The sequence below is a fragment of the Tachysurus fulvidraco genome, chromosome 21, assembly GCF_022655615.1.
Source record: "Tachysurus fulvidraco isolate hzauxx_2018 chromosome 21, HZAU_PFXX_2.0, whole genome shotgun sequence".
Lineage (NCBI taxonomy): Eukaryota > Metazoa > Chordata > Actinopteri > Siluriformes > Bagridae > Tachysurus > Tachysurus fulvidraco.
Genome location: NC_062538.1, coordinates 16159616 through 16231704, shown reverse-complemented (window position 1 = coordinate 16231704; position 72089 = coordinate 16159616). Strand labels below are relative to the sequence as shown.

Genomic DNA, 72089 nt, shown 5'->3' with positions numbered 1-72089 from the left:
CTTAGCTGTACATTCCTCTTAGAAAAAGTTTAGAGCAAAATCCTGACAGGATCTCAGTTTGTCTGTCTGGGCAAACCATTAAAAGGTTCTACATAAACACAGAGAAGATTCCATGGAGAACTGCCATAGAAAACAAACCCTCCATCAATCACTTTTTTTTATGTTCTCCTTCTTCTTATTATTAATCCCCATTTATTTTTTTCTCTGTTTGATCATTTGCATATTCCCACCCCACAGCTAGCAACTCTCCTAAAGCCCTATTCAAACGGGATTAGTTTTACGTGGGGACGTGGAGTAATGCAATTTTACCTCAGGATGTCTGTAATAATTGGCCAATTCGAATAGGACAAGACATCTCAGTAAAACTAGCAGAAGTGGGAGGGGTAACTCGCTTTACGCATCACAGTAACCTCCTTGTCGTCATGTGTGTATGATGTTGCTTCCAGTTTGAAGCGCCTCCATGCTTGCAAAACACGGCAAACGCTACTTTTAAACAGGAAATGACTGAATTTTACCGTACATATTTACAGCGGGTCTATTCGGACGGGATTAGTATTACCTGAGGTAATTTTTCCGGACCTTCTTACAGAAGGTAAAAGTCGCCGTAATCTTTACTAACATTGTCCGTAATGATTACCGAGATGGTACATTCAGACGTGACTAAAATCACAGAGAAGCTCTGGTAACAATTACTTTATCCCCACGTCCCCACGTAAAACTAATCCCGTCCGAATAGGGCTTATGACAAGACAGCTAGCTTAGAAAATGTGAAGCCAGTAGCCATCAGAAGCTCACGCTGATGCTTGGACACAGAACGGCTGAACACACTTCGCCCTCTTTCTCATGCTTGAGCTATGAGTTGTTAGTGTTGTTCTTATTGACAGGAGAACGAGTACCACCATCTTTCCCATTGAAAAAGCACTGGATATTATGTAGTTTATGAGAAAATAGACAATTGTAATGAATAATGTATGACCACATTACTGTTTACTGTTAGGTACAGTTAAATGTCAGATACAATTACACGCATACACACTACAAACTGTAACACTGTAGTGGAAACACTGTAACTTCGTGACGCAAGCAGGTTTTGTTAAGCACCATGTCTATAAAATCTCTTCACCCAATTCCAGGTTGCTTTTTGTGTGGGAAGATGGATGTGCATGTGTGTGCGTATGTGTGTCTTGTATGTGTGCGTATGTGTGTGTGGTGTCATGTGACCCACACACACACCCACCCACATATCTTTGTGTTTGTTAGCGAGACTGCTGGGATCATGTTGTGAACTCCCTTAAACAAACAACTGGTGTCACACAAAATTACTCACACACACACACACACACACACACACACACACACACACACACACACACACACACACACACACACACACACACCTATTTAACATTTTACTGCAGTTTCCTGCTCTCCACTCGATCCCTTGTTATTATCTCCTGCTGTCCTTTCTTTTGCCCACACAAGCATGTCAGCTTCTTATGTAGCTAATCTTTCAGTACTGTGTGTGTGTGTGTGTGTGTGTGTGTGTGTGTGTGTGTGTGTGTGTGTGTGTGTGTGTGTGTGTGTGTGTGTATTTGAGTAACTTGAGGCACACTGGGCACAGTGACCCATGTTTAGCAGTCTTCAATGAAGACCTGGCCTCTGAAGGATGGAAACACACACACACACACACACACACACACACACACACACACACACACACACACACACACACACACACACACACAGACCGAATAGGGGTCAAAGTGAGTGGGAGGGATACTGTAATGCTCCCTACTGATAGGAACTAATGCATGGGACACACACACAAACACACATAGGACATTCAAGCAACTATGTAAGTCACTACGTGTAACTATGTGTAAGTCATAACTCATTTCTTTTTTTGCCAGTTTCACGTCTAATTAATTAAGACACAACATCCAGAAATATTCCAGCAACAGATACACAAACACAAACACACACACACAAACACACACACACAAACACACACACACACACACACACACACACACACACACACACACACACACACACACACACACACAGTCACAGAGAAAAGCATGGAAAAAATGCAGATGGTAATGTTTTATCTTAAAGCCAGTTTTACAATCAACTGCAAACTATATAAGACCATAAAGGGAAAAGTGCTTTTACTGCTTCATAGACCACTTTGCTATCACTTTATATGAAATGTGCAGGGTTGTTTTTTTAACACCACTTATCTGTAATTCCGATTAATCCTGCCTACATGTTTTTGTCCTAAATCTTTAATTCGATTGAAGATATTTTACATTTTATTTGTATAGCATTTACATTGTCACAAAGCAGCTTTAAAGAAATATATACATTTAGGATATACAGATTTACAGATATACAGACAGAATAGATGGTGGCAAGGAAAAAGTCTCTGAGATGATATGAGGAAGAACCCTTGAGAGGAAGCAAAAACAAAAGGGAACTTATCCTCATCTGGGTGACACATGAGAGTGTGATTATAAATCATTTCTCTTCTATAACTGTGTGCTATATGGTCAAGACATTAGGGTTAGTGTTTGTGTACCCAGTGTCTTCCAAGTTTAAAATAGAAATTCTTATACTGTGGTGACATAGTGAAGAAGAAGAAGAAGAAGAAGAAGAAGAAGAAGAAGAAGAAGAAGAAGAAGAAGAAGAAGAAGAAGAAGAAGAAGAAGAAGAAGAAGAAGGCATCTATTCATTACAGCACAAATTCTTGCTTTGTCTAGCCCAGCTTTGAAAGTCTGGGTCACAGCACAAGATCAGCCATGATACGGTGCCTCTGGAGCAGAGAAAGCTAAGGGCCTTGCTCAAGGGCCCAAAAGTGTGGCAACCTGAGCCTTCCAATCAACAACCCAGAGCCTTAACCACTTTAGCTACCACTGCAGCACAGTGAATTCTGTAGACCAGAGCTGAATTAAAAGCATGCATTTAAAATCCAATCCCAATAAGCTAGTTTAGAGTCAGACAGAGTCAGACACTCACTCTATATTTTTTTGGATGCCACTGACAAGTTGGAAGTTCAGCTCCCAGGTCATGATCCTGGAAAACTGTATCCTCCATCCAAGGATTCTGACTGAGTTACATAGAGGAATCTAATAAAGAGAGAGCAAAGGTCATGATTAAATGTTGCCTGTATGATATGTATTAAGGCTCTGTGTGGGCTTCATGTCAGATTTTCCTGCTTTGATGATGAGATGAACATCTAGCAGTACTGAGAACAGGTCACAGAATAACACACTGATCCTTTTAAAATCGAGGAAAGTCCTAAAACTGTGTTCAAGGCCTTTACATCTGTAACGTCATTGGAACAGTCGATGTAAATAATATGCAAATAGGAAACACTTCCCTGTCATCTGGTTATCTTAACTCCTCTCTTATTACCACCACCTTGTTTACATGTTGGTTGTAGCTGCAGCATACGTCATTTACTGTAAAAAAAAAAAAAAAAAAGCAAAAAGCCAAATTGGAGAAAGGACGGAACGAGACGAGACTAGACAAGATGAGACGAGAGGAGTCCCACCAACACTGAATAAGTGTTCACGTGTCTGAATCTGAATGATGTCATGTTTACTTATCGACTTGCATTTCCTGATTATTGCTCACTGCTTACCACAGAGCTAGCTTAGATTTGCTGAGGGGGACATGACAGGTTGATTTGGCCGTCTCAATCTCGATTTGTCAAATTACTAACAATTTACAGTAAACTTGACAGTAAGAGTACAAAACTAACACTCTCTCAGTTTAAATGTAGATTAAATACATACAGTATCTCTATAGTCAGGCATACACATAATACATCCCATAACCATGTGCTCCAATACATCTGATCAAATGCACATTATCATCTAGAGCTGGTTAATATTATGAACGGCAGATATGCTAATTCCTTTCCACTTGCTTATCTTTATCTATCCATTCCTAGGCTTTCAGAGATTGTACCAGCTCCAGTTGTGTTCTGCTTCATGGGTATTCGAGCGTTCATATAGAAGATGCCAACTCCATGTGGTCTTTGAGGACAACAACCTCCTAATCAGTACTCAATTGCCGTAGTGTATATGACTGTAGAATAGCCATTATTCTTTATAACACTCTCCGGTGTTTATAGCAGTTTATAATGATAGTCTGGTTCCTCTCAAGATTTCTTCCTCTTCCATCTAAGGGAGTTTTTCCTTGCTAAAGTCACTTCAGTCACCTCAGGCTTCTTCAATCAACATAAATACAAACACATTTAAATAATAATATAATAATAATTTTGAACATACGTATAATATTAATCTTAATATGTCATAAAATGTCCATTAGTAAAAGCACTATATGAATAAAACTGACATTTTACACACTAATGTATATATTTGGTAAAGATTAAAGTAACAATCCACAGGTAATAAAATAAAAAAGCACCAATTCTGTTTCCTAATGAATGTCTGAGACAGTGACATCACATGAGCATCGCCCCAATCCAGTTTATCAGTTACATTCAGCTTTCAAATGCTACAAAGGAAACTTGGAAACCAAAAACTGCTCAACGTCCAACCGGAGGAAACATGTACAGGTTTGCCATTAGTTGGTTAGCTAACGAGATCTTTTACTGTTTTAAACCTCTAAATTTAACATAATGTCACTTCAGTGAACAATCTACAGCCTTTATGTAAAGATTTTGCTAGATTTGGCTAGCCAGCTAGATTCATTTGTACTGTTAATTTTGTGGCTACAGAACATTTTTGGATTTGGAGTTGTGTTAACTCCTGAAAAGTAAAATAATTAAATTGTGCACAGCTCTGAGGGTTGGGAGTTTGGGTCCCACCTTTGCCCTGTGTACATGGAGTTTGCATGTTAACCCCATGCTTCAGGAATTTCCTCTGGGTTCTCTGTTTCCTTTCCAGTCCAAAAGCATTGTAGGCTGATCTCTAAATAATCTATAGTATGAATGTGTGTATTATTGTGCCCTCTATATGGGTTGGGACCCTGACCAGGGTGTCCCCCACCTTATCCTCAAATCCACTGTGATAGACAGACCCTGCGTAGGAGAAGCAGTATAGAAAATGGTAGTACTGAAGTATCAGTGGTTTGTCACAAGACGATCTTATTTTCTTTATTACTTTTAATTTCATCTAATTAATAATTACGTCAAGTGATTATGATCAAGTCAGGGTGCCTAACATGTCTGTGAAGTATTTATGGAGATTTTTTCTTTGACCCCGAGGTATTCTTCCAGCTAAATTTTACTGGTGTGTATTTTTGTGTTTGTCTATCCACCTTTAGATATTTTTATGACAACGGCAGAAAAAGAATACTTGTTGTCATATGGACAAAGTGAAAATGGAATAAAGTATGATGGAAAGAACTGAAGTGTGTATTCCTGTCTCTTTGTGACTTTGTGTTCCCGGCTGCCGCTCATCTTATGATGTCATCTTTTGTTCGTCTGTAGAAGACTGTACAAAACGTAGCTGATGAAAACGCATGACCTTTCACATTTCTTTTGCACACTGTTTTGGAAGATCGTCTTAGAAGTAAATATGCGCCCGGTGAAAGAATAACGACGTTTAGGGACGGTTATGAAATCAAATGTTGATGTTGACTTGCTCCGTTTAAAAATAACAGCTGAACAAACGACGTGACACAGGAAAAAACATGCTTGAATCACCGGCAGCAGCTCAGGAATAACAATCCACTCGCTCTCGGAAAATGGCTTCCTCTTTTGGCCATGACTTCTTCACTTTTCTGGATTGCCACCTGCTTTCACTAATAACAAACACACTTTTTTCTTAGAAGGAAAAGTAAATGGAAAGCTGAGTCCCAGAAAGAAGGGTCAATAGGGTGGTATTTTTGTTTGACTAAAGTAAATATTTTTTGATGGGTGGCTTAGCTTCATTTTATGAAAGAATGAGTCACTAATCCCATTACAGTAGTTTGGGAAAGCAATTAACAAAAAGGTGTAGTTCCGTTTAATATTGAGTTTAAACATAGAAATGGCTGAGAATTTATCTCCTGATTATGGTCACGAGCTTAAAAATAATGCAATTAAAGGTGAAGTCACGTAACTAGGTTTCTGAAGGATCGCCTCCTTTTTTGACTCCAATAAAATGATATAAATATAAATAATGCATTATGAAAATTGCATCATAGCATAATAACGATAAATAAAAGCTATCTAGTTCTAGCTAGCTATCTATGGTAAGGTAAAGGTATGTTGTTTAAGCTTACTGACACTGAACAGAACAAACAATTATATTTCTGAGAAGCTTTATAAAGGCACTAAAAGTAGAAATGCATTACAATGTGAAGAGCTGTATCTATATTTGCACTTGGATTTGTAGCAGATTGTTTACAATGTGAAGAGCTGTATCTATATTTGCACTTGGATTTGAGCGTGGCCTGAACCTATAGGTTTGTTTTTTTTCGGTTGTGTTATGGAATTAAATTCAAACCCTACAACTATGTCCCTAAATGCATTGGCCAAAAAAACAGGGTAGATATTATTTTATTTGCGAAATTTGCGATTTCCAGAATTTTGTACAGTTCCTCAGCTATATCGCTCAAGTTATGTCTTATATATTATGTCTTTATATCATATGAAACTAAGTAAGCATGCTAGCTGTCTTTTAAAACAAAAAAATATATAAGAATATATATATATGAATCGAAAAACATGTGGTTTACCTTTTTTTGTTGCATTTCATTCAAATTCACACAATACATGAAAAATGAAGATACTATATTTTTAAATTATTCATATTTATCCCTGTAGGTTATATAGACTATCAGATGTATACATTAAAGTATTTATTTTGTGAAGTTTGGGCTATTTTATTTGGGGGAAAATAGAAGATGGTTTTAGTTTATATTTTGAAGCTGTTTGTTTGTTTAAGCGAGAGGTCGAGAGCAAATCACTGACTAAAAGTAAAACAAGTTGTCTGTTTGTGATGAACATTTTTTACCTTTGTTAAAATGCACTTTTTACATCAATATAAGGATGAAATACATTTATTTTCATGCTTAGCTGTAAAGTAGCTTCTGCTGTGAATTTATCACTGACTGGAAATGAAAAGTTTTCGTCTAATTTTCTTTTTTTTTGTTGGCTGTGTTTAGTAAAGGTGACATCAGTTCAACAAAACTAAATGAGTTCTTTATTTAATCCTTCCCTCAACCACTGAAAAAAAAGGGACCCTTTTTGAGTGAGTAAAAAGTTGTCACGGTTAGACAAAGGCGAGTGAGGATCCAGATGCAGTTTGAACTTTTAATAAACCAAAACAAGAAACAAGCAACAGATAAGCAGGCAAAAACAGGGCAGAACACTGAGCGGAACAGAGACAGAGACAGAGACAGAGACAGAGACAGAGACAGACAACATACTACACCAACAACGACTAACACCAAGGCAGTGAACAGAGTAGATATAGTGAACAAGAACCAATCACAAGGCGGAGACAATCAAAGACTAAGACAAAACACCTAGGGAAGAGATTGAGTGCAATTAATGTCCATGGTAACAAATGAGTGGGCGGGGCTAACAATTAACAGCAGGGAATGACAGCAGACAGAAACAAAGCAAAACACAGACAGACTCATTCCAAAAGTACAGTATAGTGGTGCACTGGGATCGAGATCACCATGATTTACAAAACTAAATATATTACATGAACTAAAAACAGTTTGGAAAACTGTATATTTTATCTCACGTGATGTTTTACTACACAAATGTCAAAGTAAACTTGTAGGAGTATATTTATACTGATATATAGATATGTATCCATGTCCTCTGGATCAGCTCACAGACTCATAAGAACTTTCTATTTTAATTTATTGTCTGTTCTTTTTACCCTTAAACTGCATTATACCTTGATTTGTAAATGAATGCATCTATCATTAATAGGATTATTTGTCTTTTCTTTACAATGATTCTTTGGCTAATAATGTTTGCCTCAAAAGATCTAAATAGGTCACATTATGAAACCCAGGAAAATTCACAAAAGCAATGTCTAGGCTCAAAGAGTCATTCAAAGAGTCATTCAAAGAGTCGATTTGTTTGCAAATGTCAAATCATTAATGGGAATGTGGTAGGTTGTTGCTTCATAGGCCACACACATTCACACAAAATCACACATTCTCTCTCTTCTTCTCTCTCCCTCTCTGAAACATACACACACAGGTTGGGTTTACTAACTTTATGAGGTCCTTCCTTTCACATAATTATTAACCTTTTGTCAATGCATAAGGGCAGTCATTTCCACCAAATGTAACCACATGCCCCCAAATTACCCCCCCCCCCCACACACACACACACACACATACATACACACTGGTCTTTTTTATCTTTATGAGGTCCTTCCATTCATATAATTATTAACCTTTTGTCAATACATGGAGCATTTGGTCCACACTCACTAAACACAAGTGCCTCTATAGGAAAACTCAACCTCAGACTCCACTTCTTTTGTGTTTCTTTCAAACACTTGAGGAACAATGAAGTGCAGGCGTCACTAGATAAATCACTGACGCTCAGGAAGTCCTAGCTTCCGTTTATTTCCACTCCTTCTTCCTTAAACCCACTCCTCTCTCCAAGTTTAGTCCTTCACCCCTCCACCCCTCCCGCACTCCCCTGCTCTGTCACCGCTATCTGTTTTCCCATCTGTTCTCAGAGGAAATGCGAATTGATGGGTTTTGTGTGACGATTTTGCTCCAGTCCAAAATTAGCAGCTTAATCTGCAGCCAGAAAAGGAGTCACTTCAGTGATCATGTGTGTCTTATGTAATATGTGGTACTCGTACTTTTAATAATAATAATAATAATAATAATAATAATAATAATAATAATAATAATAATAATAATAATAATAATAATAATAATGGCATTTAATTTAATTTCTATAGCTTTAATTGCAGCTTTGAACCTTCAAAATATAGTGAAAACACTTGTTAGAACTCCTAAGAATGTATTTTTGATGATGATAATAATAATAATAATAATAATAATAATAATAATAATAATAATAATAATTTTAAGTCTCAATATTGCCATAAATTCTATTCCTTCAGAACAGCAAAAGACCAGGCGATGGTTTGCTTCAATGAAATTTCCTTCATGTTGTGCATCCTGAGATGCTTTTCTTCTCACTCTGGATGTAAGGAGTGATTCCATGAGTTTCTATAGTCTTTCTATTGGTTCAGTCCAGTCTGAACATCTCCTCTAACCTCTCACTTATAATATATTTAGTGGTAGATCAAGATGTTAAGTTTCTGGGTTGTTGATCAGAGGTTTGGGATTCAAGTCCCAGCACCACCAAGCTGCCTCTGCTGGGCTCTTGAGCAAGGCTCTTAGCCCTCTCTGCTTCAGGGGTGCTGTATCATGGTTGACCCTGCACTCTGAACCCAACCTCCAAAGCTGGGATATGTGATGAAATAATTTCACTGTGCTGTAATGTATAAGTGACAAAATAAAGGCTTCTATTCAAGGTCAAGGCATTAACGCACAAAGAACAGCACTAGATTTCTTTGTTAGTGTATTTGTTTTTTATGCCATTCTTTTTAAACTCTATAGATTGTATGGCATAAAAATTCCAGAAAATCAACAGTTTCTGAAATAATCAAACTAGTCCATCTGGGATAATCAATAACTGTCAAAGTCTTCATTCTGATATTTGATGTTACCAGTAACAGTTTTTGTCCTCTATCTGCATGTTTTCATGCATTCCAATCACATGGCTGCAAAATGATGTTCAAGTGATAATAAGAAGAATGACTTTAAGATCATATCATACACTCGAATTGCTTGCTGTAAATTAATTTAGTTGTCCTCAGGAATTATGTTTTCCTGGTCAAAATTATGGTGGATCTAAGGAACGCCAGGCAAACACCTTTTATGAGATGCCAGTCTTTCACAAAGCTGCGAAAGGCAATGACGAGGCAAAACAGTGTGTGTGTGTGTGTGTGTGTGTGTGTGTGTGTGTGTGTGTGTGTGTGTGTGTGTGGGTGGGTGGGTGGTTGGGTGTGAGTTTGTGTGTGATTATGCAATCACAAAAGAAAGTAAACTTGTAGAAGTGTAGGTGTGTGAGTGACTCATTCCTTGACATGTTACAAAACAGGAAAAGACCAATCTTGTGCTTGTCAAAGCATGAATAAACCACACACACACACACACACACATACACACACACACACACACACACACACACACACACACACACACACACACACACACCCCGCAAACACCTTCACTACTCAATGTTTCCGACCGCATGCTCACACAAGAATGTGCGTCTATAGAGATGTGAGATTAGATTCAGAATGAAATTTGAGGATAATTGGTCAGCGATTCATCACGAAAAAATCTGAATCGCACTGTTAATATCTTCAGGAAGTCATATCATGAGATAAACCTCATAAGACTTGAGATGTCTTTCTGGGTTTCTGGGTTCTATGACATGGTATCTGGGCTGCTGTGATGTCATGGTGTCTGTTTCTAGAATTCAGAGAGTTTGCCAGCCTGTAATCAGAAATTAAATTAAACTGTCTGTCTGTCTGTCTGTCTGTCTGTCTGTCTGTCTGTCTGTCTGGATTTTTTTCCACCAACATTCAACCATCACGTCTCAGTAAAAATGTTCCTCTGTGCATTATATCTTCATTAACCTCAGGAACGAGTTGATAACGTTAGCACAAAACAAAAGAGCTGTAAAGAAACATTTAAACATTAACCGTTGCATATTTTATACTGTAGTTAAATGTCAACATGTGGGCTTTTCATGCTCACCATTACCTGGAGTTTAAGAAAAGAATTTACACTGTTTGTGGTCTAAACACTGCTTCCAGTTCAAAGCTTTATTGTTATACATTTTTTTCCGGATAAACCTTCAAAGCTTATATTTAGAGCTGTGCATTTCCTTATATACATAAAAAAAAAAACTATTAACGATCTCCTAAAGATCCCTTGTTGAACCCTTCATATGTTCCTGTTTTTGTTTTGTTTTTTCTATGCTTGCACTGATATTTGATTAACTTTACCACAAACAGGGAGAAATCGGATTGCGGATGAGTTTACATTATTTTAAAAGTGTTCCTCTGAGGTTGTTAAAATGGGTGAAACGTTATCTGAAAAGGAAATCCTTTCTTCTAGGGTGTCCTTCAAGTGTCCTTCAAGTTTGTTTATACAGTCTTCAGGATGCGTGATACACATCCAAGCAAACGGTTGTGTTAAAACGTAAATAAATGGGAAAGTATACGCCTGGAATCTATTATCTAGATTTAAAAGGTTACTCCATAAATAGGAAGTCGAATTGGTTTGACATGATCGGAATGGTACATGCTACAAAGCTAAAACAGCAGGAGAGGAAATCTAAGAGAATGTGATTGTAAGGATTTGTTTGTTGTTGGGTTTTTTTAGTCCCAGATGAGGAACTTGTTAGAAAAGATCACAGATAATTGATTCAGGATTAAATTTTGACCATAAACAAGACATACACATCTTATGATGCCCAGACACATGGCTTAATCAAATTTTAACTGCAAATACAAAGGGATCATGGTTCACAGGCTCTTAAACGGAGGATATTTTTAGATCCGGCTTGCTCTAACATGCCAGTGTGTCCGATGATTATCAATCCCAGCAGTCAGGTGTAGGCTTAGTCAGGAGGGAAAACCCAAAAGTGACAGAGACATGACGCACAAAAATTAGGCGATCATAAACACTTATTAAGGATATCATTGAAAAGCTTTCTGAAATAGCTGTAACGTTAAAGATAAAAGGAATGTGCTCAATGAAGGTCTTTCTAGTATTGTCTAGGATTGTCTAATAGTTCATTCTGTTTTGTGTTAGGTGTTAAGTGTAAGGATCTGAGCTTATTTGTGGACCTTATAGTAAAAGTGCCCTGATTTTAAGCACTGTTCAAAAAAGTCTTACCAGATCATCTGTTTTTTATCTCTCCCTTGACCACATACAGTACTATCGGCAGGCGAAATACAGACCTCAGAATATAGAGACTTTTAAGGAATAGATCTTGTTACATGATTGGAATTTTCATCCAGCAGATGTTAATAAATATTAAATAGTGTTCTCATGGTGTGGAACATGGAATACTGTGTTGTTATTTGGGTATAGAAGGAGCCACATATTGTTTGGTGGATCAGAGTGAAAGAATAAAGAGTAAACAATAAAGCTATACAGTATGTTTCTCTGTGTTTCAGGGAAGTAAGGAGAAAAAATCAAGGCTGGTGTAAAGCAGGATTATTTTCTTATAACAGCACATTCCATTCTTCTAATACTACAGCAATTTGTCAACTATTACAATCTATCATTTAGAAAAGTATGAGAAATATTTATTTATTTTTATATTTAGAACAGCCTCTATTTAAAAAAAATGCAGCCTGTCATGTTATTGAGAAACCTGAAGACTTTTCTTCATCAATAAAGTTCACATCTGTCTTACAAAGTTCTGTGACTGAAGACTCACCAAAATACCAACATTTACAGTATATAATTAGGCTTTTACATTTTTTTACGGAGTGTCTGATATAGGAGCCCCTGTGTAATGTAAGTTGTTACCATAGAAATGACAGAGTTGATGAGATTTCAGTTTAGGTAGAAGCATTATGTCAGAATTCCGACATATTATCTCACATTTCTGACTTTTGAGACAATGAGACAATGATTTTGAGAAAATGTGTCAAACTTTTGACATACTGCTGCTGCCAAAAATTAAGAAAATATAATTTAAGTGAAATTTTTAGTGATCTGACACCATTCTAAGCCCTCGACGGTCTTCATGATTACAATTAAACTGATTGTGGATCATCTCCTCTCCTCCCCAAAAGCTGGGCATGAACCATTTTTATTAAGATAAATGTAGTAATGTAATAATGGAGATTCAGACTTTGACTCAGCCTTGATTGCTATTACTAACTGTTCATTAACATAGAAATGACTAAACCAGTTTGATTTATACGAGCTATCTTGACTGTCTTGGCCCAGAGAAAAACAATGGATCTCCCTTCCAGAGAAAAAAAATTGAAGACAGGGAAAGAATGAAGAAAATATGGAAGGAATCTTATCCCGGGTCAAACCACAATGGTGGGAAAAGTTTGACTTACTCCAAAAGAGAGAGATTTGTCTAAAAATTTAGCATTCTTCCTTTTCGTCTTTATCCGAATCTAATTGCTTTTCTCTGTTGGAAACAAACAAAGCTGCTTTTGTGTAACTCGAACACTTCAAAATAACCTTAGGGATGTGTGCATGTGAGTGTGTGTGCGTGTGTGAGTGTCTGTGTGTGTGTGTGTGTGTGTGTGTGTGTGTGTGTGTGTGTGTGTGTGTGTGTGTGAGTGTCTGTGTGTGTGTGTGTGTGTGTGTGTGTGTGTGTGTGTGTGTGTGTGTGTGTGTGTGTGTGTGTGTGTGTGTGTGTGTGTGTGTGTGTGTGTAAAATGGCTAATAAGAAGCAGCTAAGTGTGAAATGTAACAGCTGGATACACATAAAACTTCAAAGCCAAGCTAAATAAGAGATTTCTGGAGGGAAACATCAAAATGTGATCTACTAGATGAAACCCAGCTACAGTATGTGCGGAGGTGGAGAGTAATTTAGTGACACTACTTTGTTACTTGGCATGGCTATCATTTTAGGCAATTTTCACAAATATGCTCTATTTGAGTTATATCTTTGGTTATGCTACTTGAGTAAATGTAGATTTACTTTTAAATTTGAGATAAATACAATAGAATTGACTTTTTTTAACTGCACTTAAGTGTCACAATTAAACATATTGACAAATTTTATTTAGATACTCAACTTCTGCAGACTTTTCTGACTAAAACTAAAACTAGCGCTTCGCCTTTACAAGGGGCATGTGACGGCTACATCGTCAAAATAGTGCTGTGCTCTAGTTAATTTTCCTGATAAAGCATTGTTTGATGAGGTAGATTACAGTAAATACATCAGAAAATAGGCTTTTCTATTCCTTTAGATCATTTAAAAATTTGAAAACATAAAGATGACATCAAATGAAGTGAAAATATCCTGTGCACGAATAAGCACATATGTGATTGATACCGTTGGCTTGGTAACTGCTAAACTCATACGCCCCGCCCCCTCGCTGTGCTCCTCCTCCCTTCGCTTTTCCCATACTAGTCAAGATGCTAATACATAATACGTCACTGTAGCTGAGGAATGAGGAAAGGGACCAAGAGGGTTACAAGCGGTGTTGTGCTAGTTACTAAGAAATAGTAACTAGTTACAGTTACCAGTTACTTTATTCAAAAAGTAACTCAATTACTTTGTTGATTACTTACACCAAAAAGGCATTACTGTAAAAAGTAACTTTTTAGTTACTTTTTAAATAACGTTCTTTAATGTTCCCATTAATGCCCTTTTATGTGTTATGGTCTAAACAAGCACAAAACTGACTTGAACACAAAGTAATTTTTAAACACTATTTTATTTAAGTCAGACCAGCACAAACTGAGTACTGTATATCTTCTAAAGAGCTAACGAGCTGCCTGAAAGCAGAAACTACATGTAGAAACTAACCCAGTGTCGGTGGACACACTCGAAGTTTTTGAGATTAAAACTCGTCTTGCTCTCGCCTTGACTCGCCATTACAGCCGCACATACTTGAATAAACAGAAACCCGCCAGTTTACAGGTTGGCATACACCAATCCTACAATGCTGTAAACAGGTTAGGCTGTAGGCTACACTTCAGCCAAAATGAATTAACCCAAAAAGTAACGGACAAACGCACCATATGGTAACGGACTTTATTTAAAATTTAGATTATCAGTTACTGTCAAAAGTGGCACAGATTTGCTCAATACCTTTAGCATGTTAACTGCTAATAGGACGCTTGCTTATCTCTCCTAATTTGGCATTCTGCCACAAACGATGTGATTTAAACGTAATTAGTGAAATATTTTCATTAATTACGTTTTCACTTAGTGTTAGTTTAGAGGTTAGTTTGTTTTAATGTTGTTAGTAATTAAAAATTACGGGGTTCAAATGTAAAATATACAAATAAACGTCTTTTACTGTATTTATAAAAAATATAAATATTGTCATCAACCAAACAGTAACAAGTTTTTAATCCCTAAAAAAAAGTTCATAGTTTCACAATTATCTTTGTTATGTCATATGATTGAAACAAATGCAGAATTGCCTCTGGATGTGTCTGTCTCTAGTTTATATCACTGCTGGGCCCCTGAGCAAGGCCCTTAACCCTCAGTTGCTCAGTTGTAAGTCACTCTGGATAAGGGTGTCTGCTAAATGCCGTAAATGTAAATGTAAATGTAAATGTAAATATCATGAACCTGTCAAATTCTGTATTTCAAATAAATGTACATGTCATTAAAAGAATATGGGAACAAATACTGATATATTTGCTAAGTTGAATGCCTCTTTCTCTTTTTCTTCTGATGCACACGCTCTGCTCTCCATCCTTGGAATTAATGCCGTTTGATAATTTACTTTTGAATTTTTCTTATCATGTTGCCCTCATGCAGAAATCTCAACTCAGTGTAACTTTTTTATTGATATAATTATGATATTTTTATTGATAGTATATTTTCTTTTAGGATAAAATAGGTCATATGAAAATGTAAACCGTATCTTTGGATTATTACACTGTTATACACGTCATTTATTTTTTTCTCTATTTACACTGGCATCCAAAGAGACTCTTAAAAATTAAATACATTACTTATCTAGAAATAAAGAAATAACACCAAAACCTGGCTGCATCGAGAAAAGGGAAGTTCTGTCATCCTGATATTATTAGATGTTTAAATCTCTCAAATATTTTTATTTGTTTGATTGCTTTCTTTGAAAAAAATTTAAAAAATTAAAAAATAAAAGATTGGAGCTGTTATGTGTTTCATTGGATTCCGCTATAAATATACCTCTGGATTTCTTGGCCAATTATTACTTTACTTGGCCAAGTAATGAAGGGAAAGGTTTGTGTTTGCAATCCAGTGGACTGAAAGTGTAATGTCTAAACAAACAGAAAAAAAAGTACTTGTTTTTACAGGGAAAAAACTACACAGAGTTTGTTCTTTATATTTTATTTCAATTTTACAAATTTCGAAGCACAAATTTCATTACAGATTTCATAGTTACTGACCCATTTTTCTCCTTTTCTTTCTTCTCATTTTACAATATTTACAGTTACATCCATACCAGATCATGTGTCTACCACAATCCATAAAATGTGTGTGTTAAGCATTTGTTTGTCATAAAAATAAAACTTAAAAGCTAATCTTGTGGGAAAAATGGATGAATTCCAATAAATATGGATGAAATTGTTGGATTTTTCTTATTATTAATTGAATGAAAAAACTTGCTATAACCTAATAGCTTGCTATAACCTAATTTAATGGTTAACGGTTAAATATAAACTTTTATCCAAAGTTTAATCACTCAGATAATTACATAAATTTTCCTGATTGATTTAAAATTTTTATGACTTTCACTGTATAAGCCATTATTTTGACTCATTTTCTTTTCTCTTTTTAGTAAAGCACCTTTAAAGTTTACTCAAATACAGTTTTACCATTTTGGGAACATTTCTAAATTGTTTGCGTTTACTTTTCATACTTTTCCTTTTCATCCAACTGGCATAAATAAATGCAATGTGCAATATTTTTTGTGATCCACATTTAAAAGTCATCGGTGTATAGAATTTGCTTTTGGCCATTTTCTTTGGTTGCAAGTGTATTTTGTATTTTGTTGGTTTGCCTACTGAATTTTATGTACAATCACACTTTATACCTTCCATCGTGTATTCTTGTTATCCTAATAAATAATACGTATTTCAAAAATAAATTTATTCAGAAAATAAAGACCAGCAGCAGACTTTTAGGCCCACCTCTTTATAGACCTGTGTACAGTATATTATCACTCTAATTTTCCAATAAAACATTCAATATTTATCTTTCTGATGGAAAAACATTTAGTGATTTGTCTGTGTGAATGGTTTGTTTATTTATTTGGTGAATATAAGTTGATATTTAGACAAAGCACTCACAACCTTTGAATGTTGATTATGGTAAAAAATGTAAAGTCATCACCATCATCTCTTAAGTTTCCATTCAAGTGATTTAAATAAATCCCTAACTGGTAATTCTGACAGAAACAAATGATCTGTAGATGAATTCAAAGGATCTGTAGATGAATTTTGTATTTTAAGCCTATAAGTGAATTCCCAATACAGTCATCCTGTAGTTTGAGCATTTTAAACAAATTTGTTTTTCATTTGAATCCTATGTTTGATCTGTCATCTGGTTTAAACCTTAGATGAAGCAAACATAGCTTTTTCCAGGACTGTTTTCACTCCTGAGTGTTACTGATAAATACAGAAGGAATGTTTTCACATACTGATGGCAAAAGTTTAGACACTCTAGAAACTGTGTGTTTAGCTTCTCATTGTCCACAAGATGTTGGAAACCTTCCTTCAGCAGATGCCCTTGTCCAGAGCAACTTACTACATTTTTGTAGTTTTTGTACATTTTTATCTATTAAATTGACATGCAAAAGTAAAGAAAAAACAACAACGAAACAAAAAAATAAATAATTGGCATTTTGGAAGTCGCCCAAAATTGTACTGCATATAACCGATAATTCACTGAAAGCATGTCCGTTTTTACACTTACTAATGGCTTCGTGCAACAATTATGTAATAAAAATCATGTTGAAAACCAGTTTGAGCTCATTTGACTTCTGTGCTGTTAATAACACTTACAGCATTTAGCAGACAGAGTGACTTCCTTTTTTGAATTTAATTTTATACAACTGAGCAATTAAGTGTTTTGTGGGAGGTGTTAAATGGTAAGTGTTAAGTGTCTCAGGGGCCCAACAGTGGCAGTCTGATGGACATGGGATCACAACTCACAACCTTCTGATTGGTAAGCCAACACCTTAATTAGCTGATTTGCTTGTTTGTATGCATAATTTTCAAGTTATGTCAAACAGATTCATGTACACGTTCAGTATACCTAGTATAACCAGACAACATGTTTTGTCAAAAACAATAATAGCACTTATGTTTCAGCTACTAAAGTACTGTATATGAGAGCAGGTCAAACTAGTTACCCTGATTGCCTCATTCTAGAACATTCTATTGTTTTTAATTTTGTGTGACGTCAGACGCGGCTGAAAAATACGTCATCTTGCTCAGGAGTGCTAGCACGGCATTGTTATGATATTAAAGCTTTCTAGTTCAAACCCATTTCAGACAAAGCTCTTCAATAACAACACACCCTAAATTATCTGCAAGATGAGGTCAGGTTGTTTTTTACTGTATCTGGACTGAAAAGAAAGAGTAGCCAGTAACAGAAGAGGTTACATTCCTTGATTATAAAACTCAAGTCATGTCAGTATTGTTAGATGTATAATGGCCTCCAGTCAGAAAAATTTAAAACCTCCAGTGAAACATTTCTTTAAATCTGGATGGGATTATGTCATTATTTGAAATTGTAATAATGATATAATAGTGATTGAAATATGATAATGTTAATGATCACAGGCAAACTTTGCCACTGAATTATACAGAATGCATAAATATTCAAATCTAAATGTTATTGTTATGTTAGAAATCATTGTATTTAACACAGAAAATTCCAGAAGAGGTTTTTTAATCTTCACATATCCAGTTTTGATGAAAGTGTGCTCCTTGTGGGGTTTGCTGGGCATTCTGAGATGACAGACATGTTGCATTATATCTGATTGGTGATGTATATGATGATGATAATGATGATGATACCATACATACTATACACTATACATTTGAAATATAGCCTTATAAGTACCATAATATGAGGGATGTGGTAGCCTGGAGGTTAAGGTGATAGACTAGCAATTGGAAGAGCAAGGCCCTTAACCCTCAATTGCTCAGTTGTATAAAATGTAAGCTCTGGGTAAAAGTGTCTTCCAAATGCTGTAAATGTATAGCCTCACTGACATTACAATAACAGACTGATTATGTCCCAAATGCTCAAAAACATTCCAAATGCTTGAAATCTGAAGATTACACAATTGCAATGGTATGGTAGGGCTTCATGAAATATTTTTCAAATAAGCCTTTCTGAAGTCTGCAAATTGGTAGCATGAATAAACTTTGACATATTTTCATTTAAAGTAGCCTCTTTGCTTTCTGAGATCAGGTTAAACAAGTTAAACTTGCATATGTACAGTCAGCCTACACACCTTTGCTGATTATCAAATGTGCCCATAAAGACAGATTTCACAACATCAGCTGAGTTGTATCAGAGCTTAAGCAGAAAGGGTGTCATAATCATGTGATGTATTTTTTTATTGACTCCTTTGTTTGAGTAGACATGTTTATTTGTGTCTCTGGCCAACATTTTACCTCTTAATGAACCATGATAGAAAACAGGCGTTAATAAAATTCTTGCCCTGTGAACAGAATTATGAGATTTTCTTTCGTTTCAAATTTTCCCCTAAAGTAGGAAACTTCATTTGAATTCAGATTTATTCTACTGCTTTCTGAATGCCTTCTGTCTTCTCCAACGAGCAAATGATTTCTCCCACTAGTCTCTGCAGGTGTTTATGCCAATAAAATCATTCAGTAAGAAATTGAATCGTTTGCATCATAGCGGTTTCCTATGAAGAGAAATGGGTTGGCTTAAAAACTCACTTTGTTATCGAGAGAAAGGCTCAGGGGTCTAAATAAGATTCATGATGATTAAATTATACTAACAAGTATAATAACCAGGGTAAGGTTTGCTAAAGTAATTACAATGACCTTAGACCACTGCTGAGCCTGACGAAAGAGAACCATTTTATCTTAGGGTGGAAAAAACGAAAAAGAAGCTCAGAGGGGTTTAGTGATGATGTAGATTAAAGACATTTTTCCAAGTAAAATGTTATGAATGCACTGGGAATATGCATGATTCATCGTAACCTAGGAGATAACAAATAATATTATTATCATTGAAGCTAAAAAATCCAATTTTGGAATATTTGAAGTAGAATTTTGGTCTTCATATTTTGTTTGTGTTTCTACTCATAACATTTGTAAAATTGTAAAACATCACTATTATAGTGCCAGCAATATTAACAGCCTACTGATGTGTCTGTTAGACAAATAATCTTAAGTGATTAAGATTCACCATTGAAGAATTAACTGATTTGGGATATAGAGTGTTTGGAATGCTTTACCGACAATGAAACTAGGTACGGCAGAGCCAATAAAACTAACATCTGAGACAAAAGACAGACAGGTCACACAGGTCAGACATAGGACACATGTACATAGACTCCATCCCAAAGCTTTGTGTACTCAAAAACTGCTATTTTACTTGAGAACTGTGTCTCATAAAACATGATACTCTGGTATGCTATCCATCACCATCCCAAATAATACCTATTAAAAGTGGCCTAAAGAAGGACAACCAGTAAACCGACGACTTGTTTATGGCTCCTGTCCACTGGTGAAAGTGCAATGAGCCTTTTAGCATCTGAACTGAACAATTTATCAATGGACAAAGGTGGGCTGGTCCGTTAAATCACATTTTCTTTTACATCAACCGGGCCCATGAGTGTAATTTACATGGGAACGAGATGGCATTGGGATGCACTAGAGGAAGAAGTCAAGCTAACATTGTGTATTAAGACCATGTATACTGTACTCCTTCATGGCAGTGTCCTCTTTAAGCAGGATGGTCCCTGTCATGTCACACTGCAAAAAGTTAATAATAATTATGAATTAATAATAATAATTGGAGATTATTGAATAAATTCCCCAGAACTCTATATACTGTACACTTTATACTGTAGATTCTTACTCTTTCGCCTATAGTCTATTAAGCTATTTATACCAGAGTATCATGTTTTATGAGACACAGTACTCAAGTAAAATAGCATTAGTGTGGTACTATTCAGCTTCTTGGACACACACCAACTGTGTAAATAACAAGCAAAAAAAACATGCACTTCTAAAATGGCGGCCCCGCCCCTAGTGAGAAATCCCTGCACGCGCTCAGAGCCTGTTCAGCGATTGGTCGAAAAGCCGGCTCGAGACGTGGGTATGACGTCAACAGACGTAGAGAGCAAACTTTCGACTAAAGTTTCTCAGCTGCTGGACGGAGGGCGCTTCGGTTACCGTGAAAGCTGTGGATCTGAAATTACGGTTAATGTCAAAACAAAAATGACAAAAAAAAGAGGATAGTCGGGTTTCGGTTGCGTTACTGAACGGAATTTTGTTCTGAGTGTGTTTTTGTTCCGAAAGGGAAAACTTTTGGGAGAAGAAAAACAAAACAAATAAAATCCTCCGTCACGGAGCAGGATGGAGAAAGAGCTCGCGATGAAATACACGGTATGTTCACACACACACACACACACACACACACACACACACACACACACACACACACACACACACACACACACACACACTTTAGCAGGTCCTCACGAGGACACAAGGAATTTTTTTATATTTATTCAGTTTTTAAACAAATGAATGCTACTTTTCAATATCATCGACTTTATACTCATTAAGAAACTAATCCTACGTGAAGGTGAACCGGTGTTATAAAACAGTATGAATTAGTATGAAACAGTATCAATTAGTTAATAGTTATAGCAGTAAAACAGCCGTGTGTGTGTGTGTGTGTGTGTGTGTGTGTGTGTTCATGTTCATGTTCATGTTCATGTTCATCCTACTTAATCTCAGTGATTCAGTGTGTTTAGGAAAAACACGACGATATATAAATTATATCCAATTAGGACTCATCAATTGTCTCTACTGCAAAAGCTATAGATAAAGTATAAGCAATAATAATGTTTTATTATTATTGATGTTGCTGTTGTTGTGTTCTCCATTTATATATTGTTCAAGTTATATAACACAGGTTTGTTGTACAAAAAAATTACTTTAAACCGGTATTAATTACGTAAGGAATCTTGTGAACTTTAAGTCCATCCATAAAAAAATGTAAACATTAATTGATTTTTAACAATTGAAATGTTTTTGCTATCACTTTACACTTTCTTGAAGATAAAAGGTTATATCCATGTTGTGTTTTTTCTCATCACAAATCTACTTTTGATGTTAATAGTTTTTTTCCCCGCCATCTTTTAAAGTTTTTTTTACTTCTTTTTTCTATTTTTTTAAGCAGTGGTGAATTGTTGTGTTGTTGTGAGCTGAAGCCATGTGTTCATCTCCAACAGCTGCTTCCACTAAACAACTCAATAACATCTTCGTTCTCATACCACAATTAAGAAGGCAGCACAAAACCTAAGCTTATACAAAAGCACACACACACACACACACACACACACACACACATGCTCAGTGTAATTAGATAACGCAGTGCAACACAATACAGATACAGAGTAAACTGTATAAACTATACAATAGGGATCAAAAAGATTTTTATTTTCTCAGAGCTGAGCTTTGACTTCAGCTAAAATATAGAAAGGTCAAACTGACCAAATATATTTCATAAACAATGTATTAGTTAATAAAAAGTGTCAGCTTTATATTTTTTTAATCATAGTGCAAGTTAGATTTTTGGGACTCTACCGAAAAATGCAGTGTATAAGACTGAGGTGGTGCAGATTTTTCTCTTGGACAAGAATCGTCCTTATGTCCTCTCGCCTCAGTGTCCATTTATTTTAACTGGTGCACTTCACACTAACCGGCCTTGTCCTGCTTTTTCCTCGCACACCTCACTTGGAGGAAGGGATATTTTTTGGGTGAAAGAGTGCCAGTGTGAGCCTCGTCTCAGCGCTCAAAGAGCCATTCACAGCCGTGTGTTGGTTTTTCCAGCTTCTCTTTGCCAAAATCCGCTACCATAAATACAAAATCCCGTCTCATCGTCTGCTTTTGTGGTCAACCATTAGCTACTTTTATTGAGTTTCCCTCCTCTGAAGCAGATGCAAATTGTATAGTGTGTGTGGGGTTTTTTTTTTTTTTTTTTTTTTGGTGGTGGTGATTTAATTTATTTTTCACAAGTTTGGAGATAAGTGCTCTCACAAATTTTGAAAACATTGTTCATCTCCAGGTTGTTTATTGAAACTTCATAGCTGTGGTGGTTGGCCATTTGGGTGTTTATGCTACATGTAAACCGTGCTAGGCACTGAAGAACCGTCCCTCGTTCTCAAGAGGATGAGAGAGGGTGGGAGGAAGAAGCGAGCAGGGGAGGGAGAGGGTGAAATCGGGCCCGGCAGCACTGTGCCGCTCCTATTGTAAACTTCCTGTCAGCGCAGATGTTAGTGACGGGAATCAAAGCTTTGTTCACAGTTCCCACCCACACATGCACTCGCATTCACACACACACTTGAGATGCAATCAAGTTTTGGGGTCCTTCAGAAGCTCACATGCTTTCTCTTTGCCATTTTCTACATGCCAAACAAACAGATGTTCCCCCTCTTTCTTTTCCTGTCTGCATCTTTCTCAGCTCTCTGTCCCTCTCAGCTCTCTGTCTCTCTCTTTCTGTTTCTTGCACGAATGAAGGATGTTATCAGAGGGTGTAGGCACAGACAGGAAGTGTGTTTTCTATCTCCTCAGTCCAAACATAGCAAGCATTCCTCAATTCAGGATTCCACAAGAAAGCGCCGACATGTCCCTCAGCTCATTAGGAGCTTTATATCTGCCATCTGATGTTTATATGAAAGTCTGGGAGTCTAAAATGGTTTGTGTGATGCAATCCTGTGCAACTGCCTATTATCAGAGCAGTCAGGTGAGTGTGTATGTGTGTGAGTGTGTGTGTGTTTGTGTTTATATCTCTGTGGAAACCAAATGTCCCGACAAGTTTTGTGAGACTGTTCGTGTCTGTCATTGTGTGTGTGTGTGTGTGTGTGTTTGGGGGGCTGTGTGTGTGTGTGTATGTATGGATGGTGTAGTTGTGTACGTGACCAACAGCGGAATCGAGGTAATTTCAGCCATTAGAGATGTTTATGTAGAGACGATGCCTCACCCATGTTCTTATCTAACTAGATAATATTCGCTTTCATCATTTTCTCCACCATTCACAACTGACGATTTCTCAGGTCAGTAGAACTGACCCCTTAAGCCCTATGTTAAGGCCTTGTCACAGTCCTCAGGTCACTGTGTTGCTCACAGCAGAGCTGATAATGATGAAGCAGGCTGATTGACTCTGGTGACAAAAAGTGGTTGAATTCTGACTCTCCGTATCACTCAGTAGGCTCAGTCCATCTGCTCCACCACAAAAGCTGCTTTTAGACTCCTTTACCTATTCAAAATAAAAACAACAACATCTACATGGTTCAAAGCACTAAGTGCTTGATCAGTAATAAACATTTATTTCTTTATCTTGTCAATTATCTACTTCTATTGTGCAGCAGTGTGCAATTTTTGTGGTTTACAGTTCACAAACACTCTCACATGCCCCCAGACAAGAAAAACCGTCCTTCAAAAACATAATAATAATAATTATTATTATTATTTTTAATAATGAATAATAATTATATTATTATAAAATATATTACAAATATACAATAATAATAATAATAATAACAATAACAATAATAACAATTGTTATTATTATTATTATTATTATTATTATTATTATTATTATTATTATTATTATTATTATTTTGGACATACTCCAGTAGGATTTTTGAGTTGATCTGATGTAATTATATTATCTGATCAGAATTATATTTGGAGTAATAATATAGTGTAACAGATTTCTAACTGAGTTTGTCATGTGAAAACAAAAGATATGGCCATGAACATTGGCCAGGTTATATATAAGCTAATAGATCTTTGTCTGAACAAGCTATACCGATATTAATCATCAAGTTTCACCTTATGTCGAAACATGTGGGACTTTTTGTATTCGATTATTGAACAGTATATTCTTAGATAAACAGGACATATGCAGCAGTATGGAAAAAGCAAGGCTTGGTGAGTCTGTTTTGCATTTTTTACTTAATAAAGGTTGTAGACATTTTTGTTGCCGTTTTTTGATCAAGGATTTGCAGACACACCTTTACAGCAGCATACAAGACTTCTGGGATTTTGTATTTATTTCTTTATAAAATACAGTGGGGCAGGGAGCAGTTGGTTAGCAAATTTGTTTTGTACCTCTGGAGTTGGGGGTTTGATTCCTGCCTTTAGCCTTTCCCCCATGCTTTTGGGGTTTCCTCTGTGTACTTCATCTTCCTCCCCAGTGACAAAGCATTCGTTGTAGGCTGATTGTTATCTCTAAATTGTTGTGTGTGTATGCGTGTATGTGCGTGTGTTTGCTCTGAGTACCCTGGGATTGACTCCAGGCTACCTACGACCTTGTGTAGGATAAGCAGTACAGTATACTGATGGATTGTGTTGGATATTAAATTGTTGATAAATTGCTTCAAAAATGGTTAAAATGTTGATTCCCAGTTCATATTAGCAACCAACCTAGTTTTATTGTGTTGTTTTCATTTCAAGCATTGTTATTTGATTCTAACTTCATTTTTAGAGAGAGAGAGAGAGAGAGAGAGAGAGAGAGAGAGAGAGAGAGAGAGAGAGAGAGGATAAATCAGGAGGACAATACATTGGTAGTAACCTGGCAGATGAGATCTGATTGACTTTCCCATAACAGAAATTTGACTAGATAAAAAATCTTTGCATCTAATGTTTCTATAGTATTTGGTGCACCTCGATTAAGTAACTATGCAAATCGTGCAAACTTTTAATTCAAAGGTTCAATCACAGATAGGGCTGAGATACACGAGGTGCTTTAAACCTCTAACACAGGATGTTATCGAATAGTCAGTTTATCAGTAAATAAATTGTAATTAAGGTTATGAAGGAGAAACCTTATATCTACTGCCGTTTCTCATCCATCTGAACCCCAAGAAGACAGACAGTTTGAATCACTCAAGCTGACAGCAGTGATTTGTCTCAGCCTAAAGTGAACGCAGCTTTAGAAGACGAGGCGCTTTAAATGAGGCTCCCTGTTCTGAAACACTCTCCGGTTCTACTGAAGCGCTTTGCAGAGCTGCACGGCTTTTGACACGGCTGTAACTCTAGACCGGAGCTCTTCAGCGCTCGGCTTTTGTCCTCTTCAGAGCGTCTTTGGGGAGGAGGCTTTGTCAGGAATAAAGAAAAGCAGCCGCACCCTTCACTGGAAGATGAAGCAAGGAGGGACGGTGTGTTACCCATACAGATAGTGCACCTGTTGTTCTGGTAGCCTGATACTCTGTCCAATTAAGACAGAGGGAGAAAGTGAGCGAGCTAATGTTCTTTTGTGCTCATCCATCTTCTTTATATCTTTCTTCTTTTTCCTCTCGGCAGCCTTTATTTGTTGGAGCGTTGAGCCGTGGAGCGTGAGGGTGTGTGTTTAGAGTAAATATAAGAACTTAAACGTGGCTGGATTTAAGTTACAGATTGTGTGTATATCTCACAGTAAAATGGTGTTAGGTTCCAGGGCCAGTGTACCTGATAAACTCGCAGTGTTTTGCATTCAGACACAAACGGTATTAGTGAAAACAACTTCTTTTAAAGTTCAGCGGGCCACATCATTTAAGTGCCCTGTTTGTGAATCCAACTTTGTGCGTGTTGTAGATGACGTCTACTTCAACTAAAGAACCTGGCCTAAAATTGAGGTACAATAGCGTCTGTAACCACAAAACATCCTTTTATCCATTTTGCGTCTGATGAAATTGCTGCTATTCTTTTAGAGTTTTTTTAAGGGCTGTAGGATACTTTAAACAGAGCTGTTGCTTGTACCATCCCAATTTAATAACGAACAGTACGTGATGCACGAATCAGTATTTACCTAATTATGTAACCGTATGTATTAGTATTGTATTGTCACTTAGATTCAGTGTTTGAATTGCACAAGTTATGTAACCGAATACCGCTACGTTATTCCTAATGATGAGATGTCTGCTAAACAGATACAAATTGGAAGGTTTGAAGTCACACGAGCAGCAGTTTTTTTTCTCTTATGGACACAAGCGAGCAGTCAAGCTTCTGGGACAGAGACGTTAATGAATAATTATACACAAATGATGAATTTATCCTTAGCACGTATGTTCTTCCAATTACGACCAAGTGGAGTCCGCTGAGCCATCACTATGAGTTCCGGTATTTCTAACGGTATAGCAGTAGAGCTCATGTTTAATCTTACCTGTTTAGGTCATGCCTACTTCGAGTTTTAATCAGAATACGGATATATGATTCGATGAACAGTGTCATTGTGTTGCACTGGTAGTTTGCACAAACCTGACCTTATATGTCTGATCTCAGTCCCTTTATGCCTTATCCAAATGCAGTAGCAGTTTAAAACCGGATGTACTCATGACTAGTCAAATAGGTATTTAACACAACGCAGTGATCACTGGCCAGTGCTAACGTTTGTAGTCAACTCTTGGCCGATACTCAACAAGATTTATTCCAGGTCAGTGGCTAACTGTAAAGGCCCCAAAAATCCCTTCAAGTAATTGAAATATAACAACTGCTTGTTTAATTCCATGTCACTGGCTAATGCACTAGGTATGTAGCTCCAAGTTCCTAGAAGTCTTTTCCTTTCAAATCCAGATGACTGGCTAATGGTAAAGGTATGCGGTATAAAGTCCCAGACCCTATAGGCCTGGTCCAGGATCAGCAGTGAACAAAATCCTGCCTTCTCCTAGATCAGTCACTTACTGTCTTAACACGTTGCTCTGATCCTTTGCTAACCGGTTAATAAATGGAAAGTATAATCTCACCCGATGAGTCATCGCCTTTCTTCGGAGATCAGCAACGTCCTTTTTCTAAACCTGTCGAACTCGTGATTGTCTGGGAACTCTTTGAACTCTGACTCATCCTGGGAATAATTACCCGTTCAATAATGCCTCACTGGAGATGCATAAAACACAAACATGAACAATCCTTTAATAATTGTTCATTTGGTACTCCTCAATTCTCCTTCAGTTCTCGCCTGGTGACTTAGTGTCACAAACGTCATATGTTTTAGTCGACTCCTGCAAATTTTTCTCGTCTTTTGCTCCAACATCACGGAGTTAAATACTCTCAGAACTTGCTGTAATGAGACACATAAAGCAAAATATCTTGCATCATTCTTGACTTTACAATTGAAGAAGCCTCTTTTTTTTTTTTCTACATGCTTATCTTTGGATCTGAAAGTGTGGTTTTACACAGGAAGTGCAGCGTAAGTTCTGTGTCTTTGCCTTACGTTTGAAAGTCTTTCAGTCATTCAGTCTTATTTCTTGGGGGTTTTTTTTTCTCACCATCGCAAACTTCTAGTCTATCTATCAGACGCTGAAGTCAGACGCCAGCCGTCTAAAACTGCTCGTCTGAAATGCAGAAGGTCTGCATGGCTGTGGCTTTCCTGTGCTATTAATATCCTCCCACGCTATACTCACTCTCTCTCTCACTTACACACACACACACACACACACGCTTGTGAAACCAGTGCAGCAGGATTAAACTTCCTATAGCTCAAAATCCTGATCCGATGTTGATGTATAAAAAGAATGAGTAATTCTTTATGCTGTTCAGCCCTGCCTTTGGATTTCGGTTGTTCCTGTGGAAACTGCGACTGTGTTAATTAAACTGCTCGCTTTCAGGGTTCTTGCTCTGCTCATGCTCTAGCCTATAGACCTTAAAGGATCACGACTGTTTAGCTCCCGAAATACCGACAGCTGAATGAAAACAGAACTTGGGCGACTGGATTAACATTTGTTATAAAGTTCATAAGGTCAGAGTGTGTGTATGTGAGGAATCCCTACATGTTAATATAAGTGTGAGAGAGAGAGAGAGAGAGAGAGAGAGAGAGAGTGTGTGTGTGTGTGTGTTTGTGTTTGTGTACAGTATGTCATATTTGTTTGGCCCTCATGTGAAGCCTCTGCATTGTCTCGGTGCTTCCTGTGTTCCCCGAGAGGATACATTTGCAAGGTTTCACACGCTCCCCCAGAGTGTGTGTGTACGTGTGCGCGTGCAAGTATCCGTGTTTATACGCATCCGTCGACCGTGAGGTTTGAGTATGTGTCTTCACATGAGCTGTGGTTTGCTTGGTAAACCTTAAGCAGCATCGCAAAGGTCATCTGGCACACTGCATGACCTTTTTGTGAGTGTGTGTGGCTGGTTCCCATCCTTTTCTTAACTGACCCCTCTTCTAGTCCCCGGCCAATCTGATTGTCGTCTACTCGATCCAAGTCTCTCTCTCTCTCTCTCTCTCTCTCTCTCTCTCTCTCTCTCTCTCTCTCTCTCTCTCTCTCTCTCCTGTTTCCCATATCACCAACATCCTGTACAAAAGAATAAGAGGCAGTTTGATAACGAGACTCACATGGTTGGGAAAGAGTGATTCCTGTGCCTAAGGATTAATGAAGAATGTTGTGTGTCTGCTTATCTGAATCCGAAATCCTTCCTCTCGTCCAAAACACCTCTGTCACTCCAAATAATACAATAAAACGTAATTAAATGAAACAAAACTGTACACTTATTCTGTCCACATGCAGTAGAATAATGACACTGTACATGACATTCTGCTGTTAGTAACAGAAGACGTGTGTGTGTGTTTAGAGGAAGAGGATATAGTAAGTTCATCCAGACAATTGTCATTTCAAGTACTTTTTCTTTATAGCAATCAAAAAGTTGAAGCTCAGCATAAACACACACACGCATGTCAGATGTATTCACAAAGCTCTATGCAGCCAACCCTCAGCTTCCTGGTTCCAAGTTGAAGCCACAGGAAACACACGCTTGTATCCGGTGTATACTTTTCTATGGTGGGCCGCCATGTGCGTCTCGTTTTAGCCCTTTCACCGGCGGGGTTGTTTGTTTAGGAAGCGGACCACACAACTGTACACAAAATCAAAATGGTTTTATCCTCCTCTCATCTGGAGAACGTTTTCCTGTTTCATTAGACATACTCCAGCAAAGAGCTCAGCGATTAACTGCGAGCAATCAAACGAGAAATCTTTAAATTACGCCTTGATTGGAGAACACAGGAACACAGGCGTGTCAGTCGTTTTTCGTATCAGACCACATTAAGCCATTGGCCCGGATGAAAACAAAAATCATTTCAGTAGCCCAGCAGCACGTCAACAAGTTCTCTTATACGTGTTAATTCATCAGCTGCTCATTGCAGATAAGATAATGTCACTCCGAATTATATCATACCTCTTTGGGAACACTGTGAAAATATTCACGTAGCACAATCAAGAGTAAAAGCGTGTCAGATATCATCGTTTCCAGTAGCGAGCTTTTGTTTTTCTATCGTTCATCCCTTTTGTTCCTCCCTTAGATTAAAAGTGACCACAGAAAGTAAACAGACGCAATGTATTTTGTATTGAGTTATATATGTGTATAGCACGGATTGAAGTCGGGTGCTAAGTGTGCGTCATGACTGACTCACTTATTAGCCACAGAGAACCAGAGGGCTGAAAGAGCCAGGCTGTCTAAGCTTTTGTGTCATTTTCCTGCTGTATTCTTTCAACCAGATCCAGTGTCCCAGTGTCCCACAGCCTGAGGATGGCTCAGTGTGAGCTTCAGGATGTCTCTAAACGCTCAATTCTGAGTCAAAGAAGCTGCTGATTCATTTTGTGTAACAGTGGCTACAAGGTTTATATCAACAAGAAAAAAAAAACAGGTCAGAGAAATACCAACACTCGAGCGTGGTAGAGAATGGAAATAGAAATCATCTATACGGTATGTTCTTAAAAAGAAAGAACTCTCTGATGAGCTCAGGAGGACCAGAAGGCCTGGACGACCAAGAAAAACAACTGTGTTGGAGAGCACAAGAGTCCTTTCATTCGTGAAAGGCTTTTTCTTCACAACAGTCAGACAGATTGCGAACACCCTCAAGGAGATCAGTGTATCTGTGTCTGAGTGAACCATCAAGACTCCACCGGAGTAAATACACGAGGCTAACCACAAGATGTAAACAAGTAGTAAGCCTCAAAGACAGGAAGAGCAGAATGAGCCTTTACATATGAGACAAGCTCAACTTCAGCGTTAGAAAATATATGTACCAGGATGATTGGGGGGGGGGGGGTATGGCGAAGGGAAGGAACCGCTAATGATCCTAAACCTTCTCCTGATGGCTGACTGTGGAATAGGTTAGGGTAAAGGTTACAAAGGATACTAATTTCACTGGTTCAACTTTAAAACTCACTTGATGGAGCTTCACGGTGCAGATGAAAGATGAAACCGAACCATACTTCAAAAAGCAACCCAAGACTCGGACTTAGCAAGTCAATCACCTGACAATTCACTCCTTAAAGGCAAAATGACCCAACAACCAACAGGACCCGGGAAGAGCTGGCAGAGAAACCCAGTGTTTGTCTGTAGGTTGTAAACTTCAGACACTCACTGACTGCAAAGGATTTCCAATCAAGTATTTAAAATGAGAACGCAAATTACCGATGCTAGTTTAGCCATTTGTTTTTGGTACAAGATGCTGTCATTTCTCCATTACTACAGTTCACTTAGTACTTTAAATGAAAGCTTTTAGTTCACATTCATTATTTCATTTCAAATTTAATATCCTGTGACAGACAGCTCAATTAACAAGAACTTTGTCAATGTCCAAATATTTATATACCTGAATGTATTCATTCTGCAGAGTGACCATGGTTTCCTTTTAAGGCCTACTCCTTCCTCCATTCTGCAGTTCTATCCAAAAAAAGGAAAATTCTGGAAGGCTGCGTCTTCCCTAACGGAGCAGGCAGACTTGAGCGTATTCACCTTCCTTGACTTTTTCTTGAACTTGTAGCATGACAATAACCATTATTTAGCACGGGAAATCATATGATTACAAAACCCCAGTTTAGTCCCATTCAATTCCATGTTGTAACACAACACACACAAAAAAAATAGAAATGTTCAAGGTAATAAAATACAAGGCACTAGTTATTACTCCGGCACAATGTTTAGAAGCATCATTTGCATAATGATGTGCTCAGTGATACAGTAATGTATTGTTTTGCTATGTTGTGGTTTAGTAAGATGTGTTTGAGTGCTAGTTTCAAGTGTTTGTGGCTTTTTCCCCCCCACATCGTGGAGGTTAAGGTTACCACGCTGGTCTGCATTCTGACAGTCTGACCAGCTATTACAGCGCGGGCTACACCGCAGTCTGGGCGAACTTGCTGTGCGAGCAAATGTGTGTATGTTTGTGCGCGTGCAAGCACGTTTCCTCTTGCAGCACAGCTGTGTATCATTTGATTTATACTGAAAAGGAGGTTTGATTTTTTATATCCCAACAAATTTGATACAAAATAGACAGGAGTCAGTTCTAGATCCATACGCAATGATCTAAAGCTGCATGGGAAAACAGGAAGTGTGTGTGTGTGTGTGTGTGTGTGTGTGTGTGTGTGTGTGTGTGTGTGTGTGTGTGTGTGTGTGTGTGGTATTTTGCATTTGTTTTAATCTTCATGTCCTGCCTTATCTTACTTGCCCCTGGTCATGTCTGCTGGCTGAACTGCGCTCCCTCGGCCTTGAAGAACTTTCGTCTTTACACACACACACACACACACACACACACAAGACGAGCTTTTAAATACAGATACTTTTTACAGTGTCAGTCCTCCAGTTTGGGTTCTTGTAGAAGAAAGCGATAAAGCTATAAAGAACTGTGCTAATAGTGGCGTCAAAGCATCTGACTAGTATTTTTCTGCAACTGGCAGAAGTTAAAAGACTTCTGCAAGAGCTCATTTGGAAACACCAACAATATCTATAGTAATAAATGACTGCTTTGCACATGTTTCCAACTAACATTTTGATGAATTTTCAACATCCTGCCTCGTTAGTTAGCAAGTTCTATAGTGCTGCCCCGGCTACGTTACTTTAGTTCAATACATTACACTGACTGGCAGTCTACAATTAAAGGTGTCACTCAAAATAGATTCCAGTCTCATGACCTTATTGAACCTTTGAGCCTGTAACCCTAAAAACTAGCATTAATGGCACTATTTAATGCTAGAAGTCATTCATTTCCAACTAGGAAAAACTAAAGGAATCACCTTCTCAACTCAAAATGTTGAAAAGTCAAATCACACGTAGACATCGAGAAAATACGAGTATTTGCTTTAGACCAGTCAACTGTATTAATTTGTTAAGTGTGTAACATTAAGTATACTTTGCTGTTTTGCAGAGGTGAATTAACATCATCATGTTTTTAAATGCTTTTGGATTATAGAAGGCTAGTTTCGTCAGAACTGGGCAGCACTGTAGGTTAACTAGTTGATTCATTTCTCATTTGTCTGCCTCTGAACAAAGAGTGTTCTTTATTGATGCTTGTAATGCCAGTATTCAGGTTCATTGGTTAAAGGACTGCTGGCATACCATAACAATATTGCCTGAGTTTATTCCTTTTTTCAGTGGAACCAGTTTGTATGTCAGAATGACACCGCTTCATCCATAAGGAAAAATTCCTGGCTGTATTTTAAGCAAAACGCCGGCAGAACCTGCCAGACAGAAACATTCCTTCTTCATCTGGCCAAACTTTGTGGTCATACAAATCTAATGTACAGACTTTGCAGGAAACCTAGAACGACTCATTAAATCTGTAGCGAAGACTTCAATTCGAAATTGTGCACATCGGTGTCTTGAATTCAATTGAAAACAAAATGCTCAACAAAAGCTCGAATTAGTTTCTTCCTATCCTTTTTGAGAGCCCATGTCTAATGCCGACGCACCTGCGGCACATTTGACGTCACCGCATTTGCATAAGCAAGTGTAGGGTTGACACAAGGCAACCCAGCTAGAACTTTAACTCGCTGGCTTCTTCCTGCAGTTTTCCACTCAGCCAGTCATGTGACAGCAGAGCCGTGATCAAACATGCAGACTGTCATCTAGCACGTCAGGTAAACTTCATGCCAGACATCGGAATATATCAGAATACCAAGGTTGTGTGGAGTTCGAACTAAATTCCGCTTCCTGTCAATTTGTACCCAGGACTTCTCTCATCATTAAAAAGAGGAAGGTGCCTTTATTTTGTCACATATACACCCAGTCTACACCGTGTCAACACCTGTACTCTGATCACTGAGATCGCATTTCTTTCCTAAGACAGATGCAGTAAACATTACCTGAGGCTGACTTGTATTTGCACAGTGTTGCACTTTATTCTCCTGATGCATGAATGACAAGCAACCAAACGATAAAAGAAGCACAGGTTTATCAGTGTGTTCCTAATAAAGTGTATATACACAGTGTATATTTCCCAGTGTAGTTGTTTATGGGCTATTTTGGCGTCTGAGTGGCGCGTCGTGTAAAAATGTGGATCATGTGCAAAGCTGAGTTTTAGCTGTGTGCGGTGGGTGTTACCAGTGGTACAGTGCCTCTGGGTGAGAGAGCCAGTCCTTCTGTATGGAATCCAGTGATTCACCCCGCCTGGAATGTGCGGGCTCTGCACAGGAAGTGAGGTCATCTCCTCGCTATCTCCTGACTTTTATTGAGGAATAAGAAAAAAGTGTGCACTTTGTCATGGTGTCTGCATGGAACACTATGCCACTAAGCGAATCCAATGAAATAAATAATAGATTGGAAGATAATAACAGCATTGCAGGCGCGTTTTTTCCGGGAGTGAGGTCATCTGGACATAAACAGGAACGACCTTTGACCCAGATGAGACGGTAAAGGGCGCATGTGCAGTGGAGGAGGGAGCACAACAGGTGCGGCTAATTCCTTTGGATACTAGACATTTGCTCCGTTGCATGTGAAGCATTTAACGTCTGGAGAAACGCTCTAAGCTCTGTGTGTGTGTGTGTGTGTGTGTGTGTGTGTGTGTGTGTGTGTGTGTGTGTGTGTGTGTGTGTGTCTCATTAGGAGGCCTTTTACAGTTCCTTTCAGCTGAATAGCCACAGTGTGTTGCTGAAGAGGGAGGAATCTGTGCTCTCCTCTCTTCTCACTGCATTCCTTTATTTCCTCCTTCTTATTCTTTTTCTTTCTCTCCCTCACTCATTCCCTTCTCTCTCTCATGACCTCTCTCACACTTTCACACCCGGCCGCCTTGAAATTTCTTAATGCCACAATTGTGAATAATATCTGCTATGGACAAAAAAAAAAAGAGAGAGGGGGATAGAGCAGGACAGCCAGCAGAAAGAGGGAACGTGTGTGAGAGAGAGTGTGCACCGTTGGAAACTCTGACGCGAGCTGGTAGAGTGTTTCTCGACAGTGCAGCTTTTAATCCAGGAAACTCCCTTAGAACAACAAGGCATGGCCACTTTCCAGAGAGTTCCTCTGAAGCAGACACACACAGACGCAAAGTTAATGTTCTAATGTCTTACACATGCACTTTATATTCTCTTTTCTTTTCTTTCCCACTCCCTGGTATTCACTCCTTTACCACCTCAATGACTTCTTCAGCCATTAATATAGAGGCACCAAGAGCCAGGAGAGTTACGAACATTTCACCGGAGCTCGATTTTGTCTTTACTTTTACAGTCAGATGTCAACCAATGAAAAGTTCACAACTAGTATGTTGGCACATTCAGCGTTTCCTGTTTCGTGGTATGACGATCCGATTATAGGTTTTTAACCTACACTAAACATCAACCTTTGTTAAAGCTAGCTAAAGTACGGCCGCGCCATTAACCGGGTAGGAAATGCAGCTTGTTTTTAGATGCAGAGTTTTCTACACATTATTATTTTCCGCTTCAACAATCCAGGGTTTAACGCCCATTGTTACTTTTTCCTTTTGTGCCACTGTCACAGGTTTAACCGATGCCCAATACAGCATGCAAAAATCATTTCTTACTTCTTACAGCTTCACATTTCCATCACTTCTTAGCTCCTTCCTCCTCAAGGAAGCAAGGAAAAATACATTTACCAAATGTTTGTCAAAGCACCATCATTTTAAAGCAACGCTGTACTGACAGTTCTGTTTACTTTCACACTTAAATGTTGATGAATTGAGCCTAAATACTCATGTCTCCATCATCTGGCTTCTTTTCTGGCTGCCTTCAAAGGAAACTACATTATAATTGACTCTATAACACTTGTGTCTGTCCAAACTTCCGAATACTAATCACCGCATTTCCATTACAAAGTAGCAGCATGTGTTTACTTGATTACAACATCCTACATCAGCACTTTAACCAGCAAATTGTGTTTCGCAATTTTCATTTTAGGGCATTTAATCGTTTCCAACCGTCTGCCTTTAAGCACTTTTACATACTCTGGGCGTTTTCTAGAGGCTCGCACTGCCCCTTCTTTGTGCCAGAGGATAATGGGAAATGTAGGCCATCTGAGGTGTAGGGTTTCCTCTGAGGTGTTCAGTGACCGTCAAAAGAAGAAGAATAAAAAGAAGGAAAAAAAGATAGAAGATAGAAATGTGGGTCATTCGAAGCGGCACTTTGTTGAAAGAGGCCGTCTCTTTGTGACGGAGCTGAAAAGAGTGTGAATAAAGAGAAGCGCCAGAGGGAAAGTGGGCAAAAAACACTTGCAATAGAGCGGTCACACACACACACATGCACGCACTCATCATGAACCAGCTATTATTTTTACACTTCAAACGCTCACCTAAAAATATATAATCGCTCTATTTAGTCACTTTTGTTTTTGTTTTGTTTTTTCTCACAAAGCTTAACATATTCTCGTCTTGCACACTCACTTTTCCATGCCACCTCACACACCTCTGAGCATGAATTAAACTGCCGCTTTACAGATTTACTTTTTTAAAGCATGTACAGATGATTAGCTTTCTAGGTACCTGTTAATTATACGTGTCAGCCTTGTTAACGAATCGTGTAAGTATTTTTTGACTACTATTAATTAACGTGACCTATCCAGAAAGAATTGGATGCATACACACATTGTTGAGAGTGTGCAGTAAAAGTCACTGGTAACACAATGTGGTCGGCTTTTATAGCCAGTCTGTTTCAGGGTTCATTCTGAGATGCTGTACTGCTTATCACGGTTGTAAAGAGTGCTTAGTTTGAGTTACTGTTGTCTTCCTGTCAGTTCTGAGCATTCTCCAACACTGTTGGTCACCGAACGTTTTTCACTTTCTATCACATTACGACATTAAACCCCAGTCAACTCAGGCTTTCTCATTGGGGATAAACATTTAGACCAATATGTCTAATATTATTCGTGAAGCTTTGTATAATATTAAACTTTTTTGTATAATGTTAAACTTTCTGACACGATTCTAACCGTATCAGTAGCATTTTAGGCAATGCACGGCTGCTCGAGTATGTATTTGCACGAATGAGAAGAAGCACAGGTGTTCCTATTAAAGTGTCCACTGAGTGCATATACTATACTATTATTAGAGTGCTACATTATTCAGAGTATAAAGTGCCTGTGAACCCATGTTAAAACCTCAGAAATGTGTCCGCTACAGTTTCCAGACGTGTGTGTGTGTGTGTGTGTGTGTGTGTGTGTGTGTGTGTGTGTGTGTGTGTGTGTGTGTGTGTGTGTGTGTGTGTGTGTGTGTGTGTGTGTGTGTGTGGATTCCTGTAACCATAGTGACGCCACGTATGTCTTTTAGATTATATTTCGTCTGGGTACAGCAAAGCCCCTGCTCATTAGCTTCCCTGCGTGGATTCGCATCTCTCTTTAATCTTTTGCGGTCTCGTTTATCAAAGTGTGTGTGTGTGTGTCAAACAAGTTCCAAACTAATTCCGTGCACAAAGTAGCAGCAGTACACACAAGAAAATAACACTTGCACATGAACGCATGTACAGAGTCCACAGTATAGAGTGAATGTTGATTAACGTTCCTACACGTTCTAAATTGCTCTGCTCGTGCTCAGTCTCACATACTTACCAGAGATGTGACCGCATAGGAAGAATTGTAGAAAGTTTTACAGGGCTTCTAACAGAGACCGGAGGTGTACGTCAGGTTAGGATACTGCAGGACACAATTAATTTTCGCAACATGCAGGAGGTTTCCTTCTTACTCGTAGGCCAACGCAATCGGCCAGTTCTGAAGCCAGCAGCACAAAGAAAGTCCACAAGCATGTGATGCTACTACATGACATCCCTACTAACTTCCTGAAAACAACTGGTTTAAAAACTAGTTAACCATATAGTAATATAACCAATGTAGCCATATTAATAATATGTTTTGAACCAATAATATGAAAAAAAATAATAAATGCTCATACAGGATTTATAAAATACGATGTAGCTGATGTAGTTTGAGACAGAGTCATAATGCCAACTCTGTGTTTGTTCTAGTTCATTTCAATGTTTTGTTTTTGGTAAAAGAAAGAAAGAAAGAAAGAGAAAGAAAGAAAGAAAGAAAGAAAGAAAGAAAGAAAGAAAGAAAGAAAGAAAGAAAGAAAGACACTTAAACCACACCCACTCTGGATATTCAGAGCTCTTAACAATACTAAAAACAATCCAAATTCAGGTCAGCCTGTATTGTACAGTATGCCATATAAATGTCAATAATGGCTGAAACTGTATCACACAGTATCATCTCTATTTAACCCAAAACCATCTCTGGGCAAACACTCAATTTAATTGTCCTGGCAAGCTTTCTTAACAAATGGTGTGAATAGTCAGTATCTGGCTTTGTATCCAATCTTCAAGCTTTATATGCAATATCTGGCTTAAGATGAATATCTGGCTTTGTATCCAATCTTATATATAGAGAGAGATTTTACTTTATATTTCATCTTTCACCTCATCATCCATTTACCCCAGTTATTTTTCAACCACTAGACGTTTGATGACATCGTCACGCACAAGAGGAACTTGATAAATCACATTCTGTGTGCAGAAATGTGTATATGCACTAAACTATGTGTATGATAAATGAGACCCCTGGTTTGAATTAAAGAAAGATCGGATTTTGCACTCAGGCATATGAAAGGATTTTAACCACTGCATCTGTCTCTCCTTTCACTTTTACGTATTTTACTTTCTCTAAAACTTCCAGTTCAAATAAGAAAGGCACGTGCACTGACCCGAACGGATTTGTCTCACCAGGTTTTTCTTCTCGTGCTGGCTCTGACCGCCGTGAGCGGAGGAGAAGCTGAGCTCAGCATCCACTTGAACCAAACGGCCAAGCAGCAAGTGTGCCTGGAGAACCAGGAGTATCCACACAAGGGCTTCTGCTGCAAAAACTGCGAGGCTGGTGAGCACAAATGAACTTGGAGGCTTGTGTTTGGTAAAAATAAAAATAAAAATTAGTAAACAAAGCTAAAACCCTTTTAGAGCCGGTTTGAAATGACATTCTGCAAACACTCCATCAATATTCAGTCACCAATCAAAACGAAACGCTTCTGACTGTAGCACTTAGCAGCCACCCACAACAACATCCATCCATCATTCTCATATGGCCCAGGAATGGAGACTTAATGAGTTTTGTTTGTTAGGGCTAGGGTTAGCTGCGGAAATATTAACATTGCCATGTACAATAAGTGAACTGCTTTATAAATATAGAGTGCTGTGCTTCAGCTCCCCTTAGCACAACGCTAAATCATTTCTCTGGCATGTTAAGTAAAGGCAAGGAGCGTGTGTGCGTGTGTGTTTCTTTAACAGGCACCTATGTGAAGGAGAAGTGCACTGCTGATCAGGAGAAGGGAATATGCGAACCATGCAAGGACGGCACCTACGCCGAGCACCCGACCGGCATGGACCAATGCCTCCAGTGCAGTCAGTGTCCTGCAGGTAATTTACATCTTCGTCTGTCTTCTAATACTTTCAACTGACTAGCATCTATTGATGCATTTATTGTTAGTTTGCTGCTTTATAGAAAGCAGTGACCCACCACTGAAGATCAGAATTGGGTGAATCCAAGTTTACTGATCAGTTCTGATGATGAACCATAATACAAATAGAGGATTTTTGTCCATTGGCCATTACACACAAGACTTACTCTCCCAAGGTCTAAACTTCATTGTAAACTCTGTGAACCAGTTTCACAGTGTCCCATAGGACCACTATAGGACTCTAATGGACACTAATGAATAGAGGCAGGTTTAGAGTTTCTTCAGTCATGAGAAACCAAAAGGCTACTGTTACACAACCCGGGTGTGGCAATCACCCCTGCTCTGTTTGTGATCCTTGTTATGTGCATGAGTCAGTGTGTTATTTGCCATATTGCAATGTGTGTGTATGAATGAGAGAGAGAGAGAGAGAGAGAGAGAGAGAGAGAGAGAGAGAGAGAGAGAAGAAAGAAAGAGAGATAATGGAAACTCTTGCTGAGGGTGTGTGGATGAAGACTTGAGGAAAGGGAATCTGGACTCTTGCACCCAAACATTCTGTGATTTCTGCTATGATATATCCATACTGCATCACATACATCATTGAGATATTTTGCTGGAATATTTATGCCATTTATTTCTCTTCAGCTGCATGCAGTATACAAAACACCTGTTGCTCAAGCTTTTCCCCATTTGACTCTAGCCTTGATATTCTGGGGTTTGATCCCCCATCTCCTTTCTCTTTCTATCTGTCTCTCTGCAGGTCAGATAATAACAGATCTGTGTACAAGCACAACTGATACCAAGTGTGAGTGCAAGCCAGGCACTTTCTGTCTGCCAGATGAGCCCTGTGAAGTGTGCAAAAAGTGCACGAGGTAACTACCATACCATACTACTACAAAGCACCACACCTGTAGCTGAGCGTTCATTTCTTTTTAAATTAGAAACCAATCTATATGTGTGTGTGTGTATATATATATATATATATATATATATATATATATATAAAACATGTCAATAATTTTCTTCTTCTGTAAAGACAAATAGATAAATTGGGATTATTTTTTTCCAATCCAACCACGTGTAAATGTCCTGGGTTCATATTACTTAAACAATTCACATCATATAAACACTGAGTGCATATGAAGTCTAATATAAGCACAAACGATTTATTATAATTGTCTAATTTCTGTCTCAGGTGCAAAGCAGATGAAATCGAGGAGCGGTCATGCACTCCAACATCCAACACAAAGTGTAGCAAGAGGCCTTTTTCACCTCATGACCCCACTATGACACCCACAAGTCCGCCTGAACAGAGAAAAGACAATTATGGCACCATAGGTACAATCACACGACACACACACACATATATGTGTCACTGTTTTAAGATTTTAGAATTTTACCATTACAGTTTCTTTGTTTGCGACTAAAATCTGTTAAATATTTGGATTAAAGCAAGTCTTCAAGCCTGTTTTGAACGTAAATTGGTTTTGTTTTCTCTCCTTTCTAACAGTGACTGTGATTGTAGTGTTTCTTTTCCTCATTCTTGTGGCTGGTGTGCTGTTCTGGCAGAAGAAACGATTCTGTCCGAAACAAGGTTTTTAAACTTCTTACTACTATATAATAGGCATGTGGTAGCCTAGTGGTTAAGGTGTCTGGCTACCAATCAGAAGGTTGCGAGTTCAAGCCCAGGTCCACCAAGCTGCCACTGTTGGGCCCTTAACCCTCGATTGCTCAGTTGTATAAACATGAGATCACTACTCTGGATAAGGGTGTCTGCCAAATGCTGAAAATGTAAATGTAATATACCTTAATTTAATTCATCTCTTTACACGAATATTTTATTACTAATTCATTGTATAACTGTATTGAGTATACATTTTATTTGTTGCTGTAAGAAAAATCAGCCTGAACAGAACTGATGTGTAACGTGTGATTCCATAATTGGGGTAAATTGCAGCTTTAAAATAGACAAATGTTAATAGAATCCTACTACTAATCCTAATCCCTACTACATTTTACCTTGAAATATAATCATTAAATAACAAAAATGTAAATTTTTAAGTATTACATTTGAGTACTTTTTACATGCATTTTCTTCCACGAGTCACTCATTCATCAAATTCAGTTAAGCCTGCAACCTGAACACATTCACCTCTATGAAATGTTAGAAATATTCCCCAAGTCATCCTCTGACTTTCCTGAACATCAGGGGAAAAAGAAATTTATCAAGTTACTGATTATGGAATATCAGTTACTGCATTTATTTATAGAGCTGTTTATAAAAGCAAAAGTTCATTGTTAAAAAATTAGTTTCAATGGAAATCTAATCATAAAACTAAACGCTTATTGTTCATTTATTTTTATTATTAAAGCACAGTTCAGTTTCTCTACTAGTAAATCTATATCTGTATTGAATTCAGCAATGTTAAATGATGTACCAAACGTATGTAGACACCTGACCTTCACACTCAAGTTAGGGGTCTTGCTCTAAGCAGTTGCCACAAAGTTGAAGGTACAGAATTGTCTAGAATGTCTTTGTATGCTGCTGCATTACGATTTCCTTTCGCCAGATTTAAAAGGCCTAGCTTAACCCAGAGAGTGAGGTTTATAATGACCTACCTTACAGAGGTTGGTGTGGAAGACATTGAGTGACCTGCACAGAGACCTGACCTCAACCCCACCTGAACACTTTTGGCATGAATTTAATCGCAGATTGCATGCTGGGTCATCTCACCCATCATCAGTGCCTGACCTCACTACTGCTCTTGTGGCTTAACGGGCAAACTTTCCAAATTTTACTCACAGAATCTAGTGGAAAGCCTTATTTTAAAAGAATAGAGGTTATTACAAAATTAAACTACGACTCAATCTGGAACGGGTTGTTCAGCAAGTACATATGGGTGTGATGGTCAGATGGTCATATGCATAATTGTTACATGATAATTCATTTTAATGCATAATAAGTGTTTGTGATGAGGTTAAATTAATCATTTATTGTGTTGATTTTTACTTTTCAGCTAGCCCAGTGGCTCAAAATAATGAAGTGAAGATTCCAATAGTAAGTCCTTTTTTGTACACTTTAGGTTAACACCCCATAAATAATTGTCTTGATTATAAATATATACATAAATCTATTAGTATAACTTCTGATTAGTCACTGCTTGTGTCTTTTTAGGACGGGGTTAGCGTCCCAACCTCAGAGGAGTGTGAAAACAGCCGTAACGCGGGGTTAGAGGAGGCAGAACTGCCGCGCACTGAATTTCGTCCCCTGCTGCAGGAGACTCATATCCTGGGGAGTAAAAGCATCCCAGTGGAAGATGAGGACCGAGGACTTGGGGACAGCCTACCAAACACCACCAGTTCCTCCCAGACCAGTCTGTCTGCCCTGCCAGTCAACATGCCACTTCCTGTGTCAGCAAACTGTGAGAGGGAGGCAGAGTCATGGGCCAGGGTAGGTAAAACATTCTGAGTCACACTTATACTTTCACTGGTGCATTTTTAGGATCTTGTGCAACCTCATACTTTGTACCACATACATCTGAAGATTTACAGACTGGTGTCCTGTGAACAGATGCAGCCTGATCCAGATGACCCACAAAAAACAGGCTTCACTCTTTCACCGACCTGAAACATATATTGTGTTTGAGAGAGTAAATAAGTGTAGGTAATTAAAGTCAGTCATGTTTTATGAGGTTGCCAGTAAAGATTTTTTTAATTTTAACAAAAATTACCCACTGTTTTCCATGTAACCAAACATCTGCAATCACTCTGGCTTTTCCCCATCAGCATTATAAGCATTAATGGGACTGATTTAACACATCATCTCAGTGTCTTGAGCCAAATATTGTAGACCAGACAATGCTATACACACCCATGTGTAATATCCACACACTTGGATTGGGTGTGTTAGAGATCAGGGAGCGAATCTAAACCTCAATACGCCATTTTTCCATTAGCAGAATTGGGCACTGCTGCTTTAAATTAACTTCAAAATGCAATTTATAATTTACAGGTTCTTATCTGATCCTTTGAGAAGAGTCGTGTTAACGTCAGTAGACTTCTCCTGCAGAGATGGTTATTAATCTTTTTTTTTTTTTTTTAATCTGAGAACAGAACGTTAATTTTATTTCATTTTATTTTTTAATAGGAGGATGGAACACCCAGAAGACTTGTTCCATTACTTGGTAAGAAGCTTCAGTCTAGCTTCGGAAATGAAAACTTTCACACACAAGTGAACCTGTCTAGTGCGTTCTAGAGAAAATTGTTTCATCATCCTCGTTTCTGAGGAAAGTTTGTGTCAGGATTAGCTTTCCTCATTTCACACACATTACATTACCTATTTTATATCTGTAAATGTTTAGTATTTGACACTCGTTTTCAAAGCATTTGACTCTTTATTTTGCATTCCAAAACCGTACATAGTCTTACCCATTGATTGATAATTATATAAGGTTCCTAAATTATTAAATTATATGAATAAATTACATTTATTCATCCGGTTTATACCACAGCACTGTTACTTTCGTCATTCTGACAACAGAGAGAGTTATCCGTTTCTATAAAACTGAAAGAGGAAAAACAGGCTGGCGAAGGAATACCTTGTTATTCCGGCTGTAAAAAAAAAAAAGTGAATTATCTTGTTTCAGCACAATCAGATCTAAAATATCATCTGACCTTTTAACAAATCGGTATTAAGCTTAGCAAATTGTTGTGCTTTAAAAAGAAGAAAACTTACTAGAAAGGTTATTCACTAAATTCTACCTGAATGCATTTTAAATAGTTTAAAATGATTCAGATATTTTGTTTTCTATAAGTTGTAATGTATTTCATCCTCTTTTCATCTCAACAGCAGAGGAAGTGTCTCTAAGCAAGAGCTTTGATCTCTTTGACGTTCTAGACGTGCGCGTGCACAACAAGTTCTTCCGCAGCATCGGCGTAAGTGACAACAGCATCAAGCTCGCCGAGTCGCACAACGCAGTCGATAAGGTGTATGAACTGCTGCGAGTGTGGATGCAGCGTGAGGGACTTCGTGCAAATATCAACCACCTGCTACAGGCTCTGCTCGACCTGGACCAGCGCTACTCTGCCGAGCAGATCGCATCCCGTGCAGTCGAGCGAGGCTACTACAAATACGAGTGATGATGAAAATAAACACGTCATAATGAACTTGTAAAGTCAAAAAGAATCGTGCCTTTCCTGGTCACAGCCTATTATGGATTAAAGGTGCAAGTGTTGTTTATGACAAGTTGGTTAATATGAACAAAACTCATTTAAACGGACTTGTGAACTGTAACGAACAACTTGGCATTTGGGATTCACGTGGCGGAGCTAGATTTTTTTTTTTCTGCTGTAGTTGAACAGATCATCATGCCTCCCATTACCTCGTAAGCCTATTAAAAAGGAAAAATATGCATGCAAACAATCAGAAACCTGTACTGCAGAAGATTAAATGAGTCACACGAGAATCCGAGAGAAGCAACTCTTAATTCAGCTCCTCTTTCCTACTCACGTGCACTGATTCTGCAGCTGAATAGATCGCTGCGGTTAACATGAATGCAGCAGCGACGTTTTCTGTTTTAAGATCCGAAATCAGAGCTGTGAATTAAATAAAAAGTTAGGATGATCATTAAGTCATTGAAACACACTTATCGAGCAGCCTGATGTGAGGAAGAAGGTCAGGGGACAGCCAGGGGGGCGATTTAGCTTTTGTTTGTTTGTAGCAACCTTTTGGCTTTATTCAAAGCCAACACTGGACTCAGAGAAGATTCACGCCAGCTAACTGCGTGGCTTCGTCTCGAATAGTGCACTGGCCTCAGGCTTTTTCTTTTTTTAAACTACAGGTTGGTCCGAAGCCAGCAAAGATAATTTTTTCCGCGGTGTCGGCAAAAAAAAAAAAAATAGGATTTGATTATAGTGGACAAATGTTTGGTTTTGACTAATTGATTTTCGTGCACATTTCTAGTTGAAACTCCAGGCTGTTGAAACCCTAGTCTACACTACGTGCTATTAAGATTTGTGCCATTGTTCATGGATATTGACTGTAGTGGAATAGAGGAAGGAAGGGGACACAAAGACGATTTGTGCTTCGATTAAATCAAGGCCGTTAATCTTTCTACCATAGATTGAATCACGCAAAACAGCTATGGTTCTTCAGAAAGAAAAAAAAATGTTTTACGACAGTAAGTAAAGACTGATTTAGAGTAAATATAGAGTTTGCTAAGGAAGTGTCACCTGCTGAAAGCTGCCTTCTGCTTCCTGCACCAGTAGCTCAGCGTCATTGTGAAAAGTGAGCGTCTTGTGTCAGCTACACAAACACCTCTTCAGCTTCTCCCGTTTCCTTATTTATGTAGAACCTGGACGTATTTATTGTCATAGTAGAACTATGGGTAATTATTTATACCTTTTAAACATATCCGAGTGTGTTGTGTGTGTGTTTTCCATTTGCCTTGCAGCATGAGGCACAGCAACGGAGGCATTTGGATCGAGATGCCAAATGTTTTGTTCAGTTTGGCACGAGCGCTTACATTTCTTCACACAGGGACGCTATTGGTCTCGTGCAACAGAAAACAACAAAACTTTTTTTTTTTTTTTTCAATTTTCATTGTTATTATTTTATAGTCTCAACCTATTGCATGTAGTAAACCATGGATGTGTTGGTACGTGTGGTTGTGTGTTGATTTTTTTTTTTTCTCTCTCTTGGAAAGATGGTCTTTTCCGCTCATCGGGATTATTATTATTTTTATTTTTTTTTGCCTGAGCTGTATATAGTCACCGAATGTAACCCCAGAAATTGTAGATTTATTATTAAAAAAAAAAATACATACCTAATAGAAACCTTGAGCAAAAAGAACGATAGCATTATAGCGACGTCCTACAAACCCGAAGGAACAAACTGACCCCTGAATGAGCTCGTATTAGAAGTTGATTATAAGGTAACACTCAGTATGAAGCTATTAAACTGCTCTTATTGTACTTTGATAGTTTTTGTAAGAATTTTTTTATGAGCTATAATCATGCTGTTACAGCTTATTACAGAGTTATAACTATTTATTGATGAAGGCTTCATAGAAAGTGTTGCCTTTCTACACATAGATCGCTACTTTATCGGCTCTGTTTGTGCGATAGTTGATAATGAACTTAGACCTCTGACTCAGCTGTGTGCGTATCGTCATGGCTGTATAATCTGTAAGCAAGAGAGTATTCTCTAACCAGGGGGAAAAAAAGCCTCTCAGCTCAAGTGTTCATTCAGCTCATGTAACAGTGCAGGCACTGCCACCTAGTGTTTTTAAAAGTGAAATATTATTCTCATATGGATTGATTATTGTCTGGTCCAAAAGTCTGAGTTCAGCAAACCATCACACAAGATATGCTTTTTATATTAGCCCCAAATCTGTGTGTTATTACTGATGTAAAGCTTATGAACATGGTAATGTCTAAATGAACTCGTTTCCTTAGAAAGTTGGAGAAACATTTCTGTTTGAGTGTCATTACTTTTGGACCAGACTCTACGTGCAACAATTTCAAGGGACCTGTTTTTTTTTTTGTTTTTTTGTTTTTTGTTTTCCAATCTTTTCTCTCTTCATGCACTTGTAGTGAGTTTTTTTTTAATACAAGAACAAATCCGTATCAGTAGATAAGCTCACTTTGTCCGTGATGTCTCTGTATTATTAACTTTACTCATAGTTCAGCTTTATTTCTTTTAACACATCTGTTTTTTTTTCTTCTACCGACATTTGCTCACCCATTTTTTGCTCTCTTATAGTGTAGAAGCAAATGTATTGCCCCACTTAGACAATTGTTCACTCTTTAACAGTTGTAAGGTATTTGCTGTTGCAAATGCGTTTGTAGAACGATTTAATTTTTGAAATAAACTTTTCTTACTAAACGAGACGTGTCGTGTGATGGACATCAGGATATGCTGACCTGCTGAGTGTTGTCATGCGTAATCCAACTGTTTAGATATTTAGGCTATTAGTTAAATGTACACAAGACTACTATAACAAGATGGAGGTGAAGGTGGATGCAAGTGAAGATAAATAATTGTGAAAAGTACAAAACAAAAAACTTGAAACAGTGGAAACAAGACAAAAACATTCAGACTACAAGAATCATGGCAACAAAAGCTCGTCAATGAAACACACAGAAACCAAGAACAGGAGTGCCAATGAGGAGTAACATGAAACGTGTAAGTGATCAGGAGCATGTGATATGATCATGTGACTTGCTGGGACTGAAAGGAAATGCTTTCGCAGTGTTTTGGTGACAAAACGTACAGCGTGTTAGAATGTTACAGTGAGATGCTTGGCAACAGATACTCGAGAGTATGTCCATCATTTCACATATTGTCTTAAGTCAAAGAAACCCTGTGTTTATGAGCAAAAATAATGTCAAAAGACAATTTTGTTTTTACTGTTTAGATCAGAAATGACCAAATGTTTAAGGCACTGATTAAAAAATGAGCAGAAGCTGTATATTAGCATCGACCCAGTCACGCTACGTGACCAAAACGGATTTACACTGAGATATTTACTCTTACTGATGTGAAAGCAGGAGCCAAGCTGTTATTTAAAGCAGTCACATGCTGTATTTATCTAGTCATGGTTTTTGACGGCTCAAACATGGAAATTAGAAGCGTTTACACTGTGAAAGGTCAGATTCCAAACTATGGAACAAGAAACAAGATAAGCCAGGTTTCTGTTTAACAGGCATCTATTTTGACACATTATCAATTGTGAAAAGCCCTTAAGCATCCCGAAGGACAAATAAACGGAACCTGAGGAACATATGCAACGTCAAATGCGGTCAGATTATGAAAGAATTGCAGCCCAGGTGAGTTATTACAGAGCAATTGTTTCTTGTGGACTGTAGACCTTCAAGAGAAAATGTTTAGCGATAAAAGGACAAAACAGACTGACGTTCAATTTCTATATTAGAACACATTGTGCATTCCCATTGAGCAGAAACATCAGTCCTGACGTGATCGCTAGAGAAATTGACCATACAGACGTAAAGAGGCAGTGGACACAGCGGATAAATCCTATAACCAGTGCGCATTAACTAGCTTCCTAACCGGATTCCTCCAAATAAAACGAAAGTAATTCTGGGTGCTCATTATTTTTTATATTTACTAGTTCTGACAAACCTTTGCTTTTATTTAGTATATTTATCACGATCATACGTGTTTTCTGTGTCGATACAGCTGAGAGAACGAGACATGTTTATTCTGCTCAGCATCTAGTCTTATGAACACTACTATTGTCTGATTGAAGATTTTTCTGCATTTAAAAATGTTGATGTACTTCAGGGTTCCTATCTTGTACTGTACGATTAGTTTGCACAGTGATGGCACAAAAAGGACAGATATTTTACCATAAACACAATACAAAGATTAAAACAAGGTGCATATAATACAATAGACTATTTATAAATTTCACAGACATGACTGTTGACTTTGACATTTGAAGGTCTCGATAAAACCCTGTTTTGAGAACACTTCTTCAGAAATTCCAAAATTTGTAAAAACCTTTGTTTTTACAAAAGGCACTGCAGCGCAGCAGGATTTAATTCCGAGAGTTCATGTTGAACTTCTTCCTGTGTTGATGTTCTTCCTGTGTGCTTGTGGGCTTCCTCCAATGCTGCTATGCACACTGGGTGCTTGGGGTGAAAACATGTATGCATGGTGCTCTGTGATGATCTGGCAACCCATGAACAGCATAATACTTCCTTGTGCTCCATCGTCCTGGATCCGGATATTCCTGACCAGGATAAATCTGCTTCTGAAATGCAATGAATTAGTACCTTGGTGCATTCAGAAAATAAGTCCTAAGTAGATCCCAGCATTGACTGATTACTTTTGTAGGGCACTTTATGCAGCAGGTAAAGAGTGTACAAGGTCTGCTGTCTCTTTGCATAGAGGATCAGGAGCTAAATGTATTAGTTCATACATGAATGCAGTGTTCTGTTTGAATGAGGAAGCTGTATCTGGTGTCTCGGACATCCCGAACACTGAAGAACAGTACACAAACAGATCATTTGGATCTCCTGAGTCTAACAAAGTACCTGTTGTGTAGATGTCTGATAAAATGTGCACCACTGTTCAGATCTCATTGGAGGAAATTTAAGCTGTAGTTGCTTGGGGATCGGAACCCCTCGCGATAGGTGAAAATCCGTGAAGTAGGATTGGCCCTAAGTTTGACCTTTTCACTGATGGTCATCATCTTCCTCTTCCTCTTGAGCTCACTAATCTTTCGCAGATCTTTCGCTAATCTTTCACAGGGGCATGGCACTTAGGAGGCATTGTAAGGGCTTAACGAAAAGTTAATTTCGAACACAATATGCGAGACACAGTTGACAGCGTGAACGAGAGTGGCGAGATACAACAAGGGAAGATGCTGGGAGAGGATGCGATGATGCGCAGCCAATCAGCTCAGATCTCGTGCCGGGAACCAATCATGTGCTATGTCTGAGTGCCCATGGGTATGATCAAATCCTCTGAGAGAGTTTCTCTCTTTGTCTGGCATCCTGGGAAACCGTTTTTATTTTTATTTTTTGATGAATATTTTTGAAAAATCAGCGATGCACTGAGGCCGGGAAACTTGAACCGCGAAGTAGCGAGGGATTACTATCTATCGCTTTCTCTGTCTTTCTTGGCCACAACAGAAAAATGAGTCAGAGATGCAATCTTTAGTCATATGCATCTCAATATACTGATGGTTTATCTGAGCCAAAACTGAACATCACAGCTTGATTCACTGTTGTATAAACTACAGGGTAGTGCATATAACTGCAGTCCTGCTAAAAAATACATAATTCTGTCAAGTATAAAGCTTTCTGTACATTTGGTTTTGGCATGACCGTTAGACTTCCATTGTCTCTCTTGGCTGTAGTGTTGTTTTTTGCAGTGACAGCTTTTCACACCATCTCCTCTTGAGAATTATTCACTCGTAATTCCTGCTGTTTTCTGATCCGATCTGTAGGTAGCATCCATGTGCACGGGGTCAGTGACGTTCAGAATGACAGTGCCTGAGTTGTGACTGGGCCAAATTGAACCAAGCAGGTTCATGGGGTTGAATGATTCGGACCTCGTTCCATTTGTCACCAGTGCCACACCGTTCTCTGTGTCCCAGGCAACTTTGCTCCATGGCTGGACTCTGACTCTCCTCTCCATCCTCTCCATGGTGGTCCTTGGTTCCGTGACGGAGACTCCAACTCGGGTCTGCCTTCTCCGGAAACAGGGTATCCGTCTGTGCATGAGCAGCGCCAGCAAATCCCTTTTGAAGTTGGTGTTGAGGGCTGCATAGATCACTGGATTGCACACAGAGTTGCTGAAGCCCAGGATCTGCACCAAGCTAAGCAACAGAAACTCTGAGTCCAGGTCCAGGTTCAGCTTTTCTGAGATTGAAGTGTAAACAAAACAGTTCATATTAGTGCAAGTCATGGATAAAATGGTATTAAAGAGATTGTTTTTATACTGTGCATTTAATGTCTCTCATTTTACATGTCTGGCATTGGATATGAAAGTAGATCATCAAGTAACATCAAGATTATATTAAATCCGTTCAAAACAGTAAATCTAATCAAAATATTTTAATTCTCACAGTTCTAATCAATAGTTCAACAATGAAACTTTTTTATTTAAATATTAATTTTATTACAGCTTAAAATTATTCAAATTATTCATTCATTCATTCATTCATTCATTCATTCATTCATTCATTTTCTACCGCTTATCCAAACTTCTCGGGTCACGGGGAGACTGTGCCTATCTCAACACACAGCCATTAATGTCTAAACCGCTGGCCACAAAAGTGATTACACCCCTAAGTGAAAATGTCCAAATTGGGCCCAATTAGCCATTTTCTCTCCCCGGTGTCATGTGACTCGTTAGTGTTACAAGGTCTCAGGTCTGAATGGGGAGCAGGGGTGTTAGATTTGGTGTTATCGCTCTCACTCTCTCACACTGGTCACTGGAAGGTCAACATGGTACCTCATGGCAAAGAACTCTCTGAGGATCTGAAAAAAAGAATTAATGCTCTACATAAAGATGGCGTAGGCTATAAGAAGATTGCCAAGACCCTAAAACTGAGCTGCAGCACGGTGGCCATTTGTAGACTAATTTAAACCATGATCTTGACCAGGCAGGTACTAAAGGATAAAAGAGTGAAAGCTGTCACAGGTGAACGTTTGAGAAATGTTTTAATTCTACTGCGACAATTAAACCTTATTTTAATTTGTTGTTGTTGTTGTTTTTGCATTTAAAGAGAAGAAAGGTTAAGCTGGTCTATTCAGCCCTGCTCTGCTGATATACAGATAACCTTTACTTTGGGTCTCGAAATCTGATATGATAGATTATTTTTATTTATCCGCAACCTTTAAGCTCTAAACAATCACATATGATAAGATCTTTTCTATTCTGCTTTGAAACTCATATTTCATATATTGCTTCATTGTCAGCTGTGAATTTATATTTTAGATTCATATAATTCTATATATATATATATATATATAAATAAGTAAATAGAAAATTATACTAGTAGAACATTATACTATATCAGCACATGTTATCAGGTAGTAAAGCTTTTATCTTTTTAAAAAAATACAATTTAAATTAAAAAATAATACTCATTACAAAATTGATATGGATAAAAGCAACTAGCAGTCATGTGGGAGAAACTTATAAGAGCATGTGAGCGTGTGTGTGTGTGTGTGTGTGTGTGTGTGTGAGCGAGTCACAAAAATAGCAGACGATGAGGAGTCACTAGCTGGTGATCTGGCTGTGCGGTTTTTGTGCACAAGTCAGGTGTGTGTGTGTGTGTGTGTGTGTGTGTGTGTGTGTGTGTGTGTGTGTGTTTATGTCACAAATCACACAAATTGACCAATTAGAAATGCACGTGTAAACTACTGAGGAAGCAAATGTCATATATTCTCACTCATTCACTTGCTCCCTAACTCTGGCTGCTGTTAATGTGGTGTTTGTGTGTGTGTGTGTTTGTGCGTGTGTGTGTTTGTGTGTGTGTGTGTGTGTGTGTGTGTGTGTGTGTGTGTGTGTGTGTGTGTGTGTGTGTGTGTGTGTGTGTGTGTGTGTGTGTGTGAGTGTGTGAGTGTGTGTGTGTGTGTGCACTCGGGAATCTGTGTTTTATGTGTTCATTCACACGCATTCATACTCGGCATGTCGATTACACCAGACGTCAAATGGCTGAACGTTTGAACGATAACAATTATCCAACTGAAAACAAATCTAAATTTTCTAAAGTTCTTTTAATGTAGGTTCAGAGAAAATAGAATAAAAAATGGGGAAGGGGTAGTTGAAAAGAATAAACACAAAAATGAACACAATTACTCGGGAATAAAAGTTACATGAAAGTAAATAAAGAATGTCATTATGTCAGATTCATAGTGTATGAGACGGTTGTGTGTGCGTGTGCGTGTGTGTGTGTGCGTGTGTGTGTGCGTGTGTGCGTGTGTGTGTGCGTGCTAGAATGAGAGAAGTGTTCAGGAAAACCATGATTAAGAGATGGGGTGTAATGAGACAGCATGTGAAAATGAATGCATTATAGGGCATCTTACAGCTGATCATAGAGACTTCATGGAAATTTAAGACCGTGTGTATGTGAAAATGACAGCAAATCTACATCACTGAGAGAAAAAAAAAAAGCCAAATTCAAGACATTTCTATAAAAATCGTTATTCAGCAGTAGCTAGCAGCTCACCGTTTGTCAGGTTGAGCGTCGTCTCTGGTTTATGTTTCACCAGCTTCAAAAAGCGTAGGTTTTTGTCTGAATGGTAGCTTGATTTTAAGTCGCCATCAAACAAGATGGCATAGAAGTAAATACTGTAGCAAGGATTCCTTTTGTCGTTCAATTAAAACAACGGCACTTTTCACCGAAGGTAACAATGCTCCTGTAGTAACTTTCTGAGCTGCACTGAATTTTAAATACAATTTAGTATTATTCCTGAAGTACACTGCATTTACATTCTTCTTATTTAATGTGTACACAGTGTTTAGCATAAGTGTTCAAACCTTGGAACTTTCCCCCATAGTGTAGTGCTACAACCTAGAACTAAAATGAACTTAACTGAATTGAAACAAAACACACCGCAAAAACTGATATCTCAGTAAGTAGAAATATCTTATATATAGTCAGATTTATCTAGTATAAGGTTACTAAACCTATTTCTAGATTTATTTCAATCTTTCCATATTCTTGTTCTATCAGACTATTTCAAGCTTGAATTTAGTAAAACATGTATAGAATTATGTTTTAATTAGTTAGATTTGATCATATTCAAGATGGTTTTATTAATAATATTATAAATATTAATATGTTTTTTGCAGTGCTGTGTCACAGTTTTTTGTCACTAGCTAACTTAAAGGCTTTGAGGTTATTGCTTTCTTTTGCCCTCTAGAGAAAATACAGGGCTCTTTTTTCTATTCACAAGATTTTTTCATGTACAATTAGAACTCCTGGTTTAATGGGAAAAGGAAATATCTGACAGCATGTGCTGAATAAATGACTAATGGACGTTATAGTATTACGTAATGAATAGGAAATTCAAGGCTGATGCATTTTACTCTCATTTTGTTTAAAGTGAAACAGTGACCTTGGTATTATAAAGTTTTGATTAAAAAAAAGTAATTAATATATTAATAAATAATTAATCATTGGAGGATTCTTCATTGGTGTTTACTTTTTTAAGCTTTTGGTACTATATTAAAAGGTTTTATCTGCCAGCCAATCGTTATCAAGGATGAACATCATAAAGAGTAGCCTTGGCCTATCGATCTCCATATCCATATCCAAGAAGTGGTTTCACATAAAGAAAATGCCTTATTATACTATGATTATGAAATGCTTGGAGGAATCCTCCCTGACATGTATCTGATATTGAGCAGAAATCAGTACTCCTACCGCAGTAGACGCCAGACAGATGCAGAAATGAAAAAAAACCAAGGTTACTATCGTAACGTGAAAGATATCTGAGCAGGTGTCAGATCAGCCTCCCTGGTGACATGAAGTAAGATGGTAGCATGTAAGTCACATTTGACAGCCAGTTGATGGGCTGGTGTAGTGAAATAGTTTCTGAGGTGCATGAAGAGGCTATACCACATGGTGAGATGCCTCACTCATGCTTTCAGTGAACCTGAGATAAGATAGTAGGTCTCTCTGTGAGTGTACTGTATGTGTATGTGTCTGTTACCATAGTCCAGCAGCAGTGATACAAGGTGAAATGGAGCCCAGCAAGCAGCGAACAGAAGCACCACGGTGGCCATCATCTTCACTGCTCTCCTCTTCCTCCTGGAAGCAGCAACTTTGCTAATGATTCACAAACACTCACAAACTGGTCTTGCAGTAATCCAACATGAGCTGAAGTTCCAAAGCTAAGAACCTGAAGCTGAGATCTGGCAACATTCCCTGGTAATACTGAGCACCAGGTAGAAATGCACTCAAAACTGGATATCGTCAATGATACTAATTTCTAGACACATATTCTATAACATAAATCTGTTTAATTTTTAAAGGAGACTAGAAATCCTGAAAGTCCATGTGTTATAAAGACAATCTTGCTAGCAGATTTTTGAATAAGTCTAACTATTGTCTCCTGATCACTATGAACAGGGAAGCTTTGGATGCCCAAAGAGCTGTTATTTATTCTTACTCGGCTTGTTTTAGTGCTTGCTGCAATCTACGTCTGGTATTTTACTGACTTTTAGACTGGTATCTCATTCAGGGTGTGTTCCACCTCTTGCCCAGTGTTCCCAGGATCCAGGGTGACCTTGACCAGGATAAAAATGCTTACTGGACGTGTGTAAGTATAAGGGATGTTTCAGGGAAACATTGACTGAAATTGACTGGACAGAGTAATGAAGTCGTAATAGAGTTGAAAGTTATTTATATTAATACTATAATCGGTCATTGCATTTCGAATCTAGAATATTTTCTCATATTGGTGGTTGCTACTTGATTCTATTATGAGCAAAATAATTAAACAGTTTTATTCCAATAATTTAAAAAATGTTTTGGTTCCTATGCATCCTCATAGCCTGCAAATCCTTTGTGCACCGCATCCATTTCCTTCATTTGTTTGCTAGTGTGTTTCGTAACCCACCAGCCCCACACCAGTTTCCACCTACGTCTCTTGTGATTGGTTCCAGCTGTTCCATGTTTTCATCTTCATCTCTCTTGTTCAAGCACAGTATGAGCCTGCAGCTGTTGGTATAGTTAGTTTTGTATGTCTTGGCATTAATTTTAGCTGCTGTTTTCTCCCTAGTTTTTAATCTGGTTTCTGGTTTAGACTATTGGCAAAATACTTTTTTCAACTTTTATTTAGATTGGGTGAAATGATTACATAAACCTTGTTAAAATTCGGTGGAATTTCCTTTAAAATTGTGTGAATCAAATGCTTTGGGTATCCTTCCAACAAATGAGCACCTTAAAAAAATTGCTGTAATGTTTGCCCATTACTCCTGACAGAACTGGTGTAACTTGGTAAGGTTTACTTTCAGTTCAGTTCACTTCACACCTTTGTGATGGCCACTCCCATATTTTCACTTTAAGCTGTCTTGAAGTGGTGTTTCTGGATAATTCTTGTTCCAAGTGATACGATCTATAAGTGCACCAGTCCCTTTCTACAGCAAAACAGCCCCAGGACATGATGCTACCTCCCGCATGCTTCAAAGATGGGTTGGTGTTCTTCAAAGTTTCACCTGTTTTTGTCTATCCATAGCACTGATCTTGTGCATGTGGTACCTTCAATAATCCAAGAAGAAGCTGAACCTTTTTCCTGTACACCATGTTTACACAGAAGCTTTTAAAAACCATTACATCAATTTCTGGAGTCTTCAGTCTGTTTAAAGAGACAGTCAACTTTGTGTGGTACTGTATGCTGAATTATATCAGTAGTTTACTATCTTTAGTCTAGGGATTTATAAACTTTGATTTTCTGATCTATTTCATTTACATATGAACAAACCTGTACGTTTGGTTTATAATCATGGATTTGCATGCATTTGTTCAGACCCCTTCTATACACATTGTTACTGCTCTTACCTGTGAGACCTCTGTGTTCTTTATAACATTTGCTTTTAGCTTGCATTTGAAGCACATATTTACCCAAACTTTCTTTGCTCTGACCTGGTGATCTTGTTGATCTCAGACCCTGGCAGTGTTTGGAACACAGCCTCGTGAATGCGGTGTTTGCCCCACAGTTCCCTCATGATCTTCCCATACAGGATAGCCATGGTCACCATTGGGACCAAAAAAAACATCACTGATAGGCATAAGGTGTATTTCCGCCTCCAGTGTTGGCTTGGCCACACCTCCAGACAACTGGTGTGATGAACATCAAACAGGAAGTCGTATTTCACCTGTAAGTTTGAGAGATCAAGTTTATTAAGAGGCTAGTTTTAAGTCAGCTCTTTTAATGTTGGATAGTCGGTGCAAATATGTAATGAAGTGTTGTACTTTGGTTTGATCTTGGATGATGAAATAAAACTTTCATGTTCTTTAGCCAGCCAAGAACTACAAGACCCTTCACATGATCAGTGACAAGTAGTAAGTGTAGAAACCTGCATAATTGTTAAGTTTTAAATTGCACTCCATTCATTTGGTCATTCGAAGAATGCTAAGAAACTTATAATATATGTTATAATAATGTTAATAATACTAATAATTTGATCTGCTTGAAAAGTTTTAATCTGCTTGTTTTCAGCATCTATATGTCTGTAATATTCTATTGACTTATACATTTCTGCTGTTAACCTCCTTTAATAAAAAAAATTAAAAAATAAACAAATAAAAAAATAGATATACTAAATGTCTTGAATGTCCTAAAAACACACAAGAAAACAATTCCTGGCTTAAACACAATATTTGTGTTTGCCATTTATTAAAAACTATTAAATAATTAAATAACTTAATATAATTATAATTTAATATAAGTATGTACAAAATAAATAAATAAATAGATAGATAGATAGATAGATAGATAGATAGATAGATAGATAGATAGATAGATAGATAGATAGATAGATAGATAGATAGATAGATAGATAGATAGATAAATAAATAAAAGCTCATACCTGTACTTTCTGCACAAACCACATGGGAGCTGCAATTGCCAGTGCGATTATCCACACAGCCACTGGAATAAGAACAAAAGAAAATTATATGAAGAGAAATCCCACATTTATAAACATATTCATTTATATTAGGATTGTATCAAAATCAAGATAAAAAAATTTGAAAGTAGTTGCATCGATAATGTTATGCCGTAGTACATAATTGAAGACACATACGCAAGACTTTTATCTAACAAGGCTGGCAGAGAAAATGAGGTTTCAACATTAGAATGGATGACGTGCACAATGCTTCACACAACATGATTAAATTAATTTCCAATTAAGTTCCTAATTACTTAATAGTCATTTATCAACATTCATCTTCAGGTCAGAGGAGGCAGGTTAAAAATTACATTCAGTAAATTACAAACAAAAGCATTGGGCATTATTTATCAATTTTTTACAAATTGACTCATATTACTCAAATAATAAACTGTACATTTCATGAGCTGACTCAAACTCCAAACAGTTCTACTATTATACAGTTACAGAGAAGCAGGGTTCATTTACTGCCATCAGTAAAACTCTCCACTTTATTATAGCTACCATAAAAATGTCCAGTGATTCTTGGTTATTTCTACATTCTAAAACTTTATTGATGCTTTTCTTCCTGTTAGTTATGAAAGCCTGCATTTTATTGTCACTCTTTTCATGTGCAAATTCCTTCTAAGCCTCTGGTTCCATACAGAGAGGCATCATGTAGCTGATGCATTCATTTCCAATGTCACTGCACTACTCAGCATGCCATTAACTTTACAGGAAGAGTGTACTGTACGTAGGTGATGAGTAAAAACAGTAGTCAATAAACTAGATGTAAGTATTTAAAAACACATTGTCATACTGTATATACGAAAGTTCGTTCAAATTATTTCCTTTTTACTTTATGCACAGTGAATAAACTCTACATCATTATTCCTCGTACCATTGTATAAGTCATAAACACCTGAATACTAAAAGAGCCTAGAAAATTCTTAATATTATTACCTTCACTACTATTCGTACACTGTGTGCTAACAGAGTGATATTAAAAATTTGTGACTTAATAAGCATACTCCATGGGAAGATTAAAGAAATACACTAACTGTTTTATTAAGAAAATTTATGCACCTACACATTTATGCAATTATCCTGTCAACATATCATGTGGAAGCCATGCAGATATAAATCATAAGCTTCAGGTAATATTCACATCAAACATCAGAATGAGGAAAATGTATTTCAGAGTTTGCTGGAAATGTGTATTGTATCTTCTGTATTCTAGACTTTACAGAGAATCGTTAAAAAAAAATTCTGTGGGCAGAAAAACACAGGCAGGGTTACAATCTTCACCTATTCAGTTTAGATGAGCCTCTGTTTAGTGTAGAATCAGATTCCTGGTCGGGTTGGTAGGTAATGATATTGAAGGTTTCTTCTAGAAATTTATATATATTTTGAAGTTTCATAGTCCTAACACTACATATCTATGTTTTGTTTGTTTTTTTTCTTAAATTGTCAAATTTCTGTTTCTGTTTAAAAGCATTAGAAGCCAGATCTGGAAAGATATGTACTGTATCACTTTACCATCAAATTGCAGGGGTTTCGATCTTGCTAGGCGCTGTATATGTTCGTTCACGTGTTAATTTAAAGAACCTGAACAATAAATGCCTGTGACCGGCCGTCTCTTAGAGGCTGCGACGATTAGTCTGCATATTAGCAGATCTGCAACTCTAGTGTAAACGCTAACAAATGATATGTTCAATACTGATAAAGTAGATGAAAGAAGATCAAATGTACTGCCAAAGAAACTATTTAGTTTCAATATTGCTTCCATGTCTGCATTTGATGCCTCCATTACTTTTATGCTAGCATGATTAGCATTGGCCCACAGCTCCACCAAAGTATACGCAGAACATTCCTCCTCTTCTATGCTTGGCTTTACAGCTTTCTTCTGCCTTACTGGCATTATTCAAGATGGCCAGGGTATGAAGGAATGAACAGGTAATGATTTCCAGATGACCACAAGGTATATTAGAATGAAATAATTGAGTAGCGGAAAGCTATCGAAAACATGTTTACTCCATTCAATGCATAATCATCATCCATGTTTTAAGTTTTTCTAATTGTACAAAAATTGTACAATTACTCATAATTACAGTTTCGACTAATGATTGTTGTATACAAAATACTGAAATATGCTGACATCAGGAAATATAGAAAACAATGGAACATTTTCAGTTCCAATTTGTACATGTGAGACCTGCTTCCCATATAGATTCATTCACCTGGAACTTACTAGAGCAAAAAAAATTAGAAATAAAAAAATCTCCTTTGAAATTTATAGCTCATAGTGATAAGCTAGTATTATTAACTATTCCGACTAATTTACAAGCAAAATTTACACACCAATTTGAATGTAACTCTATCCAGACCAACACACACTGCATCACACTGAGGATATAATTGCAAGGAGACACTGTACTGGAAAGCAGCCATATTTTTCTCACCAAGCATTATGATGGAGCTGTGAAGGATGTAGTTGTTGCGGACATGAAGAGGATACAAAATCCCTTGAAAACGCTCCACAGCGATACAAGTCATGGTCAGGATGCTGGTTGCTATGGCAGTCACTTGGAGGAAAGGGACCAGCTTGCACAGGAAGTTGCCTGCAGAGTCAAGTGTGCATGAGTGTGACTGATGAAAGTTTGGAAGCTTATGTCTGGATGCAGGAATATTGATCCACAAGCTTTGGTAACTTAATTTTGTCATTATTGTGAATGCTTACATCCAGTTCCTAGCTTGTTTAACAGGTACTCATTAATTGATGGTAATTAATGACAACTATGCTTACAGAGTAATGATTATTATGAAATTATCTCACCATATATAATGAACACAAAATATTATATTATAAAAAAATAATAAAAAATAAAAATACACACACACACACAAATACACACATATGTGTATATATATATATATATATATATATATATATTTTTTTTTTTTTTTTTTTTTTTTTTTTTTTGCATTTTGTGTGTGTGTGTGTGTGTGTGTGTGTGTGTGTGTGTGTGTTATTTTCATTTTTATATGTTGTTATTTCACATTGAGGGGGAAAAATGTTCTTACAGCATCTTGCTTTAATTTAATGCTTTTATAATATTTATTTTTTCAAATTTAATGGCACTTATCAGCTTTCTAAAACCTTCAACACATTTTAGTTCCTGCCCTTAGTTCAGTTTCTTCTGGATGAATAAATAGATTGATGAATAGAATCCAAAAATGGTTTCTGCACCATCCCCACCAGTATTCTGTCAAATCCTTCTACACTGATGTCCAATAGGTTCCCTAATTACATCCGTAATTTGCTGCACACAATATGTCTATAGTCCCTCTTCACAGTGTTCAGTGATTTTATAATCATGAAGATGAACAAGATGAATAAAGGTAATGATTAGAGGAAAAGGTCATGGACTTAATGAGCCCTCTCTTAAAAGATGTATGGCAAAAATTGCTCAACTGAGCATTTTTGTCTATTTTCACATCTAGAAACACTAATCAGGCTATATCTTATTGGAGACTTCAAAAAAGAGTCTCCTTTATAAGCTATGTAAAATAAAGTAAAAAAAAAGTATAAAAGCTGACTACAGAGCTGACAATATAATTAAGCTAATGGGATGATAATTGGCAGCGATTTGATTGAATGACATGAATAACATCTAAATACTATATAGTATTAATATATAGTATCTCACAGAAGTGTGTACACCCCTCACATTTGTGTAAATATTTTATTATATCTTTTAATGTGACAACACTGTAGCAAGGTAAATGAAAACTAGTGAGTGTACAGGTTGTATAAAAGTGTAAATTTGCTGTCACCTCAAAATAACACAACACACAGCCATTAATGTCTAAACCGCTGGCCACAAAAGTGATTACACCCCTAAGTGAAAATGTCCAAATTGGGCCCAATTAGCCATTTTCTCTCCCCGGTGTCATGTGACTCGTTAGTGTTACAAGGTCTCAGGTGTGAATGGGGAGCAGGGGTGTTAGATTTGGTGTTATCGCTCTCACTCTCTCATACTGGTCACTGGAGGGTCAACATGGTACCTCATGGCAAAGAACTCTCTGAGTAAAGATGGCGTAGGCTATAAGAAGATCGCCAAGACTCTGAAACTGAGCTGCAGCACATTGGCCAAGACCGTACAGCGGTTTAACAGGTCAGGTTCCACTCAGAACGGGCCTCGCCATGATAGACCAAAAAAGTTGTGGCATGTGTTCAGCATCATATCCAGAGGTTGTGTCCAGGAAATAGATGTTTGAATGCTGCCAGCATTACTGCAGAGGTTGAAGGGGTGAGGGGGTCAGCCTGCCAGTGCTCAGACCTTATGCCACACACTGAAGTCAATTTGAATTGGTCTCCATGGTCCCAGAAGGAAGCCTCTTCTAAAGATGATGCACAAGAAAGTCCAAACGCAGTTTGCTGAAGACAAGCAGACTAAGGACATGGATTATTGGAACCATGCCCTGTAGTCTTTTGAGACCAAGATAAATATATTTGGTTCAGATGGTGTCAAGCACTTTTGGTGGCAACCAGGTGAGGAGTACAAAGACAAGTGTGTCTTGCCTACAGTCAAGCATGGTGGTGGGAGTGTCATGGCCTGGGGCTGCATGAGTGCTGCCAGCACTGGGGAGCTACAGTTCATTGAGGGAACCATGAATGCCAACATGTACTGTGACATACTGTACTGAAGCAGAGCATGATACCATCAATTCGGAGACTGGGCCACTTAGTTTTATTCAACATAATAATGACCCCAAACACAACTCCAAGACGACCACTGCCTTGCTAAAGAAGCTGGGGTAAAAGTGATGGACTGGCCAAGCATGTCTCCAGACCTACACCCTATTGAACATCTGTGGGGCATCCTCAAACAGAAGGTGGAGGAGCGCAAGGTATCTAACATCCATCAACTCGGTGATGTTCTGGTGAGCTCCATGCACAAGATGGTTAAGTCAGTGCTGGAAAATAATGGTAAATAATGGCCACACAAAATATTGACACTTTGGGCCCAATTTGGACATTTTCACATAGGGGTGTACACACTTTTTTGGCCAGCGGTTTAGATATTAATAGATGTGTGTTCTGTTATTTTGAGGGGACAGCAAATTTACACTATTATACAATCTGTACACTCACTACTGTAAACTCACTACTGTAGCTAAGTGTCATTTCACATTCACGCTGTCACATGAAAAGATATAAAAAATATTTACAAAATGTGAGATGTGTACACACTTCTGTGATATACTGTATATTAATCCTTCATTCTTGCCATTCCTTATTCCAGGAATTAATACATATAATTTCAATAATTACATACAGTCACAGTAATGGTTGTTTACATAATTGTAACCAATTAAAATCACAGAGGTGACACTCTATTTGATGTGTACCAACATTTCTATAAGCAAAATGAGTAAAGGCTTATGTCAAAACGCATACAATGTACGTTTTTTAGGGCTTTGTCTTTATGTGGAATCAGAAAACATTTGCCATTAATTATGATTGAGAGACTAATTTAGATTCTGTTTTGCTGTATTTATTTTACATTTGCATACATAGTCTACCACATCTCCCATTTTATCCATATCTTTCATTTTACTAGCGTTGTCCCAACGGCACTATGTAAATACCCTTCAGATAAATTTTCACCACCATTTAGAAGAAGTAAACTGTAACTGAATGTAAATATAATTTGTTGCTTTTCTTTGTTTTCTGTTGCTTCACAAAAAACACAGTACCTTGCATAAAACATTAATTGATGGAAAATTAATTAAGACCATATTTTTAATATGTTAGCAAATTGGACGTTACAAAAAGCAAATAAAACGACAGAAAACATAAGGTCTATCTAATATATTAAATATTAGAACTTCTCAATTTATCCTATGTTTTCACTTTAATTCTGATTAAAATTCATCTTATTTTGGTCACATAAAGGCTTTGCGAAGGCAAATGCAACTAGCACAACCACGTTGCTCCGGCAGCCACATATAATAGTGTATTATGTGTAAAGCTAAATAGCTATTCCAGTCCATGAAGCACAAAGCCTGCAGAGGCAAAATAACTATCACCACAATGAAAGAAATGCCTATGACCATGTTTGTGAATAGCTCCCTTTTAATAAAAAAAGGGTTTTATAAAAGTCCAAAAAAAATCTAAATAATATAACCATATAACAATAAAAAACATAATAATTTATTTATCTCTTCTGTGAGCAGTCAGGCCCAATCAACAGACTGGAGCTTTGAAACAAACTGTGTATATATACTATTTTAAGAAATGTATGGTATTAATTGAATCTATTATTATTAGTGACATAATTCTGACAATTAAACAAGATTATAAAAATTTTATTATTTACATATATTACAATATGAAGATGTCTATTTATTTGGACAGGTTATTATTCAAGAGAAAGTTGTTTAGATTATGTTCTGGAAATTATTAGCTTTAAAATGTATAGAGTTAAACATCAATTCCTCAAAGAACATTAATAAATAAAAAATGAGGTTTACACCCCCTTTAACCTATGTTTACATTCACATATATCAGTTCAATACTTCACTAAAGCCTATTTAAAGCTATAGAATCTGACTGATAGCAGAAGGTCATGAAGTGAACGTTTAATGGAAAATGTACATTTGTACATCTTCTGAACCTTCTCAATTAGAAGCCCAACAATCTAATCACTGAGCCACCACTTCCTAGTACTGCTGATGTGTTACTTTAAAACTCAATGGGGCCAAAATCTTACCTCAGCTACCTCTAGATTTATTTAGGTATAAGATTCCTCATCTTAATAAAAAATTTAAAGTCCTTGTTTGAACCTCATATTGGGTCACGCAGCAAGTAAAATATACTGAAACCCTTGTTCTTGCTTTCTAAACTCTTGTTTAGACTACTGTACCTACACATACTCCACATCCACATATATGTATATATATATATGCATGAAGCCATTTTTAGCCATTTAAATACAACCTTATTATACTTTAACAAAAATTAACACATTTACATGCAATTATTGTTTTTGATTATGAATGTTGCAGCAGCTTTGGAGTTTATAGCTTTTGATGTTATATAATTTTGCAGTGGTTGTTGGGATATGTAGATAATATATATGTATATAAACAGTGATGAGTGCAATGTCGTCTATGATGAAAGCTTACCTGCCAGCCAGTTGGTAAAAAAGTGTTGCAACAGGGACACAGGTACACACACAATGCCAATGAGAAGATCACTGAGTGCCAGCGAGCAGATGAAGAAAGTGCTTGGGGACTGCAGTGCTTTCTTACGGCAAAGAAGAACCAGCACAGCCCCATTTCCAACCACAGCAAGCCCAAAGATTAGCACATAGAGTAGACAAAATACTGGTAGAAGGGCATCTGGGAGCCTGGGCACAGCCACCAGAGGTGGGATGGAGTATTGTTGGATGAACTGCCATCGTGAGAGGTTGGACGCCTTCAGCATCATGTCCAACAAATCTGAGGTAAGGTTCATTGTTGACTCACAGTATCAGGGTTTTGGTCCAAGTCCAGATGAAAACATGAGGAATGCAGATCCAACAGAAATGAACTCCTACTGTAAATGGAGTATGACGGAATAATGCCTGCAAAACTGAAGAACCAATTTGTTACAAGCAGTTCACAACAGAAGACACAAGACAGCTCTTAAATGTTCTCATCTCAGACGAAGAACAGGTTATAGCTAACTGGTCTAAGCAATAATAAATTATTCAGGGAAAATGTAGGAAACTTAAAGTGATGTATGTATCGTTTGCGCATATTAGACACTATGTGCCAACCATCCATCAGTTGCACATATTAGACAACCATCCATCAATTGTACAACAACATGCATACATTGAGCTCATGCATAGTACAACAACATGCATACATTGAGCTCATATGAATATGAAGAAATGCTCATATTCTAAAACGCTACCATTGGATAAAATATAAAAAACATTGATCCATGTGCATTTTGTTGCAAAGCCATCAGCACATTACAGGTTACTTGCACCTTAATCATGCACCTCAGTAGGAGGAATGACCAAATAGGAATGACACTGCAGCATTACACGTCAGGCAGTTGAATTACAACTGGTTGTCAATTGGCAAGGCAACTTAACTCACTCATATGTTCAAATTTACCCTTGACATATGAATTCAGTGAAATGCACTGCAATAAATGAGTGCATATACAAGCAAGAGTGAAGTGCACACAGGAATGGCTACGCTATGTAAACCCTTATGTAAGTAAGGAAATATTCATACACACATTTCAAGGACCATTCTGCATACACAGGATTCAAATGGCCATTTCTAAAGTTATTGTATGCACCAGGTGTCTACTTATTACCTACAAACATTGACATTCACTAGTTTTCATTTACAAACAAAAAAGCTTATCTTAACAGATAAATGAGATGCTTAATAATACATTGTACAAAGCATTAAGGTACAAGTCCCTTTGATATCATAGAAGACAATGATGTACCCTGCTCACATTCTTTCTGATAACCTATAAAATGGGCTGATATGAATATTGTGAAGAGTTTAGTACGTCATCTCTAATTTTCCGGAGGTATTTGAGTCCACTTGGAGTATGATTAGTAAGTATTTCGTCATTTTTTCTATTCTCAGTAAATCTTTATGTCACATTTGGTTAAAAAAAAAAAAAAAAAAAAAGATGTCTCAGGACTATTTCAACATTTGGTAGACACACAGATATTTCTTCTTTCAGCTTCAAGTGCAAGTAAAAAGCTCAAGAAGTCCACTCTAGTTTGCAAGATACAGGGTCTGGAAGGCTAGCAAAGGGACCAATTCTCAAAAGGATAACATTTGAAAGAATGTACTGTTGTAGGAAAATAATCAGTAAGGTTGGATGTTAAGAGGGATGAGAACACCCAGTTGGACAAATACATTGAGAATAATTGAATCCCAAACTTGAAACCCAATGAAGAGGGCAGGGTGATTACACAGTAAAATCTACAAAATCCACAAGGCCAAGATGATCTATCGAGGAGGGGAAAGTCACTGAAGGGTGAATATGTGCAGGATCTGGATGTCATGGACGAGAACGCAAAAACCACTTAGCAGTTTACATCCATATCACTTCTCTGTGTAGAGGGGAAAATATTCTTCTGTACTCTTTCAAGCCCACCAAAAGTCCTAAATATCCCATACCAACATCTCTGTGCAAATGGGAAGGATACCCAAAGTCAAGGTTACACTGAGCACACAGAAATGTTTATAGAAGCCAGAAAGAAGAGCAGATATCTGGCTGTCGCTGGATCTTTCCAATCCTTACAGTTCCATGCTTCATTAGCCTGTGGAATTGGGTCACCACTTCTAACCACCAACTGTGTTAGGAGAAGGCAATTGTCACTGAATTGTTATAATTTCATTTATCCTTTTTTTTTGCCATGAAAATTAACAGATGTCTTATTAACTGGTAAGTTTCTCATTCAACAACTACATGCCCCGGTGTCGTATGCATAAAAACAATATCATGCTGGAATTCGCAGTCAGATGGACAAAAGTAGATGGAGGTTGACAAGAAGCCAAAGAGAGCCAAAAATACAGTGAATTTTGAGTGCTACAAATGGGGTTCAAGTGCTTAATGCATGCTCAGTGAAGGACTCATGCAACACACCTGCTGGACCCCAAGTGTTCCACAAAGAGGAAGGTTATCATGGATATCATAGAGTCAACTAAGAAGGACTCTAGTTTGCGGTGGACCTGTGGAGCTGTTCTGTGGTCTGTGACTGTGGCAAATGCAGGCTGTGAAGTGGATGAGGAGTTGTGGAGAATGATCAGGTAATGAGTGTTTGTCTACATCTCTGCTTTATCTCTCCAAACATCTGGATGCTGGCAATTGGTTTCATTTTGTTGTTTCTGCATGTACTGGAAAATGCTGAAAGACTTAGCAATTAACAATTCTAAACAATTCTGCTCTTTCCATCAACCCCAGGTGCGTGAGCTATGAATAGAAGAAGAAATAAAAGAGAATTTCACTGTGCTTTAAGGTATGTGTAACAAAATAAAGGCTTCTATTCTACAAAGTTTACTAAAAAAAAAAAAAAAAGCTTCATCACCACAAGAATATGCTTTGTTAAATAACAAAAAATTTTAACACACTTATTATTATGCTTAAACCCATCAGCAATAACATTAACATCACTGATTGGTTCAGTGAATAACACTGATTATCTTGTTGAAGGGGTGGGATCCAGCTAGCAAGTGAACGTTCAGGTCTCAAACCTGATGTGTTGGAAGCAGGAAAAATGTCAAGCGTAAGGATGAGTGACTTTTGGCCAAATTGTGGTGGCTGAACAACTGAGTCAGAGCTGAGTCAGCAGGTGTGTTGTGGTGTGTTCATCATATGCAGTGGTTAGTGCCTACCAAAAGTGGTCAAAGGAAGAACAACAGGTGAACCGTCAACAGGGTCATGGTCATCCAAGGCTCACAGATGCGTGTGGGGAGTGAAGGCTAGCCCTGTAGCACTGTAAAAGAAATTGGTTACAAAAATAGACAAAAATAGACAAGAAATTTGCTGTGTGAGGAAATCACAAGGTTTTAGACATTTTTAATTAAGTTTCTACTGTTTTAATCTAACACCTAAATCTAACCAAAATTGAAATAATTTTTTCAAAAAAGTTAATGAATTAATTACAGAATACAAAATGTTTAGCTGATGCTTTTAGATTATTTACATTTTGGTTATTGGTTAGTGATAACTATAACCAAATGATCTAATCAGTTTCATCTGTAAACAGACTAAAAAAATGTTCATAATGCTCAAGTGCTGTAGCTGAATTTCATACATAGCAAATTAGAATATGTTTAGCTGTTTTTAATAATAGCTGCAAAAAAAAGTTTTCATTTAAACTGAAAAAAATGCACATGGGAAAAAATGTCAATGGAAAATATGCATATGGAAAATGTATTAAACAGTCCTAACACGTTTGAAAGGAGCAGCAGTATTTATGGTGCATTGAACTATTGTAGATTAAAGAAAATAAAACTATAGTAGGTACTATTAAGTATTTAGTTGAAGTTGCCTAATATTTTGGCAGAGCACTGACATAAATAGTAGCATCCATACAAACGAGTATGTTGAGATGAGAACTTAGGAAGCTGTGCTTTATTTCATGACAATACCATTTTGTCCTTGTATCTATAATAAGAAGGGGCACAGGGTACAATTTATGTTCAGAAAAAAATATGTTCAGAAATCCAAGTAATGGCAGGTTTTGAATGCTGTTGTCCTTGTTGTCGTGTTCTGCCTACGTTACTTCATGAATTTTTGACTACAAAAATATAGAACGAGCGCATAACAAGGGTAAAATTGTATTCCACACAAAAAGAAACAAGCTGTAAGATATTTAAAGATAAAACACATACCTTCCCAGGTAAAAGATCCATACACCTTAAAAGTAACAAAGAAGTACAATTAATGGTATCACTCAACTGACCAGGAAAATACATTCACTTGAAAGGGAATGATAGATTAATACAATATAATAAAAAAAAAAACAATATGAATTATTAAACATGATCTAAATATAACTAAATATAAAATTGTTCCTAAATATCTAAATTGCTCGAGGCGTTGTGATGATTTATCAATACAGTAAATCTGGACAATATAAATGTCTTAAATATTGAGAGGGTCGAAAAATAAAAATGGATTAAACCTTAATGTCTTAAATATTGAGATGGTCGAGATCAATAAGAACAAGTGGTAGTTTTAAAGCATGCAAGTTTACATCATTTATCCATTAATCTCCTAATTCCATTGAAACATGGTGTTAGTCTATTAGATTATAGATCATATTTGACAGCTAGTGTTGTAGGTCATGAAAAACCATGTAATTTACCTTGATGTATTCTTACTCTGAGATTATGAGCGAGAAATCCTCTGCCTGAAAGTTTCTCCTATTTTCCAGTCCTTGAAGGTGGGAAAAAAATTACAGTCATCCTGTACCAGTATTCATGCCAATCTGACTCTCTAGTCTTTCTCTTCCTAGGCTTTCTCTGCTCTTACCTTCAGACTGAGAGCTGTGCTACTCGCTGGCCGGTGGCAGTATCGACTCACCCGGAGGCAGTATCGACTCGCCCGTGCACTAAGACCGATTCACATCATGCTAACGCTTTAAGTACGTCGTTATTCCGTTTGTTCGAACGTTGTTTATCTCCGAAACCCCGCGTAAATAACGTAAATTAGAAAAAAAAAAAACCGGATAGACAAATCCAACTAGTTTATAGCTATACAACAATCTTTAGTTAAAAAGCGCGAGGCTCTTCACATGCAGCCAAATGAGTTAAGTGCAAGAGATTCGTTTTAAGGAAAATGATTCTTTCTAATAAAATCAAAATGTGAGCCTAAAATAAATAAAGTTCTGTATGAAGCTGAATGAAATTATTTTGAACAGTTTGAACAGTGTTAAGCTCCCCAGAGACACAATTCACGTTCAATTCAACTGAATATTGTATAGAGTTTAATATTTTTCCACGTGTCAGCTAGAGAAATTGGGTGCAATAGCAGAAACACGTGCAATAGCAGAAATTTTGAAAATTTCTATCAGCGTAACTATTTAAACGTGATCTCTTTTTTTATTCTCTGTATTTATACATTGTGTTGTGTATATACTGTAGGGCTCTCAAGTTTTGAAGACAGGCAATGACATCCTTTTTAGGGTCATGATTGTTTCGTTTTGAGGTTTTGTTCAAACCGACCATCGAAAATACCCTCGCTAATGAATGTTTTTTTTTTTCATTGGTTGTTGTGTTAAATCTTACCCAGATAGTGCTATTTTCTCTTTTATTTATTTTTTTTGATTGGCTGATAAGTGTCAGGCTCGACTAAGCGGTGCGGACTGATACGCTGCGGCATATTAAATATATGATAAATAGTCAAAAGTTAGTTTTTCTAATAGTGATAGTTTTTCTGCGTGAGAAATACTATGTGTGGCGTGTGAGAGTGACAAAAGACCGAAATGAGTGACTGTCACTCTCAATGCGTGACACTTGACAGCCCTGTGTATATTATATTATGTCTCTATTCTTTTATACATTTGCATTTCTTTCTCTTTGCTGCTGTAACAGAGAAATTTCCCCATTGTGGGACGAATAAAGGTATATCTTATCTTTTCTTATCGTATTTAAAATAATCATTCTGCATGTATAGGAGTAGTAGAAGTTGATACAAATAACAGTGCACTTGAGCCATCATGCTATATGACTCATGCATGGTAGAGAGTCAAACACACATCTTTGCATGCTCACTGAGATCTGGTTCTACACTATTGTGCTTCAGGTGCAGATGAATTATGTGGGATTAATTGCATTCTTTACTACTGAATCACAAAGTAATGACTAAAGTTAAAGGACATCACGGATCTCTAGAAAGGCCGCTCGATTCTCAAGGTTTCCGTGTGCGCTTCTGTTCAGTCGTCAACCATTCATGTTCTTAGCCAGTTTAAAGATATTTCATTGGACATGAGTGTTTGTTAGTTTCATTTAGCTTATAACATTTTTAAAGGTTAATCCAGTTTGCATTTTGCTCAGCCACTTTAACCTGCAGTTTATTAGCAGTATTTCTATTGTAGGCTATATTATTGCTGATTTCTGGGTTTTATTTTTATTTATTTATTTATTTTTTAATGCTAAAGTGTTCTGTAATACCTTTGTATTAGCATTCAGCCATCTTCAGAAAGGGCTTAATCCCGGTCAGGACCATGGAGACTCCGGAGCATATCATGGAAAGGCTGGGGTTACTGGATGGGTTGTTAGTCTATTGCAGTCCACCATGCATACTCGTTCACACCTTGCAATTAGCAGTTTTTTTTTTGTTTTTTGTTTTTTGTTTTGTTTTGTTTTTTAAATTCAAAGTATTTTTGAAGAGACAGGAAAAAAGGTTTGGACAAAATGAGCTCTGACTTACTTTCTTTTGTTCCTGAAGTGGTCAAAACAAAAGTAGCCATTAGTTAAAACAGCTTCTTGCTTTCAAATGCTCACATTAACCTGTCTAAAGATGATAGCCTACTGGTTGGAAGGTTGTAAATTCAAATTCCAGCAAGAGCAAGGTGCCACTCCTGAGCCCTTGAGCAAGTATCTGAACCCTTAACTTTTTTTTATGAGGAAGTGCCAAATGAGCCAAATGCGGAAAGTGCAAATTAAACCCTGTTGCTAGCTTCAAATCTAAATGAGTCAGTTTCACTGGCAATAGGTTTTTCTGGTAGCTGTACCACATAATAGCAACAGGGTCCGCAGTTCAAGTCTTAATTTGGGTTTATGACTTTTCCCTTCTCAAAAATAATATTGGAATTCCAT

General features: G+C 37.5%; 2 protein-coding genes across 2 annotated transcripts; one reads left to right on the top strand and one right to left on the bottom strand.

The window, feature by feature from the left end:
* Positions 1 to 21070: 21070 nt before the first annotated feature.
* On the top strand, positions 21071 to 47471 carry tnfrsfa (tumor necrosis factor receptor superfamily, member a). Its single transcript, XM_027132952.2, has 10 exons — positions 21071 to 21336; positions 38865 to 39012; positions 39420 to 39548; positions 40347 to 40458; positions 40782 to 40924; positions 41097 to 41180; positions 42604 to 42644; positions 42762 to 43037; positions 43734 to 43770; positions 44436 to 47471. The coding sequence occupies exons 1-10, from the start codon at positions 21307 to 21309 to the stop codon at positions 44723 to 44725; spliced, it is 1290 nt and encodes a 429-aa protein (XP_026988753.1). The 5' UTR covers positions 21071 to 21306; the 3' UTR covers positions 44726 to 47471.
* A 922-nt stretch (positions 47472 to 48393) lies between these two features.
* Positions 48394 to 65362, bottom strand: LOC113634181 (pyroglutamylated RF-amide peptide receptor). The gene is made up of 6 exons (XM_047805782.1): positions 64920 to 65362; positions 60188 to 60346; positions 57666 to 57727; positions 56719 to 56951; positions 54785 to 54882; positions 48394 to 50977 (listed from the first exon to the last, which is right to left on the bottom strand). The coding sequence occupies exons 1-6, from the start codon at positions 65248 to 65250 to the stop codon at positions 50520 to 50522; spliced, it is 1341 nt and encodes a 446-aa protein (XP_047661738.1). The 5' UTR covers positions 65251 to 65362; the 3' UTR covers positions 48394 to 50519.
* Between the last annotated feature and the right edge of the window lie 6727 nt (positions 65363 to 72089).

What these genes read in the sequence shown, in the direction of transcription:
- LOC113634181 (XM_047805782.1), bottom strand. Translation starts at nt 65,250, where the DNA reads ATGAACCTTACCTCAGATTTGTTGGACATGATGCTGAAGGCGTCCAAC. An exon ending in TTTTACCAACTGGCTGGCAG is followed by an intron (nt 60,347 to 64,919) that starts GTAAGCTTTCAT and finishes TTGACTCTGCAG; the next exon opens with GCAACTTCCTGTGCAAGCTG. An exon ending in GGTTTGTGCAGAAAGTACAG is followed by an intron (nt 56,952 to 57,665) that starts GTATGAGCTTTT and finishes TCAAACTTACAG; the next exon opens with GTGAAATACGACTTCCTGTT.
- tnfrsfa (XM_027132952.2), top strand. Translation starts at nt 21,307, where the DNA reads ATGGAGAAAGAGCTCGCGATGAAATACACG. An exon ending in GTGCAGTCAGTGTCCTGCAG is followed by an intron (nt 39,549 to 40,346) that starts GTAATTTACATC and finishes GTCTCTCTGCAG; the next exon opens with GTCAGATAATAACAGATCTG. An exon ending in ATGAAGTGAAGATTCCAATA is followed by an intron (nt 42,645 to 42,761) that starts GTAAGTCCTTTT and finishes GTGTCTTTTTAG; the next exon opens with GACGGGGTTAGCGTCCCAAC.